The 72,089-nt window shown below is 41.6% G+C and overlaps 1 protein-coding gene across 1 annotated transcript; it reads right to left on the reverse strand.

Annotated features, from left to right (window-relative positions):
- Positions 1–10,790: 10,790 nt before the first annotated feature.
- On the reverse strand, positions 10,791–56,829 carry LOC141145984 (uncharacterized). Its single transcript, XM_073632769.1, has 4 exons — positions 56,580–56,829; positions 54,987–56,483; positions 50,916–51,919; positions 10,791–10,856 (listed from the first exon to the last, which is right to left on the reverse strand). The coding sequence occupies exons 2-4, from the start codon at positions 56,230–56,232 to the stop codon at positions 10,791–10,793; spliced, it is 2,316 nt and encodes a 771-aa protein (XP_073488870.1). The 5' UTR covers positions 56,233–56,483; positions 56,580–56,829.
- Positions 56,830–72,089: the final 15,260 nt, after the last annotated feature.

A 72,089-nucleotide genomic window follows, 5' to 3' on the forward strand; every position in this document is an offset into this window, starting at 1 on the left:
TTTTATAACATGGTGGACCATGCATTCCACACAGGAGCAATTACTAAGAACATCTATGAATTTATTAGGACTCCACATCCCAAGGTAGACACTTTTTATAGTCTACCTAAGATTCACAAAAACGCCACTAAACTCACGGGTCGTCCCATTGTCTCCGGCAATGGGGCCATATCTGAGAACCTAAGCCGTGTCATGGATGCTCACCTTCAACCCCTTGTTCTGTCTTTACTCTCATTTGTCAGGGATACAATACAATTTTTACAACTCATTAATGATTTAAGAATACCAAATGATGCCATCCTGGTTACCATCGATGTTGAGGCTCTGTACAGCAGCATTCCCCATTCTTTGGGTCTGTCTGCTGTGCAGAGGGCCTTGCAACAACACTTCCAATATGATCCAGCATTGATCAGGTTCATTCTGAATGGTCTGCAATATATACTACATCACAATTATTTTTGCTTCGACAACTCCCACTACCTCCAGGTACAGGGTGTGGCTATGGGGACCTGTTGTGTCCCCTCTTACACCAACCTGTACCTGGGGGAGTGGGAGAAGTCCCTCCTGGAGGACAAGGGCCTTGTCGTATACACCAGCCATATATCCAAATGGCTGAGGTATATTGACGACGTCTTCGTTATCTGGGAGGGACCTGAGGCCAAATTACTTTAATTTTTTAATCGGATTAATGTGAACAATCGCAACTTGAGATTCACAATGACCCACAACCTCCACAGTGTCACCTTCTTAGATGTCTCCATTTTTGTCACTGCCGAAAGGAAGCTATCTAGTACCCTGTTCCGAAAGACAACTGCTGGCAATACGGTCCTCCATTCAGATAGTTTTCACCCGGCACCACTCTAGAACTCAATCCCCTATGGACAATATTTGCGCCTTCGTCGCAACTGTTCCAATGATGCTTTATTTAAAAAAGAAACCGAGGGGCTTCAGAGCCGCCTGCTAGCAAGTGGATACAGTTGATCCTGCCTTAAAAAAGCGTACAATCAAGCAATAGGACAATCTAGACTCCAGCTGCTATTTAGATCCAAGCCCCCCAAAAGCTCCGAATGTAACCTTACTCGGATCATTATGCGCTACTCGCGACAACACACAGCCATCAAAAAGATTATAAAGCGTCATTGGAACATTCTTACAGATGACCCCAAATTGCACAATTTTGTCCATAAGCAACCATAACATATAAAAGAGCTATGTCATTACGGGATAAACTTGTCCAGAGTGAATATACAAATGAGAATAGGAGATTGAAACACTGTTCCATAGCGGGTTCTTTCCCCTGTGGACACTGTTCCTACTGTCCACTCATCAAAAAAGACAAAACTTTTGTTCTCCCCAATGGAAACACATTCACACCCACACAATTTGTGAATTGCCACACACGTGGAGTAGTATATCTTATGGAATGTGAATGTGGCGCCTACTATGTGGGGAAAACCAGGCAAGAGTTTGGGAAGCGTATTTCTCAACATGTATATAGCATGCAGGTGGGGAACCCATATCTCCCCATCGGGAGACATGTGGTTTCAATACATAACTATAGAGTTTCAAAAGTTACCTTTGTGGCCCTTTATAGGATGCGTATTCCAACCAGAGGTGGCGATTGGAATAAGGCCCTGCTACAAAAAGAGCAGAGATGGATATTCCAATTACAGGCCACCTGTTCACCAGGCCTTAATGAATCCATCTCATTTGCTCCTTTCCTGCAGGGGTTCTCCTCTGGCAGGACACAATGAGTGAACTGGGGAAAATTCTGAAGACCCGTGTTCTGTGATATGCCCTTGGGGCGTGTCAGGGACTATTTTAATTTTACTTTTACGAACCCCCCTTTTAGCCCCGCTGACAGCTTCCAAAAGTTAGTGGAACCATGTCTTCCATCTCATGGCCCACCTCTGCCTGGCTTACCCAGCGCTTAGTAAGCTTATTTGATTATTCAAAACATCTACAATTATGTGATGTATTCCCTTGCTTATAGCGTAATGTATAGAAGTAGGTATCTGTTTTTTAACAGTAATTCTCCCTATCTCAGAGGTACATAGCCTTGAATAATAGTTCACAGTTTTTTCCATCATGTATGTAGTACCTAAATTTCTTTACCTTTATTAGCTTGATAATATATTGGATTATGTTATTATTTAATACAATCAACTTCAATGTGACAGTGGTAATGTATAATGCAATATATAAACTAACGATCTTGCACACTCCACACTTAATGCCTAGTCAGTGTTTGATGATGGCATGTGTGGATTTTTTTATCATCTGATATTATCTTTATATATACTTCTATGCCTCTTCCTATGCCTTTGTGCCTCTGTGGCCGTTTCCCCCTGACTGGCCGTGCCTTCCACCCGGGGGGGGGGATTGTGCTGCACATGCCTTCCTGGCAGGACAAGAGAGGTGACGCATGGGCCCTGTGTCTCCTTTATGCGCCCACCAGGTGGCGACTCCTGGGATTGGGTGCCTTCTTGCCTGCCTGCGACCTCATGACGCCTGCGCAGCTGCGGCAGAAGCGACGGGGATACCCGAGAGATTTCTCCTCCGGAACGCCGGGGGGGTCATGCAGCGAGCACAGTCTTGCACCGCTCTCTCCCCCGATTGGAGGGGAAAAAGTGGAGGGCAGTGAAGGAGCACCTGCACCTGATGATACCTAGCTAATCAGCACTTCTTTTTAAATGCACCAAGTTTCAGGGGAGATCTATTGACTCTCTCCTGACTCTGTGAAATGTCTGCATGCAGCCACTGGTCTGATCGACTGATAAGAACCTTTGAAATTTTTCTAACTATCTCCCTTGATGTGTGATTCACATCACGGCTTTATAGTATTAGTTCCCATTTTTTCTCACTTGTGACGTCTGATGCCTATTACATTTAATGTTTCAGAACCTTGGGCAATTTTGATTTAAACCACTCCTGCCCCCAGTATTAGGTAATTAGCGCTGCCGTCACCCCATGCACTCCCCTCACCTCTTTTGCCTATATATCACGTTTGGTTTGGCTGTGTTTTGTCGATTTGTTGCCTTGTTGTTGCTTTTTTCACACACATGCTCTCTTCCTTCCCTTCCCCTCCTCCTCCAGTCACCTTCCTTTACTTCATTACCTTCACTACCTCACCATCCTCACTTGTTTTCTCTCCATTCAGCCCATGGCTGGTCTTCCTCACTTTGCACCCTGGTTCCCTTTACTGGTGTACGGCAAGTACCATTTCCTACACCTTCATCGTCGTATGGTCCACAATGGGTAGCAGGGTACTCGTTCACATTAGCCTATGCCACTATTTCCCCATCATTCTCTGTCATTCTTTCCTGTCTCACTCTTTTTCCGCTTGTTTGTTCCCCTTTCCCTAACCCTCCCCCCTTTTTCTTTACCCCCCACTTTCTGCCATCCCCTTGCTTTCCCCATTCCCCCTCCCTCCCCCCCCTTTCCCCCCTCCCTTCCTTCCCCCTTTTCCCTTTCCCCCCTTTTTTTTTCTTCCTCCCCTTCCCCTCCCCGTTCTTCCTCCCCCCATCTTTCCCCTGTCTTCATCCCCCCCTGCTATTTCCCCCCCTTTTTTTCCCTTTCCCCCCGTTTTTCTCCCCACCCCTCCCTTCCACACTCTTTCTTTCCCTTTCCCCTCCCCTTCCCTTCCCCCCTTCCTTTTCTTTTTCTTTTTCCCCCCTCCTTTTTCCCACCATGTTCCCTGTATACCCATGGACCCTTATATATCCTAGTACGAGTAAAACTGTTCTAAGCTAGGGTAAATTATTTTTATGTATGATTTAAGGACCTAATGATTCCTTACCTCTAATTTGATTTCAGCGTCACCGCTTTGGGTGCAGTGTGTGCTCCTCACCCTCAGGTTCCCCCTCTGGGGGGTAGCTTATGCGTGATCCCTTGCAAGGCTTGTTGGCCTATTACCCACTCTCCGGGGAGCTGGTTTGTCATTGGGGAGGTAAAGGACACAGGAGTGACCATATCCTTTTCATCACGAACATTCTGAGCTATCGGGAACTTTGTGACTGGTAACCATGCAATTTATGAACATATGTCGGGTGACATATACACAAGTCTATTGTTGGTGGTGTTTTTGTGCTATGTTTGATGTATGTTTACATCACTACAGCTGACAACCATCCTCTGAAGAAGACCCAGTTAGGGTCGAAACGCATCAGTTTTTAATACTCATGATCTTGTTGTCAAAAATACATTGTACTGTACACTGTTCTTGATTACGGCACTGTCCATTGTTGTTGTTTTTTACTTCACATTGTACTCCAGTTCATGTCCTGGCCGTAGGTCAGAACCCACTTGTTTTATACAATTTTTTGTACTAATAAACTATTTTTGACTACTTACTTATTCTGAATTTATTGGCTGCATTAAAGCCCCGTTAGGGGGTTCTTTCGTATGTTCTTTTGCATCTTCTGGGGTGCGCAGCCTATTTGTCTGCACTCCTATGAGTGTCCTTGTTTTGTCCACAGGGTCTGTCATCTGGAGAAAATTCCTGAAATCATCAGGATTATTCTCCTAGATCTCACGCAGCAAAGGCATATGAGAGAATTGGTCACGCTGGAGTACCCAATTCTTTGTCCATGAACTCCTCTACACCCTGTTTATGGACTGGGCTTGGGTCAAAGAATGAACCCAAACACCAAGCCCCCACACAGCACGAACTCTATGATGAGTACGTCCCCGCAAGATGGCTTTAAAATGGTCGGCTGTTCAGAACAAACTAACAGAACGCATTGAAGAACAGCAAGGCTTGTGAAGAGCGAGCTGAAAATTAGAAACGAGTGGACAAGAACACACTGAAAAAAAAACAGATGCAAACTGTCTACATGCTCTGAAAAGCATATACAAACCCACAAGCACAAACTGAAGAGCAGTAACGGACTGAAAAGTGCGAAAGCTGAAAAGTGTGAATCGTCTCTCACCAAACTTCTACTAACACAAGATAAACACGAGATTAGCAGAAGGAGCCCAAAGGGTGGTGTGCTCGCTATTGCACTTCCTTTTTCTAGTCCCGTCGGACGTGTTGTATGTCACCGTGTTCTAGATGGTCGGAATTTGGTGTGACCGTGTGTCAGCAAAACTGGTCGTGTGTACGCTGCATTAGAAACTGCCCATATAAATGGGTAAATACTTCATTGAAATATCTTGGAGTTCATCTTACTCCTTACATAGATTCCATCTATGAACGTCATTTTCAACCACTATTCCAAAAGATTGAAGGGGATTTAAAAAACTGGAATTCCAAGCAGTTTTCGTGGTATGGCAGGGCCGCCATACTAAAAATGACGGTTCTGCCAAGACTATTATACTTGTTTCACACTCTACCTACTTATTTACCAGAAATCTTCTTCAGAAAACTAGAATCAATCCAACAATTTTTTCTATGGGCCAACAGACGTCTCCGTATACAACTCAGTTCACTACAACGCCCTAAAATTAGAGGAGGAATGGGACTTCCCGATTTTAGAAAATATTATTATGCAACACACTTGTCCAGAATAGTTGACTGGCACTACCACAGCCAGAATAAGTACTGGGTGAACTTAGAAGAATCATGATCAAAACTTGCGGTACACTACTTACCATGGTCTGACCCTGGACAATATCCTTTTAAAATTAAAAAGCACCCCCTTATCTACACAACTCTGAAGATATTCCACAAGATAGCTAGTAAACACAAAATATCCTTGACACCCAGCCCCTTTATCTTCACTAGCAAATAATCTAGACTTCCCACCAGGTCTTGACAATAACACCCTAACTCCAGATATTTCCAACAAACCCCTACTAGCGTACCACTTTCTAAAACACAACAAATTAAAATCCTACACAGATCTACAAAAAGAACTAGGTTGCAAACCCCTCAACTTCTGGATCTATTTACATATCCATGACTTCATAGTGAACAATAAAAAGAAAGAATCTATAAATAGAGCAATTACTAACTTTGAAAACATATGCCTCAGCCAAACACCAATAAAAGAGACCACTTCTCTCACATATAACTGGCTATTGCAGCTGACGTCCGATTCCCCAGAGAAATACAAAAAAATATGGGAAGACGAATTTAATGTGCAAATAACAGACCACCAATGGGAAAAAGCCAGCGTGTTTACCCATAAATTCTTTCTAAGCACCTGTCTTCAAGAAATATCATATAAAATACGCACTCAATGGTATATCACACCGATAAAAATTTTAAAAAATGGTCTCCTTGGGAATCAGACGCTTGCTGGAGATGCAACGAAAAAAGAGGCTCCTTTCTCCATTTATGGTGGAACTGCACCCCAATCCAATCCTTTTGGACTCAAGTTAAAATGTGGATAATCCACATCACAGATACACAAATAGAACTTAATGCAGCCTTCTGCCTTCTTCACATAAATGACCTCTCTTACAGAAAATACAAAAATTCCCTAATAAGACATCTACTCAATGCGACCAAAGCATTAATCCCAATTAATTGGAAAACAAAAAATATCCCATCAATTAAGGATTGGCTACTGAAATCCAAGTTATATAGCTATAAAGAGACAAAACTCAACCCAGTTTCACCTCAGATGGCAACCCTGGCTCATTTTCTCCCTTTCAGAGACCTTTAAAGAAATTACAAACGGTTAGTACCTCTACGGACCATCGTTCCCATGCAAATAAAATACTCCTTTTACCTGCTTCTGTATCTGAAATCTTAGATATGAACATTTGTATTTACTTTACACATCTGAATGTTTTATTATACACAAAAATGCTTGTATCTTTAACTACATACCTTGTATTCAAAAAATTCCTAAAAACTTACTCTTTGTACCTTTTTATATCTTCTTATTTGTGCCTTATTCCACATACTTCTTAACAGTTTAACATTTATGATGTAACATTTTACTCCATGTTAAAATTACATTTTGGGCATTTGCAATACCCACTTTCTATGTACCTCATACCCCTTTCCCTTTTTCTATACAATAAACTTTATTGTGAAAAAAAAAAACTCCCTATCAGCTGCCATCACAGAATTAAAAACAGATCTTTTAAGGCTCAGTGAGCCAACGGCAGTTAACGAGAGAGCAGGGAAATGGAGGGACAGAGCCCTGCTCAGGCTGGATGATGTTACAGCCAAACACTAACAGCACTTGTTAGACATGAATAAGCAGATTGAACTTAGCAAAGAAAAAGGGGGGGACTTTGGACTTTTTAGGCACAGTAACACCAAGTATATCACAAAAAAAGTTTATTGGAAAAACATAAACATAAATAAAACACTAATTGTTAAAAAACCACATATCATCGTATATGCATGAATACTTAGTAAAGTTGTTGCTATACAAAACCTTCTATATGTACCCTGTTTCCCTGAAAATAAGACCTAACGTGATTGTCGGTGATGGCTGCAATATAAACCCTACCCCCCAACTAAGCCCTAGTTAAAGTCCTTGTAGGTCTTATTTTCAGGGTAGGGCTTATTTTCGGGGAAACAGGGTAGGGCTTATTTGGGGGGCAGGGCTTATATTGCAGCCATCCCCAACAATCACGCTAGGTCTTATTTTTGGGGAAACAGGGTATGAGAACTTGGACATGAGGATGGCCATCCAAGATAAGTAGAGGTCCAAGAGGGTGGCTGGATAGCAAATCAACAGAAAATTTCATATCAAGGACGTGCTCAACATTTTACGCGTGTCTTCACGCTTCTTCAGGAGCGAATAATGTTGTGGCTAACGAGATAAATAAAGTAATATTACTATATAGTAATCTACTAACAAAGTAAGCATAACAGAGCATGAAAACAATAGTACAAATGATTCAGAGAACCTGTGCTGGCCAGACCATGATGGCAAAGGGCAGACAACCAAAAGGAAGCAATGAAGAGTCACCACGGGAGCGTGCAGAACATAGTATTCTAGTGTATATAAAGTATAAATGGTGCTTGGGCATTTGCAATAAATAGCCCATAAATGGTGGCTGGGTAAAAAGAAGTAAAGGGGAGGGGGAAAAAAGGAAGGAGGGGGTAAAAGGAAGGGGGGGGGAGGAGGAGAAGGGAAAAGGGAGAAGCTGGAAGAGGGAGAAGGTATTAGATACTTACTATGATAAATATATATTCATAAAAAAGAGAGACACACAGTTATAGAAGACGAGGACGGTACATAGAAATTAGGCAGAGCATGTGTGGTCCAGTATATGTATAAAAGTTCACATAGCCTACAAAAGGGTATATAAAATAGAATAAAATAAATTCAGGTGGATCGCAATAAAAGATAATACTAGCCTTAATGTCTAAAATATAACAGAACAACTCACCAGTAGCTGGATTGCTCTGGGGACTATATATAATAAGGATGAAAAATCCTATTAGGGCTCATGCTGGTAAGCATATATCCATTCGTCCAAGAGTATATGGGTGGGCACAGGAAGCCAAAGGCACTGGGTATAAATCATATGAGTAAGATAGACATAGTAGAGCTGGAATCAAGACTCCATGCACCTAGAATATAGATCAGATAGGCAGTTGAAAAAAGAAATGAATGAAGTAACCTAAAATATTAATATGGCCAGTTTCTAGAGTAAATGGATCATACCTGGGTAGCGTGGAAATAGACCGACCAGCATGTGGCAGCTTCTGTCTGCAGTGTCAACTAGTGCACGGTAATAGGATGTAGTTCTATGTGAGTGCATGTCCCGCCCGTAGTCAACAAATCGGCGTAGCCGACATGACGTCATCCGGACCGGCCGAAAAACTTCCAATGCGCATGCGCGCCACTCGGCTGAGAGCATCATCTGAATTCAGACGGTGCTTCTGCCTGGAGGAGGGGCGCACGCAACATGGAATGACATTGGTCAGCAAGAGGAGAACAGCCTCCTCCGCTGGCCAATGTAAGCGTCACAATACCAGATGGAGAGATGGTGTGACACTGGGTGGCCGCATGGTGACTAAGAACTTGCCACCAGATGGCGCCCGTCCGAGCCATGCAAACCGAATGGTTGTACAATCAAAATAAATTACAGTTGACAGTTAAATAGAAGCAAAATATACAAACATCAATAGTCATCCATGGCATCAGTGGTCGGCACCCAATGAAAGGGGAGGGGAGCCTAGAGCACTGGTGAATCAATACATCAGATACAGTTGTACAAATTATATACATACACAAGTGGACTAAAATTGCATATTGGAGCTGAGAGCAAAAGAAACGTAAAGTAATAATGTGTATATGAAAATATAACTAGAATATCTCATAGGCTATATAGAAGCGGATTATTTCAGATGAGTTAGTTAAAGGAACGGTTTATAAGACTGAGCCTCATTAATACCAGGAGCATGGGTGGCATCCAGGCTTTCTATCCAAAGTGTCTCTTTTTTAAGTATTTTTTGTCCTAATCACCACCACGTGGGTTTTTGGGAATCACTGCAAGGGCAATGAAGGAGACCACTGAGGTGTCGAATTTGTGGTATAGGCCCAGATGTCTGCTTACTGAGGTGATCATTCCCCCCCTGAATAGTAAATGTGATCTTTGATACTGGAGCGAAACTGCCTAATAGTTTTTCCTACATAAAAAGCTCTGCATTTGCATGTCATCAGGTAGACTATACCCTGGGTTTCGCAGGCGGCATGAAAAGTGGTGGTGAAGATTTCCCAACTGGGCAGTGTAAAACGAGTGCCCGTGCAGATCCACGGGCAGAAAGTACACCTCCCACATCTGGTGATACAATTGGGGTGACGTTGAACTCCTGAATTGTTGAGGTAATGGCTTGACGCAAGTTTATCCCGTAGGGACCTAGATCTGCGGAAAGTAATATCCGAAGTAGGGTTAACATATTTGGCAAGAATGGGATCATCCCGCAGCAGAGACCAGTGTGCTGTCAGGATGTCACGTAATTCATCAGGATGTTGAGAGAATCTAGTGACATATCTTACAACTTGATTGGTTTTGGGGGTCTTGGTATGGTATAGCAGAGAGTTGGCGCAATGCTCTGTTATATGCTCGGCGAAGAAGGGATTTGCTATAGCCCCTTGCCCTTAGCCGATCACGGAGTGAATTAGCCTGTTGTTTGAATTCCTCAGTGAAGGTACAGTTTCTACAAAGTCTTCAATATTGTGCGTATGGAATACTGCGGATGAGACTATGTGGGTGAGCACTGTCGGCATGTAGAAGTGTGTTGCCTGCCGTGTCTTTTCTGAAGAGCGTAGAGGCCAGGCAGCCATTGCTGTCTTTAAAGATGGTAAGATCAAGAAAGGTGATTTTAGACATGTTGCTAGAAACTGTAAATTTGAGGTTGAAAGAATTGCAGTTCAACATCTCAATAAAGGTGTTCAAATTGTCTGCAGTACCGGACCAAACGATGAATATATCATCAATATAACGCAGCCAGCATATCGCTTGGCTCGTATATTATGATAAGGTATCGTCCAAGAAAATAGAACGTTCCCACCCCCCCAGGTACAGGTTGGCATAGGCGGGTGCACAAAATGTGCCCATAGCCACCCCCTGTACCTGGAGGAAGTGGGACTCTTTGAAGGTAAGCAGATTGAAGACCTGGACAATAGAGGGAGAAGTAATAACATCAGAGTAAGGGGGATATCTAAAGCTGTGACCCCCTGACCAACTCAAACCTGCCCTATCATCCATCTTTAATAGCCTCATAGAAAGACCTAAGGAATCACAAATAGAATATGACAGAGCACACATAGCTCTCAGACCCAGAGCCCCAGATGATGCTCCCCCAAGAGACATTATTTGCTGCCTCCCTAACTTCTGCCTTAAGGAAGCAAATCCTCCAAAAAGCAAGATTAAATGATCTGGTCACATTTAATGGTGAGAATGTCCAGCTCTTCCAGGATCTGTCTCCGATCACACTAAAATTGGAAGTCTTAAAAGAAAAAGGCATTACCTATAGATGGAAGTTTCCCTTCGCATTGCAGGCCACCTTTAATGGCAAACAACATGTATTGCGTGACCCTGATGACCTGACCAATTTCTGTGAAAATCTTCAGATTGCCCTGGTCGAATTGCCAGACTGGTAAGCAGAATTCTGCCTACCACCAGCCATTAATAACACACCCTCCATGCTAAATCCCCTTTCCAACTAGGAAAGCAACGTAGAAACACGAACAACAGCAACTACAAATACCCAGTTGCTAAAAACCCCAGGACAAGGGAACCAAGATAAATCTACTGGTCGCATTCCCTTATCACACAATTAATTCAAAGCTGTGTAACTTATACGAGTTTCTCAACATAATACAGTAACTATAAAGCACATGGGTGATTCACCATTACACTTCTCGCATGCTGGAAAGTTATCATTTAAGCACTTCAGCCCCAAAATAATTTACCCCCTTCCTGACCAGAGCACTTTTTGCGATTCGGCACTGCGTCGCTTTAACTGACAATTGCGCGGTCGTGCGACGTTGCACCCAAAACAAAATTGACGTCCTTTTTTTCCCACAAATATAGCTTTCTTTTGGTGGCATTTGATAGCCTCCGTGGTTTTTATTTTTTGTAAACAAAAAAAGAGCAAACTTACTAGAGGAGGACTTACTAGAGGAAGTGATGGATTGCGGTTCCTAGCTAATAGGAACACACAATCTGTCACTCCTGTCAGAACAGAACAGGGAAGTGTGTGTTTACACACACTTGTACCTGTTCTGTGTCTCCTGCTCACGATCACTCGTAGCCGGCAGTCATCGTGACCGCTGGCCACGAGCATCGGCACCCCCGCTGCGCAGCGGGCGTGCGCGCCTGCTATCCCGACCCCGCGAGCCGACGCATAGCTATGACGGCTCACGCAAGGGAACCAACCTGATGCAGTATAACTGTGGCGGCTGGTCGGGAAGTGGTTAAACGTTTGCCTACTAGATGGCACCCTTCCCTTTATAAAGTTATGGTTAACGGTTGAACAAAAAATAAACCACAGCTTCTGCCCTAACAGAGTTCAAAAAGACAATACCAGCTCTGCATTAACTTCTTTGTTTTCTTGAAATTGCTGTACTCTAACTAGTTTGAAGATCCATTGTATGCAAGGCTGAGGTACTTTTGTTCTTTAATTTCCTTAATGTTTTACTCACCATTAACATTCAACTCAGTTTGTCTTAGCTTACTCGGACCTGCAAACACAAAAGATTCCTTGCTATACACCATCTCACCAGAGGTGAAAACAACTCAATCCTGTGGGTCAACCCTTGTCCAGGTGACTCACCCGAGGACATTCCTGCAGAGGGTAAGCAAAAGACAACCACACTACTAGCCGATATTATGACTTTGCTTCCCACAATCATTATCACTCCCACAAGAGGAACATGCTGAAAATTCCTTACAAGGAGAGATAGAGATTAGAGATTAGAGATTAGAGATCGATACTCTACTTAATCCTCTTTAAATAAGGCTGTTTTGATAATTCTTTCAAAATAGACAGACAAAGAGTGTTGGTCTTCTTGGAGACTAATTGGTTAATGTCCAGCATTGCAGTTTATGCTTGTTACCTTTTTGTTCAAAACTCAATAACTAATGGTACATACACAGTTGAGCTAATTTTCAAAGATTATTAGACTAACACAACAGGGTCACAGTTATCCTAATGAATATTAAGACACATAGGAGGCCATTTACTATAGCGCCGGGAAGTACTGGGCGCTATTACATGTAAAAGAGCCAATTTTAGGCAATTAGGATTTCAACAAGTGAACATGCGAATGGAAAAGAGTGCTATTAGCGGCGAACATTCACTAGTAATATATGTAATATATGGAAATGCCAATTTTTACTAAGTTAATATTAGGGATGAGCCGAACACCCCCCTGTTCGGTTCGCACCAGAACATGCGAACAGGAAAAAAGTTTGTTCGAACACGCGAACACCGTTAAAGTCTATGGGACACGAACATGAATAATCAAAAGTGCTAATTTTAAAGGCTTATATGCAAGTTATTGTCATAAAAAGTGTCTGGGGACCTGGGTCCTGCCCCAGGGGACATGGATCAATGCAAAAAAAAGTTTTAAAAACGGCCATTTTTTCAGGAGCAGTGATTTTAATAATGCTTAAAGTGAAACAATAAAAGTGTAATATCCCTTTAAATTTCGTAGCTGGGGGTCTCTATAGTATGCCTGTAAAGGGGCGCATGTTTCCCATGTTTAGAACAGTCTGACAGCAAAATGACATTTCAAACGAAAAAAAGTCATTTAAAACTACTTGCGGCTATTGCATTGTCGGTCCGACAATACACATAAAAGTTCATTGATAAAAACGGCATGGGAATTCCCCACAGGGGAACCCCGAACCAAAATAAAAAAAAAAAAATGACGTGGGGGTCCCCCTAAATTCTATACCAGGCCCTTTAGGTCTGGTATGGATATTAAGGGGAACCCGGCCAAAATTAAAAAAAAAAATTACATGGGGGTCCCCCTAAATTCCATACCAGACCCTTCAGGTCTGGTATGGATTTTAAGGGGAACCCCGCTCCAAAATAAAAAAAAAACGGCGTGGGGTCCCCCCAAAAATCCATACCAGACCCTTATCCGAGCACACAACCTGGCAGGCCGCAGGAAAAGAGGGGGGGACGAGAGAGCACCCCCCCCTCCTGAACCGTACCAGGCCACATGCCCTCAACATTGGGAGGGTGCTTTGGGGTAGCCACCAAAACACCTTGTCTCTATGTTGATGAGGACAAGGGCCAAATCCCCACAACCCTGGCCGGTGGTTGTGGGGGTCTGCGGGCGGGGGGCTTATCGGAATATGGAAGCTCCCTTTAACAAGGGGACCCCCAGATCCTGGACCCCCATGTGAAATGGTAAGAGGGTACAAAAGTACCCCTACCATTTCACTAAAAAACTGTCAAAGATGTTAAAAATGACAAGAGACAGTTTTTGACAATTCCTTTATTTAAATGCTTCTTCTTTCTTCTATCTTCCTTCATCTTCTTCTTCATCTTCTTCTGGTTCTTCTGGCTCTTCTGGTTCTTCCTCCGGCGTTATCGTCCAGCATCTCCTCCGCGTCATCTTCTATCTTCTTCTCCTCGGGCTGCTCCGCACCCATGGCATGGGGGGAGGCTCCCGCTCTTCTCTTCATCTTCTTCTCTTCTTCATCTTCTTCTTCATCTTCTTCTCCTCTTCATTTTCTTCTCCGGGCCACTCCACACCCATGCTGGCATGGAGGGAGGCTCACGCTGTGTGACGCATCTCCTCTTCTGACGGTTCTTAAATAATGGGGGGCAGGGCCACCCGGTGACCCCGCCCCCCTCTGACGCATGGTGACTTGACGGGACTTCCCTGTGACGTCATGGGGAATGCCACAGGGAAGTCCCGTCATGTCCCGTGCCCCTGTTATTTAAGAATCGTCAGAAGAGGAGACGCGTCACACAGTGGGAGCCTCCCTCCATGCCAGCATGGATGCGGAGCGGCCCGGAGAAGAAGATGAAGAAGAGAAGAAGATGAAGATGAAGAGGAGAAGAAGATGAAGAGAAGAGTGGGAGCCTCCCCCCATGCCATGGGTGCAGAGCGGCCCGAGGAGAAGAAGATAGAAGATGCCGCAGAGGAGATGCTGGACGAGAACGCCGGAGGAAGAACCAGAAGAGCCAGAAGAACCAGAAGAAGAAGAAGAAGATGAAGGAAGATAGAAGAAAGAAGAAAGAGGAAGCATTTAAATAAAGGAATTGTCAAAAACTGTCTCTTGTCATTTTTAACATTTTTGACAGTTTTTTTGTGAAATGGTAGGGGTACTTTTGTACCCCCTTATCATTTCACACAGGGGGGGCGGGATCTGGGGGTCCCCTTGTTAAAGGGAGCTTCCAGATTCCGATAAGCCCCTCGCCCGCAGACCCCCACAACCCTGGCTGGTGGTTGTGGGGACAAGGTGTATTGGGGGGCTACCCCAAAGCACCCTCTCAATGTTGAGGGCATGTGGCCTGGTATGGTTCAGGAGGGGGGGCGCTCTCTCGCCCCCCCTCATTTCCTGTGGCCTGCCAGGTTGCGTGCTCGGATAAGGGTCTGGTATGGATTTTTGGGGGGACCCCACGCCATTTTTTTTTTTTATTTTGGCACTGGGTTCCCCTTAAAATCCATACCAGACCTGAAGGGTCTGGTATGGAATTTAGGGGGACCCCACGTCATTTTTTTTTTAAATTTTGGCCGGGGTTCCCCTTAATATCCATACCAGACCTGAAGGGCCTGGTATGGAATTTAGGGGGACCCCCACATCATTTTTTTTTAAATTTTAGTTCGGGGTTCCCCTATGGGGAATTCCCATGCCGTTTTTATCAATGAACTTTTATGTGTATTGTCGGACCGGCAATGCAATAGCCGCGAGTAGTTTTAAATGACTTTTTTCCTTTGAAATGTCATTTTGCTGTCAGACTGTTCTAAACACGGGAAACATGCGCCCCTTTACAGACATACTATAGACACCCCCCAGCTACGAAATTTAAAGGGATATTACACTTTTATTGTTTGACTTTAAGCATTATTAAAATCACTGCTCCTGGAAAAACGGCCGTTTTTAAAACTTTTTTTGCATTGATCCATGTCCCCTGGGGCAGGACCCAGGTCCCCAAACACTTTTTTATGACAATAACGTGCATATAAGCCTTTAAAATTAGCACTTTTGATTTCTCCCATAGACTTTTAAAGGGTGTTGCGCGGCATTCGAATTTGCCGCGAACACCCCAAATTGTTCGCTGTTCGGCGAACTTGCGAACAGCCAATGTTCGAGTAGAACATGAGTTTGACTCAAATTCAAAGCTCATCCCTAGTTATTATATAGCACTGCACTGCAACCATGATTCATGTATGTGAAAGAAACATTTTTATGTGAGATTTGCTGTACCTTGTGTGCATCTATTGATGGATATTGCAATTAGTATTCCTAGTTTTTTCCTTCTTTTGCTAACAAATGCAGTTATGAATGATTATTACAGACTAATATCTGCTATTCTGTAAAGTTACAAGTATTAAACATTTAGGTTGAATAAATGTAGAAACTGCTGCGCCAACTCCAAAGGAAAAAGCAGCCGACACCACAAGCAGGCTAATTGTAAATATAAGTGAAACAACAATGTGTGGCGCTCATAAAATGTGCTGAAAATCTACATTGATAAATGCAGAGTCACAATAGGTGATGGTGACACATTAAGTGACCAGAAAGAGAAAATATAAGGTGTGTGACCACCAAGATATTGTGGTTGGTGGGTCAAAGATGGTGTAATGCTATACTGGTGACCATAAAGGTGAAGGTAATACTGGGTGTGACCTCAAGAATGAAATTCACATAGGTGAGTAGGTCATAATAAATGTGACCTCAAGGATAAAGAACAAATAAGGAAAAAATAAGAAAAAAATATAAACGAACCCCAAAAATTAAAAGCAGCCAAGTAAAGTGGGGAGTATAGCAATACCATAAGGATAAACTAATGTAGATATGGTTAACCTGAAATTAACAATACTGCATGTCTATCAAATCCATCTGATGGAATGTAAAAAAACATGATATATAGATATAACATAGCAAGTCTATAGTCCATATGTAGAATGTAAGCTCATAAAGGTGCCAATATAACACTGTTGGTATTCCAAATCTTCATGAGTATTTCTACAAGAATGATAGGGACATCTCAGCATGCCGGATAGTATCTTCTCCAAACATAACTTCAAACACATAGAAATATAGTGCCCTTACCAGAGGTGGTGGACTCACAGGCCGTCGGCGGTGAGTCAAAAAGGCTTGTACCGTCAAACGGTGGGGTAGATCTGGTTCCGATCAGATAGGTAGACTTGGTAGGGGAGAAAAGCCTGAAAGGCTAATGTATCCCTGAAGGAGCTGAATTGGGCCTGGGCATCCTGTTGGACCCTGTTCTTTATCCAGGTACCGACTACGATCGTCTGCTAGGTTCCACTCGATCTCCAGCAATCTTCATGGTATGGCAAGGAAACAAGAAAAAAACCTCCACATGGTGTAAATCTGTTGCAAAAAATTGAAAATTTATTGGTATAAAAAGTGCAATTGATTATATCCAACAAATGATAAAATGAGTGGTAAAAAGTAGGTTCAATTGAACTGGACAGCGCAGTAAATGGTGGCTATGGTAGCAAAACAAACCCGACACAGAAGTCCTAGAGGACGAATATATATATACACATACATACATACATACACACACACAGGGCTTTTTTTCAGCGGGAACGCGGCGGAACACAGTTTCGGCACCTCCAGCACTGAATGTACTATGTGTATTGGCAAGGGGTGCTGGGGTGGGCTGGAGGGTCTATTAATGCTGGCTGCTGGGCGATCTATTGTTGCTGGAGCGGATCTATTTTTTGAGTGACTCAGAAGGGGGGGGAGTTCCTGCACCTATTCGCAATCCGGTGATCGCATCCTTCTCGTGGCCTGACATGCAGACAAGTGAGGGGGAAGATGGCCCCACCCGTCTCCATATCATTGCAGGGCGGAAGCAATGTCAAAACGTCACTTCCACCCATAGCTCTTAAAGGGACATTTTTTTTCATTTTTTTAAATAACATTTTTTTTTTAAATTGCATTTTAATGTAAATATGAGATTTGAGGTCTTTTTGAACCCAGATCTTATATTTAAGAGGTCCTGTCATGCTTTTTTCTATTACAAAGGATGTTTACATTCCTTGTAATAGGAATAAAAGTGACACATTTAAAAAAAAAAAGTGTAAAAATGTAAAAAAAAAGGTAAAATAAATAAGAAAAAAAATGTAAACGTGCCCCATCCCGACGAGCTCGCTGCAGAAGTGAACGCATACGTGAGTAGCGCCCGCATATAAAAACAGTGTTCAAGCCACACGTGTGAGGTATTGCCGTGATCAGAAGAGCGAGAGCAATAATTCTAGCCCTAGACCTCCGCTCTAACTTAAAACATGCAACCTGTGTAATATTTTAAACTTCACCTATAGAGATTTTTAAGGGTAAAAATTTGTCGCCATTCCACGAGCGGGCGCAATTATGAAGAGTCACATGTTGGGTATCAATTTACTCAGCGTAAAATTATCTTTCACAATATTAAAAAAATTGTCTAACTTTACTGTTGTCTTATTTTTTTAATTCAAAAAAGTGTATTTTTTCCAAAAAAAGTGCACTTGTAAGACCGCTGCGCAAATATGGTGTGACAGGAAGTATTGCAATGATCACCATTTTATTCTCTAGGGTGTTAGAAAAAAAAATGTATATTGTTTGGGGGTTCTAAGTAATTTTTGAGCAAAAAAAACCCCTGTTTTTAACTTGTAAACAACAAATCTCAGAAAGAGGCTCGGTCCTTAAGTGGTTAATATAATAAAATCAGGCAAACTAAAGTGCATTGGCTAATTGGCATTCGCCTATTTTCAGCATATGCTGCTTTGGCTAATAGTCATTTGCCTTATTTTTCACCAATGCAATCTTTTAGTATCCCTCTGTGGCATTTGAACCCTTAAATCCTTCAAGGCCTGAGTTTTTCAAGGTAGAAGCGCTGAACACTAGCCCATTGGACTTACAGTAGCATAATCATGCATAGAAAATATATTTACTAGTGTTTTATGTTTCTTCTCCCCGAGCCACCTCTCCTGCATCCGCCGTCTTCTCCCGCTGCTGTGCTCTTCCGTGCAGCTGGTTACCCACTAATAAAAAAAGCTGCTCTTCTTCTGTGGCAGTCTTCTGTGGCCATCCAATGAGCCAGCCCCATGGCTATGTAAGAGACACCACACAGCGGGTGACAACACAGCGGAGGAAGACCGCCACAGAAGAAGACCGCCACAGAAGAAGAGCTGCTTTTTTTTATATTAGCGGGCAACCAGCGGTGCAGAAGAACATAGCAGATTTGAGAAGATGGTGGCGGCAGGAGAGACGGCTCGGGGAGAAGACAACTTGGGGAGAAGAAAGCAGTGGGAGAGACAGCGGCAGGAGAAGGCGGCTCAGGGAAGATGGCTCGGGGCTATTTTACAAAAAAAGGACTTGTCAAAAACCAGCTTTTTTTTAACATTTCACTGCTTTTTTCATGAACGGGTAAGGGTACGATGTACTCCATACCCATTCACATGATGGGCCGGGGGCTTCCAGATTCTGATAAGCCCCCCACCCACAGACCCAGACAACCACCAACCAGGGTTGTTGGGAAGAGGCCCTTGTCCCATGGAGACAAGGTGCTTTGGGGGGGACCCCAAAGAAGCCTCCCCTCATTGAGGGCATGTGGCCTGGTATGGTTCAGGAGGGGGGTGCTCGCTCACCCCACCATCCTGACTTCCAGGCTGCATGCTTGGATAAGGGTCTGGTATGGATTTTGGGGGGCCTCACGTCTTTTTTTAAATTTTGGTGTGGGGTTTCCCTTAAAGTCCATACCAGACCCAAAGGGCCTGGTATGTACTGGGGGGACCCTACAACATTTTTTCCCTGATTTTTGGAATTCCCCACCATAATATTATTGAATAATTACATACCATTGCATGCATTTGAAGAGTTAAAATTATGGAATAAACCAAACTGATATGCATTAGCTAATTAAGCTGCTGAGTACAATGCACGTTTTCAGGAGGTGATACCGTTGGTGGGATTAAAACTCATGGCTTGCACCTTTGAAGGTAGCAGGGCATACCACTATGCTAATGTTTGATTCTATACAATAATGTTGAGGTCTATGGATGCAGGAGTCGCAGGGAAAGTCGCGCAATTTTGCTGCGATTTCCCCATGATTTTGCGGTGGCAACTTTTCTGCGTTTTCAGGGAATGCCTGTATAAACTTGAGGTCTATGGTCCTTAATTCGTATCAAAGTTTGACCAAAGTAGTACAGGGACTACTTTGAAGTCGATGTGACTTGATGTTGCACAGATATGAATGGTACTCAATGAAAATCATGCGGTATGAACTTGTCTTGCAACTTTGATGTCCAAAGTCACAGGAAAAGTTGCATAAGTGTAAAAAGGGCCTCAGCCCGACTTTGTGAGCAATTTTAGAGACATCAGTGCACTTTCATGCACAGATGTCTAGTGCATAGGTCCCAACTGTCCCTGATTTGGAACAAAGTCCCTCTTTCCTCCTCATTTGTCCCTCATTTTGTTCTGATCTATATAGTTGTATATAAAATGCACTTTTTATCTTTCAAAAAGGGTTTCCCAGTGCTAAACCTTTCATCTACTTTCTAAATTGCTTTGTTTGTAAATTTCTAAAGCCAAGCTAAAGGAATATTATTGGTAAAAGCACTTTTTTTTTTAATAATTCTCCTTTAAGGAGGCGTGTTAGGGGGTGTGTCCTATGCCTACATACTTTTGCTAATAGGTGTCCCTCATTCCCATCTCAAAAAGTTGGGAGGTAAGCAATCACCCCCTGAAGTCACCCAAAGTAGTGCAGGAACTACTTTTGGGAATCGGTGCAGCATCACACCAATTCGGACAGTTTTGTTGCCGTCAACTGGCGCCGATTAGGCCTGCAATATAACATGTCAATTCATAGCTATGTGAACATGGGTGAAGTTGCATACAAATGAATGGAAATCATGGGGGGGCAAATTTTCATGCAACTCTGAGGACCAAAGCTGCATGAAAAGTCACCCAAATGTGAAAGTAACCTAATGAGATTAATTGATAACACCATTTGAATTTGTGCAACCTTAAAATTGCACAGCTTTGCCATGACTTGAAGCAACGCCTGTGTAATCTTGTGGTGTATGGACCTCAAATCACATCAAAGTCAAACCAAGATAGTGCAGGGACGAATTTGCCCCACTTTAAGGTTGCACAAGTGAGAACAGGGCCAAATTCAAAGGTGTTATCCATGAATCTCATTCACACTGCTGCGACTTGAAAGACACACTATTTTGCTGCCACTTTGCCGCTGCAACTTGTGGAAATGCCCGTGTAATATATATACCTATATACCTCAAGTGGCATGAAAGTCACACCAAAAGTAGTACACAGACTACTTTAAAGTTGCTGCGACTTGAAGTAGCACAGATATGAATGGTTATCATTGAGAATAATGGGGTACAACTTGTCATACAAGACAGAAGTCCAAAATTATATTAGTAAAAGGAGCTCTCATGTATATTTTCATAGTCCTGTCATGGTTTGGATACATAAACATTGTTTTAATTCATAAAATACTCATAAAATTAGTCAAGGAGATCCCAGACCAGAGGAGCGCCCCCCCAAGGAAAGGTTGATTGAAATATGCTTACAGGTGGGAGGTAGGGGATTAATACGCAAACTCTCATATACTGAGCAGGAACCTGGGCAATGGTGTCTGCTTAACTCAACCCCAGCCGACAATGGTGAATTGATGGTTTGAAATCTGGATCTCAAAAGTCTTTGATCAAAGAAAGTCCATGTCAAACAAGCCCAATTGTTTCAAGAACAAGGGTACCTCCTCAATAGAGTTGATTTACCTGGCACCAGACAATGGCAGGGACACCCGGTTAATTACACACCAGAACGGCACCAGTTGCAAGTTTTAAACAGAACTACAAAATATATATGCTAAATATACCATACTGGCTACAGACGAAAATCAGTATATATCAGAAATCATCCATATATTGTCAAAGAACTTGGCACCAGTATTTTATGGTTGAAAGGCTGTGGTTGTTTTATCCGATGAATACCTATCTCAAGATAATTGTTTAGGTCTAAATTTCTTATAGCCAGCAAAGTACACAAGATGGGGGACAGCCCATATTTGGAACCAACCAATCATGGGATGGTAAACTTAAGGTGGGAAGGCACCAATTCGACGATTGGACTGCACCCAATAAAAAGAGAAACACATATGATTAACCACTTTAATACCAGGCACTTATGCACCTTCCCGCCCAGACCAATTTTCAGCTTTCAGCGCTCTCACACTTTGAATGACAATTACGCAGTCATGCTACACTGTATCCAAACAAAATTTTTATCATTTTCTTCTCACAAATAGAGCTTTCTTTTGGTGGTATTTAATCACTTTTAATCATTTTTTATTTTTTGCATATAAGCAAAAAAACAGCGAAAATTTTGAAAAAAAAAAAAACACACTTTTTTTAGTTTCTATTGTAAAATTTTGCAAATAAGTAATTTTTCTTCATAAATTTGTGGCAAAATTTATACTGCTACATATCTTTGGTAAAAATAACCCAAATTAGTGTATATTATTTGGTCTTTGTGAAAGTTATAAAGTATACAAACTATGGTGCCAATCACTGAAAATTGATCACATCTGATCACACCTGATGTACTGAAGGCCTATCTCATTTCTTGAGACACTAACAAGCCAGGAAAGTACAAGTACCCCCCAAACGACCCCCTTTTGGAAAGTAGACAGTCCTAAGTATTTACTAAGAGGCATGGTGAGTTTTTTGAAGTTGTAATTTTTTCCCACAATTCTTGGGAAAATTAAGATTTTTTTTTTTTAACACAAACTGGTCATATTAACAGGTTATTTCTCTCACACAGCATATGCATAATTGCAACTACACCCCAAAATAGATTCTGCTACTCCTCCCGAGTATGGCGATACCACATGTGTGAGACTTTTACACAGCCTGGCCACATACAGAGGCCCAACATTGAAGTAGCACCTTCGGGCGTTCTACAAGCATAAATTGCACATATCGTTTCTCAACCACCTATTACACTTTTGAAGGCCCTGGAGCACCAGGACAATGGAATTTTCCACAAAATGACCCCATTTTGGAAAGCACACACCCCAACATATAATCTATGAGGCATAATGAGTCTTTTGAACAGTTAATTTTTTTACACAAAGTTGTCCATTTATAAGATATTTCTAACAAATAGCATGTACATAGCAAAAATGACACCACAAAATGCACTCTGCTACTCCTCCTGACTATGACAATACCACATGTGGGAGACTTTTACACAGCCTGGCCACATACAGAGGCCCAACATCCAAGTAGCACCTCCAGGCATTCTAGCAGCATTAATTACACATATCATTTTCTGACTACCGATCACATTTTTGAAGGCTCTTCATATTGCTAACACATAGCAGGTACATACCAAATAACAAAAGATTACCTGTGGTTTTAGAAGTGCAGTGGTCCACAGAGGAGAGCATTGGTCCAGGCAGTAGGCAGGAATGAGGTCAGCAAAGGAAAAAGCAATCATCCAGGCAGCAGGCAGGAATACTGTCCATAGTTCCTACAGGCAGAGATACTGTCAGCACAGCCAGAGCACAGCCAAAGCACAGGTCCAGGTAGCAGGCAGGTGTGTCCTGGCAGAAATACTGTCCAAAGTCAGTAGAGGCAGCAGGCAGATATATGTATTGGTCCAAGCAGCAGGAAGAAACATGGGCCATAATGTCATGGGTCATTACAGGCAGCAATATGGTCAACACAGCCAAAGTATTGGTCCAGGCAGCAGGAAGGCCATCAAGCTTAGGGCCAGGGGGACAGGGGTAGAGGCTTCTCCCACCCAAATAGCTTTGAAGCCTCCGGGCAACCAGACCCTGTTCTGGGAGCACAGAAAACGAAAAACTGTTTTTCTCTACTCAGAACGCTATTCTGAAGCCACTCACATATGTGAGACCCCTGTGTACTGAAGTAGATGGCCAAAAGATCAGTTCAAGTGGCAGGCAAAAACCTGGTAGATTAACAGGCCAAGGTCGGTGCACGTGGAAGTCAGAAACATGGTTTAAATCGGCAGGCAGGGGCATCGTCTGTAAACAGGCTGAGTTTGGTGCATGTGGAAGTCAGAAACGTGGTTTAAATCGGCAAGCAAAGACATCGTTGGTAAACAGGCCAGTGTCAGTTAATTAACATGGTAACAGGCAAATGGGGAAATGGCAGTCTGTTAATAATAAGGGGAACTAATATTGGATGGATGTATGATAATTTTTGAAGCAATCTCTGATGCACAGGCCAGGCTGGGAGGGACATTGGGGACAATAATAGTCGGTATCTCTTCTTACTCCTCCTCTGCTGCATACACGGCATTTCTTTTGGCGTCTTCTTCCAGATTCTGTGGGGGGAATGTGATAGGGAAAGTGTTGCTTGTGAAGTCGACTCACGCTATCAGAAAGAATGCTTCCTGGGGCAGGACCTTGTTGGTAAATGAGGGCAGTGATGATATCTTCAATATACTTGAGGTAGGTGATTTGTTGGTTTTGAGTTGCTTTTTGGTAGCAGACAAACAAATTAAAAAGGGTCATGTGAAACAGGTGAAATGCAACTTTCTTATACCAATAACGGGACTTTCTGGTTGATAAATAGGGCTGTAGCATCTGATCGTTTAAATCCACCCCCCATGTACATATTGTAATCGTGGACACATTCGGGCTATACAATGGGGCCGCGTCTTCCTTGGATCTCCACCACGGTGTCATTGTGGATGGTAGAGAGGATGTGGACATCTTTCTCATTCCTCCACTTCATGGCCAACACCTCCTCGTTCCTCGTGAATGCCAATTCTCCATTTTGAAATTTTTTTGTCTACAGATTTTGTGGGAATCCCTTCCGTTTTTTTTTTTAAAGTACAGCAGGCCAGGGTTTTTTTACTATAAAGGTGATGAAAAAAGGGCAGGCTGGTATAATAGTTGTTGACATATAATTGGTTTTCTTTGTCGAACAGGGGGTATGCCAGCTTCCAGTCAATTTTCCCACTGGTTCCAATATATGTGGGGCAATCATGGGGCTGGAGCTGGGAGTCTTTGCCTTCGTAGATCCAGAATGTGAAGACATATCCAGTGGCTCGATCACATAATTTATTTAATTTAAGCCCATACCTGGCTCTCTTGCTTGGTATATACTGCTTGAAGTGCAGTTGGACAGTGAAATGTATGAGGGACTCGTCCACACAAATTTTTTGGTCTGGGATAAAAAGTCTCTAAATCGCTGGGAAAAGGAATTGATTAGGGGGTGTATCTTGTACAATTTGTCATGGTTGGGATGATCTCGTTGAGGGCACTGTGAATTGTCATTGAAGTGGAGAAAACACATAATTATGTCATATCTTGTCCTGGACACAACAGCGGAGTATATGGGCATATGGTGGATGGCGTTGGTGGACCAATATGCATGGACTTCATTCTTTTTTGTAAGCCCCATATTAAACCTAAGGCCTAAAAACTATTTAAATTCATCCAGTGTTAGGCGTCACCACTGGAACATGCGGGCATAGGAAGAATTGGGGTTGGCAGCAATAAATTGGGATGCATACAGGTTAGTTTTATCCACCATATTCTGCAGCAAATCTTGTGGGAAAAATAAAGAAAAATAATCAAATTGAAAAAATTTTGCAGTGTCGGGCTGCACACCTGGCTGTGCAGTGAAAGGGGGGATGATAGTGGATCCTGAGTTGGCAGGCAACCATAAGGGGTTTGCCAGGGCATTGGGAAGGTAGGACTGGGGCTGGGTTCTTCGGTTTGGGCGTGTGATTCCAGTACTTGTACTGGGCTCCTCTTCCTGGGGTCTGGCGCTGCCGGTGGTGGGCAGATCTCCTGATCTTGGTCCTGATCTCGGTCCTGATCTCATTTTTTGGGAGGGACGGTTTTCTCCGAGGACTCTGACTCTGATCCACTATCCTTCACTGGCTCGTATTCCAAACCAGAATCGGTTGATGGGAGCTCCCCGCTGCTCTCATCATCCAACATGGTAAGAAGGGCATATGCCTCCTAAGGTGTGTAAACCCTTTGTGACATTATGGTAGTGCTTTTTGGCGGGCCTATGTAATGGTACTGCTGGTGGTAGTGGTGGTACCGATGTATTAGTGGCGGGCCTGTGTGGTGGTACCGATGGCGGTACAGGTGGTGGTGGTATCAATGGCGGTACAGGTGGTAGTGGTGGTACCAACGTATTAGTGGCGGGCCTGTGTGGTGGTACCGATGGCGGTACAGGTGGCGGTATGGGTGGTGGTGGTGGTACCGATTGCAGTACAGGTGGCGGTACGGGTGGTGGTGGTACAGGTGGTGGTGGTGGCGGTACAGGTGGTGGTGGTGGTGGCGATCCTGGTAGCAGGCCTGTGTGCCGGGCCTGTGTGGTGGTATAGATGGTCAGCCTGATGGCGGTACCAATGGCAGTACCGATGGCAGTACTGGTAGCCTGTGTGGTGGTACCAATGGTGGTACTGATGGTGGTGGGCCTGTGACAAATGATTGACAGATGGGTTGATTGATTGACAGATGGGATGATTTTTGGCTGATTGACAGATGGGCTGATTGACAGATGGGCTGATTGATGGGCTGGGCTGTGTGACAGGTCCTCTTTATTGCGGGGTCATCTTGTGCACAGTATACAGACAGAACACGACACTGATATCTCTACACACTACTTACTGATCTTTTCTCTCTCTCCTCACACGATTGGTGTGAGGAGAGAGCATAGATCAGATAGTAACTGCTCCTGTGTTTACATTTGTGACCGTCTGTGATTGGACGCAGCTGGTCACGTGGTAAACAGCCAATTTCATTGGCTGTCTACCCTGATTGGGGAAGCGCTGTATCCAAGGGACACCCGCCTTCCTTGATCCCTGCCCTGCACTCCTCCGGTGGCACGCACGGATCGTGCTACCGAGTTTATTGTGACATGTGATTGGCTGTGTCTTTGACACAGCCGATCACGTGGTAAACAGCCAAATTCATTGGCTGTTTACCGTGATCGGGGAAACGCTGTGTCCGAGGGACACATGCCGTCCCCGATCGCCGTGCTGCGTGCCCCTGCTCGCGCGCTAGGGGGTTATCCTGCTGGACGTCATATGATGCCCAGTCAGGATAACACAACCACTGCCCAGCCATCAGTCTGCTATAGGCCGGGCGGGAAGTGGTTAAAGGGAGAGAGGACCACAGACCCACATGCCGGATACACTCCCTAGAAGAACAAGAAGCCTGCTGATAATTGACCACTCCCCATCCCGCTGGACTTTGCTACTGGAACTAATCGAATGTACTTGTAATTTGTTGGATATCTTCCCTTTTTAAACTCTGGTAAGATACAGACCATACAAATATTAATAACCTTTTCCTCTCAAAATTGTAGCAGACTGATGGCTGGGCAGTGGTTGTGTTATCCTGACTGGGCATCATATGACGTCCAGCAGGATAACCCCCTAGCGCGCGAGCAGGGGCACGCAGCACGGCGATCGGGGACGGCATGTGTCCCTCGGACACAGCGTTTCCCCGATCACGGTAAACAGCCAATGAATTTGGCTGTTTACCACGTGATCGGCTGTGTCAAAGACACAGCCAATCACATGTCACAATAAACTCGGTAGCACGATCCGTGCGTGCCACCGGAGGAGTGCAGGGCAGGGATCAAGGAAGGCGGGTGTCCCTTGGATACAGCGCTTCCCCAATCAGGGTAGACAGCCAATGAAATTGGCTGTTTACCACGTGACCAGCTGCGTCCAATCACAGACGGTCACAAATGTAAACACAGGAGCAGTTACTATCTGATCTATGCTCTCTCCTCACACCAATCGTGTGAGGAGAGAGAGAAAAGATCAGTAAGTAGTGTGTAGAGATATCAGTGTCGTGTTCTGTCTGTATACTGTGCACAAGATGACCCCGCAATAAAGAGGACCTGTCACACAGCCCAGCCCATCAATCAGCCCATCTGTCAATCAGCCCATCTGTCAATCAGCCAAAAATCATCCCATCTGTCAATCAATCAACCCATCTGTCAATCATTTGTCACAGGCCCACCACCATCAGTACCACCATTGGTACCACCACACAGGCTACCAGTACTGCCATCGGTACTGCCATTGGTACCGCCATCAGGCTGACCATCTATACCACCACACAGGCCCGGCACACAGGCCTGCTACCAGGATCGCCACCACCACCACCACCTGTACCGCCACCACCACCACCTGTACCACCACCACCCGTACCGCCACCTGTACTGCAATCGGTACCACCACCACCACCCATACCGCCACCTGTACCGCCATCGGTACCACCACACAGGCCCGCCACTAATACGTTGGTACCACCACTACCACCTGTACCGCCATTGATACCACCACCACCTGTACCGCCATCGGTACCACCACACAGGCCCGCCACTAATACATCGGTACCACCACTACCACCAGCAGTACCATTACATAGGCCCGCCAAAAAGCACTACCATAATGTCACAAAGGGTTTACACACCTTAGGAGGCATATGCCCTTCTTACCATGTTGGATGATGAGAGCAGCGGGGAGCTCCCATCAACCGATTCTGGTTTGGAATACGAGCCAGTGAAGGATAGTGGATCAGAGTCAGAGTCCTCGGAGAAAACCGTCCCTCCCAAAAAATGAGATCAGGACCGAGATCAGGACCAAGATCAGGAGATCTGCCCACCACCGGCAGCGCCAGACCCCAGGAAGAGGAGCCCAGTACAAGTACTGGAATCACACGCCCAAACCGAAGAACCCAGCCCCAGTCCTACCTTCCCAATGCCCTGGCAAACCCCTTATGGTTGCCTGCCAACTCAGGATCCACTATCATCCCCCCTTTCACTGCACAGCCAGGTGTGCAGCCCGACACTGCAAAATTTTTTCAATTTGATTATTTTTCTTTATTTTTCCCACAAGATTTGCTGCAGAATATGGTGGATAAAACTAACCTGTATGCATCCCAATTTATTGCTGCCAACCCCAATTCTTCCTATGCCCGCATGTTCCAGTGGTGACGCCTAACACTGGATGAATTTAAATAGTTTTTTACAGTTTACAGTTTTACAGTTTTTTACAGTTTACAGTTTATGTTTTAACCTTATCATGTACAGTGTGTTATTATTATTGTGGTATGTAGCTGATTGTCTGAACAAAGTTCACAATTTTACCGTAAGGTTGGAGGCACTGAGCAAAACACTGAAAACTTAATAATTCAAATTTCCCATATGTATTATTAAGATTCCATACCACACTCACAACAGTCCTTACTGATTTACATCAGCAAAACAAATGCAGGAAGTGATGTGTGCACATGGGCCAGAAGCAAATGTGTGGTGATGCCAAATAAACAAATCAATGAACCCCACCCATACCAAATCCACCCCCACATTGAATTAGCACAAGCGCATATCCTATACTTACCCGGCAAATGAGCATCACCTCCTCTTTGCTAAAGAGGGAGCTTGCCATGTCCTCCTAGATGGAGATCCTGACCAGCACAGGAACTTCCAGGTGATTACAATGACTAATTTCCGGGTCAGAAGGTGAAGCCATGCTCTTTTGATTGCAGCTGCGAATATTTAATAGCAACCACGATTAGAATTTTTTATTTTTGTTTATTTGCAGATATGCAAATCTGTTTTCTACATATAACGATATTTGAAGGCAAACTTAAGATAGTTTGATAGGAAATGGTGTCCCTCGGATTGCAGCAGACACATTTTTACAAAGACAAAGGCCCAGTTTGAGCCCTGGTTCACATTGACAGTGGAAGGAAATTGTGCGAGTTCAGCTGAACTCACACAATTTCATTCCCGCATGTCAGTCAGAATTTCAGAGACATCTGTGTGAGTTTCTGCACAGATGTCAGTAAAAATCGCACCCTGAAGTCACCAAAAGTAGTAGAGAATCTACTTTTGGAAATTGCGGTGCTGCACCAAATAGAAAGGTGCAATTGCCACCGATTTGGCATGTGATTTGACATGCCAAATCGCACCAATGTGAACCAGGGCTGACACATACAACACTGCCTATCCACCAGCTGAACTCATTACCTGCAATTCTCCACAGCTGTCATATACAAAGACTCCACCTAAACACCTTTATCATTTACTTGCAGGTCTGCTGAAGAGATTCGGCTTTTTAGTGCACAATTATATCTTATAATTTCTATGGGTATAAGTAAGATTTTAAACTTCCCCAAAACCACCACCCCCCCAAAACGAATTAAAAAGAAGTGAGAAAAGCTCAACATGTAAATTCATTTACTGGCATGAAAAAATATTCTACAGTATATATGATCCTACATTTAGCAAAACAGTTAGCAATTGGGTTTTAAGGGCCCTGCTCATAGGAGCTTACAATCTGAAATTTGTCTAAACCTTAGAGTGGACACGGCTTTACTTTCAGTGTATAACGGCAACACATTTCCTAGTACAACTACTCACCCACCTTATAAAAATAAGGAATTGTCCCCCATGGGGTTTTCTAGGCAGCAAAAAAGAGGGTAAAAGAGTACCGCATAAGGTTATGTAGATGGGATTTTAATGATAGCAAAATATCAAAAGAAACTATAAACACAGTCAATCAAAACGTCAGCTGTGGTACAAAAAATGAAATCAACATCACTGACGTGACGTGGAAGCTCTACTGTGTTCTCTCTCGTGTCCAGCTCAGCTCCAAGAAAGACCATTCTCTGTGTGGGATGGATGCTGCTTTTTTTCCAGTTTATCAGCCACCCTAGGGACTGTAATGTGGAGACCAGGATTTCCCGATGCTGGATGAGAGACTCCTTGTTGTCCGAGAGAAGCAGGATGTCGTCCAGGTAATGATGGACTCTCAATCCTTTTTCTCTCAAGTGGGCTATTACAGGCAATAGGACCTTCGTAAATGTCCTGGGTGCGGTGGAGATCCCGAACGGGAGACTTCGAAATTGGAAGTGCCAACTGCTTATAGTGAAACAGAGGAATCTCTGGAACTCTGCATGAATAGGGATATGTAGGAATGCGTCCTGGAGGTTGATTGAAAGCATCCAATCTCCCCAATTTATCGCTTGGAGTATTGATTGATTGGTTGTGCAAAAGTGACCCCTTGGGGGGCGATTTTTGAATGACCATCTGTGCCCGACATAGATGGTGGATACTGTCCATGGGTCTTTTATCATTTCCGCCCAAACCAGCTTGAACTTTGTGAGCCTGGCACCCACTACCGCTGGTTGGGCGGCGTACCTTCAAAAAGGTTTCTGCTCATTGGAGGCAGGGGTTTTGGCTTTTTGGAATTTGAGGAAGGACGTCTGAGGGTTCTTCCAACTTCTCCTGTATTCCTTTCCAGGCCTATAGGATTTTGCATCCCTGTATCTCTCCAGGAGATTGCGCTTAAAGGGAGGCGACCTTTGTTGTTTTGGTCTTCTGTCTGAAGGAATAAGACAAATAAAATGCTAGCATATCTTTGGCTTGTGGTGAGAAACCCACACAGGGAAAACATATAAACTTCAACACAAGCATTAGCATGTTGGGGAATTGAACCAGCAACCCCAGTGCTTCTAGACGGAATTGCTACCCACTTAGCCAGTGGGCAGCCTCACACATGTGGTCTGCATCTCTGTGGTGTGAATGCCATCGCAGAAGCGGAAGGAGTGCACAAAGCTGGGGAAAATGACTGACTTCTTCCAGCAGCCGCACCAAAATGGCTCTGGCGTCTCTGCTGAATCAACACGTGACTCTCCCTCGCAACACAGCACAGCTCATAAACAGGTCCCAGTGTAGAGAAACACACAGGGACAAGGAGGACTCTCTCAGCCACCTTCATCCTCGTTCAGCCCAGCAAAGAGCAAGCAGAAAAAGAATATCTCACCAGAGATGCACCAAGGGGTAAACGACTTTGATTCACCCCTAGATGACACCAGGGAGTTACAAGACTCCATCTCAGAATTCCCCTCATCAAACCAGCCAGTTATGAACACCACATTGAAAGATATGTTAGTGTCACTGCGATCAACCCTACATGCATACATACTAGCACTGGCAGAATAATTTAAGTCAGTCTAAGCAGTAAATAAGAGAGTCTCCCATATTGAGCCAAAAATGAAGGAATTTGCATCTACCTTTAACAACCTAGTAGATGCCTAACAGTGACAGAGATGACAAGCTACTGGGGATGAAAACTAAAATGGCAGATATAGAGGACATATCGTGACGTAATAATGTCAAAATTTGGGGAATCCCGGAATCTGTCAAACCTCCAGACCTGAAAAATTATTTTGCCAATCTCATGAAAGACGCACTTTCTGACGCACCGTTAGAAGATCTTCTAATCGATCATATTCATAGCAAGCATATTCCATCTCACCTACCCAGGGACAATATAGTCAGAAGACTTTGCCGAACTATCAGCTTTCACCTTGCAACAGCATAGGCAACTTGCTACCATAACAAAACCTCTAAATAACCACCGTATCACCTATCGCTGTACTCTGCTAAATTGCTGGTGACAAACAATGGCACATCCTGGCACTTCCTGGCACATCCTATGTGATCTCTAATGTAAAGGAAGGCCTCCGCCTCATGGGAGAATGGCAGATCATAGAGCCACAAGGTGCAGAAGAGGAAGGTTTCCCTCACCCCTGTCTACCCAAGATAACTCGGATGTTAAAAGCAGGCTAAAACGTGTACTTACCTAATACAACTTCATCCTACTCTCTGGTGGCCCAGGAGAGTGCCACATTGGTATTTTCCTTTAACCTTACAAGTTCTACAGGTTAACTATCTGCACAGATTCTGCGTTGAATCTTTCATTTTTATCTTTGTTTTCTTTTGGTTTATTACTAACATTTATTTCCTGTAAAGTTCTTCAACTACAGACTTCTATCTCTGAACGCTCGACTGATTGCCCACATCATCTACCAGGTCATTAGATCTTCAGCTACTCAAGCTCCATCACCAACTACCCTTACAAACAGGTATTACACTAACACAGCTGTTTCCTGCCACACAGAATTGTCAACAAAATACTCCTATTGACATCTCCAGTCATACATAATCTAATCTTTAAATGTAAAAGGCTTGAATAGTCCTACTAAGAGACAGATGGCCTGGAAGGAAGCAGACTGGCTTAAGTGCGATATAATATGCTTTCAAGAGACACACTTTGTTTCCCATAAACCTCTGGTTTTTCAACACTGCAAATTTCCACATGTATTTATGGCTAATGACCCCTCAAAAAAAAAAAGAGGAGTGGCAATTGCCATCAAGGACTCTATTCAATTTACTTTACTACGATCCTCATTATGCAAAATTATTAATACCAAATATACATTTGTCACTGTATACCTTCCCAATATGAAGTAATTATCCTTCTTGAAGAAAGTCTGGAGAAAAGTTTCCTCCCCACGTCAGGGACATGTAATCCTATGACTTTAATGCAATTCCAGATAAAGACCTGGACCTTTCTAGTGACACACGACACCAACAGCGCAGGCCGACATTGGCCCATTTTATCTCCACCTCAGGAATGTTCGATGTATGGAGATGCCAACATTCATCAGAACGAGATTTCACATTTTTTTTCAATGTTCATCACACACTGTCACATCGATTTATTTTTAGTAGACAAGTTTATGTTACAGAAGATTGTTAACACTTTCCATCAGTGTGGGGGAAAATCGCTCCAAAACCAGAGCAAACAGATGTAATGATATCTATACCTTTTCTCAACCAGAGAACTCAAAACAAATTCTCAAAGTCCTCAAAGAATTTTTTGATCTTAATGCTCCTTCGATCGATGATCCCTTCACACTGTGGAATTCTCATAAGGTTTACATCAGGGGATCACTTATACAACTAAGTGCAAAAATAAAAAATAAAAAAGCAACGGCCTGTTATCTAATAAACAACGCCTAGAAAGCATTAATAAACAAAATACTACACAAACGTTCCGAGAAGAACTATTTCTGGCTAGACTGGACTTACGCACTCTACTAGTATCCCAACATGACAGCCATCTTCGCTCACTAAAAGCCCAATCGTATCGATGTGGGAACAGAGCCGGGAAATTATTAGCCACTCAACTAAAAGAAAAGCTTGTTAACAAAAAATTCCCTATATCCAAAATCCCAAAACAGGGAACAAAGTCAACAACCCAAAAGAAATTGCGGATGCCTTTAGTGACTACTATGAATCACTTTACAATCTTAAAAATGACCCTGACACCCATTAACCAACAGAAGAAATTATATCTGATTTCCTTGCGTCAGTAACCTTACCTACACCATCGCAAATAGAATTGTCTCAACTAAATCAACCCTTTGCAGTGTCAGAAATAGAGAAACTGATCAAAAGCTTACCCCATAACAAATCTCCTGGACCAGATGGATATTCATTAGAATACTATCAATTATTTAGCTCTATTCTATCACCAAACCTATTACAGGTCTTTGATGCTGCAATGTCCAGAGCTAGTTTTCCACCTTAAATGCTTACAGCCACAAATGTAACCCTGCCTAAACAAGGTAAAGCAGTGGTCATCAACCCTGTCCTCAGGGCCCACTAACAGGCCAGGTTTTTAAGATAACTGAAATACATCACAGGTGATATAATTTGCTGCTCAGTGATTGCAGTATTCTAGTTTGCATCTCCCCAGGGTAATACATAAAACCTGGCTTGTCAGTGGGCCCTGAGGACAGGGTTGATGACCACTGAGGTAAAGAGCCTAATGTACCTCAAAATTTTAGACCAGTTTCGTTACTAAATATAGATATGAAATTGTATGCCATACTACTTGCCAATAGACTGACAAAACTACTACCAAAACTAATTAATCATGATCAGGTGGGATTTGTGTCAGGCTGCCAAGCTACAGACACAACCAGGAGACTGGTTAATCTCATACACCTAGTGGAAAAATCTGGAGAGCCTTCTCTGCTTCTCACATTGGAAGCAGAGAAGGCTTTTGATAGAGTACATTGGGGATACTTGGGAGGTGTGCTGGAGAAATTTGGCCTGACAGGCCCAATTCAAAAATCTATATCTGCCTTATACTCATCTCCCTCGGCATATGTATTTATGGAAGGCATGTTTTCCAGGAGTTTCCAAATAACTAAAGGAACAAGACAGGCCTGCCCATTACCTCCACTAATCTTTGCCCTGATTATGGAACCCCTGGCGGAGAAAATTAGATCCCACCCAAAAATTTGAGGCATTCCATCTCAGGGTAACCAACATACAATCTCATTGTTCGCAGATGATGTTATACTAACACTATCTTACCCAGCCATTTTTTTTAACAGCAGCTCATGAGGTGCTCCTCTTATCTAGTAAAGTAGCCTACTACAAGGTCAATGCCTACTAAATCTAGCATACTGAGTATAGCAATTGATAACACCCTTAAATCATCCCTGCAACACAGACTGTCATATCCATGGACCACAGGTTCAATAAACTATTTAGGAATCCAACTTACTTCCCCACTTACAGACCTATACAAAGCTAACTATATCCCACTCATCACTACCATCCAACAGGAGATATCTAGAATCCAAAAAGACTTCCTCTCCTCGTCTGGCTGCCTGGCAGTTTACAAAATGCTGCTGCTGCCAAAAATACTTTACTACTTTAGAGCACTTCCAATTCCCCTGCCTGCCCCTTTCTTTACAACATTGCAAAGACAAATGTCACATTTCATTTGGGCAGGCGGTAGGGCAAGATGTCCTCCTCAGACACAATGGAAGCACAAATCAGTGGGAGGTATGGGAATACCAGTCATAAAGGACTACTATGCAGCTGCTGTACTGGACCAACTTAAAAACTGGGTTGAAAACCTTGGTGCCAGTTAGAATTCATTTAGATGCACTCCAAGTCTCCATTATCCCTCCTCATGGCATCTGATCTCCTTCCCACGGGGAATGATATAGGTCATCCTACCATAGAAGCCACAATCCAGGCTTGGTCCTATCTGAGGACAACAGGGGATGACACTTTACCATCCATTGACATCCCTATCCCCTTAGAATCCCTCAAATGGGTAATCCCAACATATCCCTAAACCAATGGTTAAGCAAAGACATCCACAACTTAAGGGATCTTATCATAGGAAACAAACTAATGTCATTCTCAGTCCTAGTGAAAAAACTTCAAATTCCAATGAAAGAAAATTTTACGTATATACTTCACGTATAACCAGATTACCTCATTCTATAAAGACACAAAGAATTCCCACATACCAATTATAAAACTAGGCAAAATATTTTCCGACCAACAGTGTCTGAAAGAGATTAGAAGCAATCACCAATTTTCCCGATGTTCTAATTATGAGGAACTGGCTCAAAAATTCCTCCTAAGATGGCACTTTACCCCATGCATAGTGGCAAAATTTTCCAAAACAAACTCAAACCTTTGTTAGAGAGAATGCGAACAGGGAGGAACTCTAACGCACAAGGTTTGGACTTGTCCCCATCTCCGCAGCTTCTTGTCAGAGATATTTAAACTAATATCTAGAGTAACTGGGGTCTTTGTGAAACTAAGTATTGAACAAGCTATTCTTAGCATTAATATGTCAACCTACCCAATCTCTGTCAGATTGATAGCCATACATATATTTTTTGCAGCACGCTCTGCGATAATGCAAAAATGGAAAACAAATTAAAAAAAACTAGTATAAGGGAGATCAGGTCAACACTGTAGCAGAATATGAAAAACTTCTAGTATACAGAGATGGAAACACATCCAAATATGAATCTAACTGGTCTCTTTGGAGAGCTTTCTCATCTATCCCATAGATGGATTAAATACTTTTGAGTTAGAATACGCTGTTTATACTCCATATTTGATTATTCAAGAACCTTTTTACATGAACAGTTAATATAGTTACTCAATTTTTTTTTTATATTCAGTTTATCTCGTTTGAGTATACTGGAAAATTCTTGTCTGTTCTAAACCAATGTTTCTTTTAGTCAAGATGACTCTATAAAGTGTATAATAAAGGAAGCACTACACCTGCTGTATTATTTAGATAGTGATACATAATGTTAGTCGATTGAAGTTACAACAATACAGGTATTTATATGTTATAAATATATGCTCATCAATACATTGCTACTTGTCTCTATATTACTTGCATTTAGTTATAATGCAATAAAAATTATTTGAATTGGAAGGGCAGGAGGCGGAGCCTAGCGGAGCAGACATGCATTGTTAGAGCTCCACACCGCTGAGGAGAGAAGAGAAGGACAAAGCGGAGCCTACAGGCTCAAAAGGTATCCATTTGAACCTTTTTGCCCCAGGGAAAGTATATGTGGGCAGGAAATATTGTACTGGGAGGAAACCGTGGCAGAAATAAAAATCACCTCAGAAAGAGCTCACAGGCACTCACTGCAGCTGAAGCAGCTCCAGTCACCTCACAAGATACAGCATCAGGGCACTCTCACAGACAGAAAATGTCACAGCAAGACTCTCCATTTGAGTCAGATACAGAACAAATCCTCTCACAAACTTCTCCACAAGCCTCCTCAGTATCCCCAGTAATATTATTACAATTTGAAAAGATGCTTCATAAGGCTTTAAAACAAACCTCAGACCAAATAACAAAAAGCCTAACCAAAGAAATAAGAGAGCTGGGAAACCGCACCGCAGCCTTAGAAATAAAAATGGATGAAATTGAAATTACAACCCAAGAAAATATAACAGAATTGGAACAATTAAAAAAAGAGAATTTAATACTTCAAACTAAGCTCGAAGATTACGAAAATAGAGCCAGACGTTCAAACTTGCGCATAAGGGGAATACCTGAAACTGTGACAGACCTGCAATCTACTATTACTGCTCTATTACAAGAACTAAAGCCAGATATCCCTATTGAACGTTTAGAACTGGACAGAGCACACAGAGCCCTCACAGCCAAAAAGAAAGATGGACCCCCACGTGATATAATCACAAAATTTCATTATTACAGAACGAAAGAACAAATACTAATTGCTGCAAGAGAAAAAAAGGAACTTAATTTTCAAGGACACAATTATCAAATTTTTGCTGACCTATCCCAACTTACTATTACTAAAAGACGATCCATGAAACCCCAACTAATGGAACTGCAACGCCACAACATTATGTATCAATGGGGCTTCCCCTTTTCAGTCAGATTTAACTACCAAGGTACAATTTACAGAAGCAGATCAGCAGATGAACTACAACAAACCCTTTTAAAATTAAATCTGACAGAACCCACAAGCAGCAACACTCCCACACGCAGAAGAATGGCGTCATCTTCACCTTCAGGCAGCACCCAGAAAATTTCAGAACAAAATGGGAATCATCATTCTCACAAAAGAGGCCGTTATGCCACATCATCCATGGACCAAGAAGATTCAATGGACTGACATCCTAATTCCTGATATCTCTTCATTTATTATACTAAGAGATGGTTCTCTATAAAAAACCTATATTTATAACTGAATGTAACTGCATTCTGATAGTCACACACTGTGTGGGATCATGTTACATTCCAGTTATATTTCTTATTACTTCTGATTCATATAGCCTTAGAATATATAAGTGAAATAAGGAAATTCTTGTTCAGTTATATATTTTCAGGTAATAACAATAGATTTATTACTTTTTAGGACAAATATGTTCAATAATCCAGAAGTAATGGAAGCTTTTTCTTTCTTTTCTTAAAACAAATATATTATTACCTAACTAGTTCCTAGAATTATGTTTTTGTTTATTCTAATCTGAAGCAATACAACCTCAATTTTATGAGTTAACATATCTAAACAGTTACATATGAATAAAATATGTAATTGTTTACTCTAAAAGGGTTAAAATCCCAAAATAATTCAAACTATCTTCATCAATACCAAAGTTATTAACAGTACCTTTCTAACTGAATTATTTAGCCTAGGGCAAGACTAACCGTATACAACCACCCTGGAATAAATAATTTCAACAAAAACTATATTCTGCACTCCAATTAATGAAACATCATTTTGATGTCTTTTGACATAGCACTTCTCTCCTGTAAGCGGAAGATCCGTGTACCCCCATTAGCCCTCCTCATTCTCCCAACCATATTATGTGGGAGTGTGACGAAGGCACTTATTCCCCTGAGAGAGATATTTATTCTCTTTCACGGGTAAATTGTGATTACTTGCAAAAAATAATTTATACAATGTATCATCTAATCTCATATGTTTTTTGTTTACTCTTTACTCCAGAATTCACTGGTTTCTTTTCTATCTATTCATCTCTTCAGTCCACACAGGTTGATCTGCGCAGTCAGCTCTGCATAACAAAAAGTAAGTCAAAACTATTTGATCTATTGCCATGGCACCACTGAATATACTTTCCCTGAATGTTCAGGGAATAAATGTCCCTCAAAAAAGGACCAAAGCCTTCCGTACTTTCCATAACAAGAAGGCTCACATAGTATGCCTCCAAGAAACACACTTCACCAAAGATTCTACTCCAAAATATATTTCTCCTTTTTATCAACAAATTTACACGGCTTCTGCCTGTACCAAGCAAAGGGGAACTCTAATTGCATTTCACCAATCCACACCATTCACCTTATCATCAGAAATTAAAGACCCAGAAGGTAGATACCTGATACTCATGGGTTATATAATGGATACAGCAATCACGGTGATTTCCTACTACGCTCCTAACAAACAACCTACACCATTCCTCTCACATATATTACAAGTGATTAATACACACAAAATAGGAACAGTGATAATGTGTGGGGATTCGAACCAGGTCCTCCTCCCATTTCTAGATAAATCACCTTTTACACCATCCAAAATAACCTCTAGATTACCTTTTTCTCAACTTCTTTCCAAATACAATCTGGTAGATTCATGGAGAGAAAGTAACCCAATGAAAAAGAAATTCACTTATTTCTCGCACCCTCATCAAACCTTCACCAGAATAGATCATATTTTTCTAACAATAGGAATGATACCAGAAATTATTGCATCAGATATAATTCCGATTCCATGGTCTGACCATAATGCGGTATACACTACTATAGCCTCAGCCATACCAAAAGCGCATGACCCAACGTGGTACTTACCGGACATAATGCTCAAACACCCACTACATCAGATGGCCATTGAACAAGCTTTAAAGGAATACATATCAATTAATAATACAACAGACATCTCCCCAATAACACTGTGGGAAGCTCATAAGCCTGTCTTGCGTGGTACAATACAAAGACAAATGGCACTATTTAAACGGGAACGCAAAAATCTAGCAAAAAAACTAGAACTCAATTTTAATGCAGCCTACATATCATTTCAAGATAATCCATCTCAGAGTACAAAATCTCATCTGGAAAAATCTAGATTGGAATACGATCTATTTCTCACTGAGTCAGTTGATAAATCCCTCAAACGCTCCAAACACAATTTCTACATGAATACAAACAAACCAGGTACATATTTGGCTCGGGCATTAAATTCAACTAACAAATCTTTCAAACCAATACGTTTGAAATTATCAAAAAATGTTTACACTTGTAATCCAGTTAAAATAGTCCATAAATTTCACTCACATCTCGCAACTTTATACAAGACAAACAATGAATTTAATCCTACAGAGGCTGAATCCTTCTTCTCAAAAATAACCTTACCTGAATTATCTCAGAATCAAAAAAGCAGTTTGGATGAGCCTATAACTATAGATGAAGTTGCTAACGCCATAAAAGACCTAAAACTTAACAAAAGACCAGGCCCAGACGGCTACTCTGCTTTATACTATAAAACATTCTCAGAAATACTCTCTCCCATTCTCACTGAAACTTTTAACAAATTTCCAGATGGACATTCTTTTCGGCAAGAAACACTAATGGCAATTGTTTGTATGATCCCAAAACCCCTTTCTGATGATACTTCCTGTGTGAATTATCGGCCTATCTCTCTGTTAAACCTCGATATTAAATTATTAGCAAAAATAATAGCAAAATGCCTCAATAGCATTATAGGAAAATTAATACATAGAGATCAAGTAGGCTTCATGCCAAATAGACAGGCAGGCGATAATATACGCAGGGCAGTGTTATTGGCACATATTGCTAAAAAACGGAAAATCCCTTTATGTTTTCTATCTCTCGATATTAAGAGGGCATTTGACACAGTATCCTGGCAATATATGCAATATTCATTACAAAAATGGGGTTTTGGACCCCACTTTTTAACATGGATCAAAGCATTATATAATAAACCCAAAGCCTATATAAAATATGCTGGATACAAATCTGAAGCCTTTAATATCGAAAGAGGTACCCGACAGGGTTGCCCATTATCTCCCTTATTATTTGCCCTTATACTGGAACCCATGGCCCAATACATCAGAACAAACCAAACTATAACTGGCATTGAAGTAGGAGGTATTACACACAAATTATGTATATTTGCAGACAATATATTACTTTTTCTATCATCACCACAGGTCTCTGGTCCTAACTTAATACCAGCTCTTGATGGATTTGCAGCCCTATCCGGCCTTATGATTAATCCTAAGAAATGCCTAGTGCTTAATATTTCACTCACAAACATGGAATTGATCCCGGCTAGGGCTGCACTCCCATTCACATGGGCAGAAAAATCAATCCCATATCTTGGAATTCATTTAACAGCATCTCATTCTGACTTATTCTCAACCAATTATCCTCCTGTATTAAGACAGATCACAAATCTAATAAAACAATGGTCGCAACTTCCTTTATCCTGGATAGGGAAGATTAATGCAATCAAAATGAATATTCTACCCAAATTGCTTTATCTATTCAGAGTCCTCCCTATTCCAATTCCTTCCTATTTTTTGAGAATAGTACAAAAAAGAGCAACTTCGTTTATATGGGGCTCTTCTAAACCACGTATACCTATACACACACTACATCTTCCCAAAAATAAAGGAGGCCTGGGATACCCTAATTTTACTAACTACTACAGAGCAGCACATTTGGCCAGTCTGTCCAAATACCATGCAAAACAGGAAATCCCATTATGGGTATTTATAGAGGCTTCAGAAAATGACCCTCTATTAATATCAAATTTATTATGGCTTGATCCTAAAGACCACTTTAAAATTCAGAATCCCATAACTAAACACTTCTTATCTCTCTGGGATAAACTAAAAACTAAATATCAGTTACAATCTCCACACAATCCTCTCCTTTCTTTTATCAGAAATCCGGCCTTTTATCCGGCATGGATCTACCCAAATTCTTTTAAAGCTTGGACAACATCAGGCATTCAGACACTAAATGACTTCATAGCATCTAAATTATTCCTTTCATTCCCATCGCTTAGAGAAAAATATGATCTACCAAACTCTGAGATATTCAGATATCTCCAAATCAAAAATTTCTATACACCATTCCTAAAGGGGGATACACCATTATCCCATTTATCCATTTTTGAATCAATCTGTACAAAAGATCCATTTGCTAAAGGTACAATTTCATCACTTTATATTCAATTATATGGAGTAGCAAATCTTAATAGACCCTCTTACGTTCAGAGGTGGGAGGAGGACCTGGGACGAACTTTAGAAGACACGGACTGGTCTAACATATGGCTCACATCTAAGTCATCTTCACCCAACATCTTAGCACTGGAGACAAATTATAAAGTCCTAACTCGCTGGTACCTTGTACCCGCTAGAGTGGCAAAATATTCACCTAATACCTCAGCTCTTTGTTTTCGAGGATGCCCAGAAATAGGCACATATTTACACATATGGTGGACGTGCCCAGTAATCCAAACCTTCTGGAAGGAAGTCTTCGTGATTGCATCTAAAATATTTAAAAAAATAATACAACCAGATCCATATTTAACTTTACTTAATCTAAAACCGGAATGGTTAACACTCTCTCAATTCAAACTTATGATCCAACTAATAACGGCTGCAAAACAAACAGTGGCCAAGTCATGGAAATCTCCTAGATTGGTACTAGCAGAAACAATTCACAGAATAAATAATACAATGTCCCATGCTAAGATGGTAGCCATCGATCAAAATCAAATTCCAAAATTTGAAAAACTTTGGCATCCTTGGATAAAACAACAGTTCCTGTCAAACTTCAATGACTCTGTCCTGTTGCCATGGTAACAGATTAAATGACTTACAGAGACACCCATTCTAAGGCTTCAAAGAGAACTAAAAAGAATAATAAACTGACGAGCGGGACAACCTTGTCGACCATACCTCTACCTTTCAACCCTTTTTCTTCTTTCTCTTTCCTTTTCTCCACCTTACGATTAAAGCTCATTATCAGAATTTATTTGACCTATATACACTCTACCTGTAAACAATATGTATAGTAGGTATGAATCATTTAAATACCTACAAAAGTAACTAAGGAAATGATATATATCTTTAATTTAGGTTTACGTGAACCCAATGTTTAATATTTGAAATTTCATGATATTTACCTATATAAACCCTATTGTAAAACAATGAGCTTACTTTATAGATCCTTGTAAACTTACTTTATGTATCTTTATAACATTGTATACTCAATAAACTTCTTTTGACAAGGAAAAATTATTTGAATTAAAATTAATTTGGCCCACCCTTTACAGCTATAACAGCTTCAACTCTTCTGGGAAGGCTGTCCACAAGGTTTAAGATTGTGTCTATGGGAATGTTTGACCATTCTTCCAGAAGTGCATTTGTAAGGCCAGGCACTGATGTTGGACGAGAAGGCCTGGCTTACAGTCTCCACTCTAATTCACCCCCAATGTGTTCTGTTGTGTTGAGGTCAGGACTCTGTGCAGGCCAGTCAAGTTCCTACACCCCAAACTCACTCATCCATGTCTTTATGGACCTTGCTTTGTGCACTGGTCCAAATCATTTGGTGGAGGGGGGATTATGATTTGGGGTTGTTTTTCAGGGGATGGGCTTGGCCTCTTAGTTCCAGTGAAGGGAACTCTTAAGGCATCAGCATACCAAGACATTTTGGACAATTTCATGCTCCCAACTTTGTGGGAACAGTTTGGGGGTTGCCCCTTCCTGTTCCAACATGACTGGTCCATAAAGACATGGATGAAGGAGTTTGGGGTGGAGGAACTTGACTGGCCTGCACAGAGTCCTGAACCCGATAGAACACATTTTGGCTGAATTAGAGCAGAGACTGCGAGCCAGGCCTTCTCATCCAACATCAGTGCTTGGCCTCACAAATGCGCTTCTGGAAGAATGGTCAAAGATTCCCATAGACACACTAAACCTTGTGGACAGCCTTCCCAGAAGCTGTTATAGCTGCAAAGGGTGGGCCAAAATCAACACCGGACTAAGACTGGGCTGCCATTAAAGTTCATGTGTGTGTGTGAAGGCAGATTTACAATACACATAAATACTACATTTAGACATAGTTTTAGGACCTGAGTCAGGAGTTATGTTTAAGAACATAGGGAGATGAGACAGCTTCTCTACATGAATCGGCATGTTTGGGATTCAAACCCAGATCCACAGAGATGCTAAGCAGAAGTTCAAACCTCTAAGCCACAAAGCTGACACATGTAGATACCTCCTACACATAAATACACATATTCTGCATTTCTTTGGACATATAGGTGGTGGAATTACATTACTCAAGAGTTATTCTTCTTGATTTATTCTGTAATCTTTGGTGGTTCTTGGTGGGTGAGTGTAGAATAGTGATGTTACCCTCTAATTTTTGGGAATTACATTTTGATTTCTGATGTTTGTACACATATCACATTTTTTGGGCTCAAATTATGATTATTTGGAGATAATAAAAACCACACAAAATTGTCACTCATTTTAAATTTGCATCAGCAATGGTATTGTTTGTGATTTGTAAAGACACCTGTGTGAGTTTGGATAAAGTTTTTTGTGAGATGGAGAGTAACAAATGAAAGTGACAGAGAAAAATATATTTTACCAAAACATTCCACATTCTAGCATTCATTCTTAAAAACAAAATAGTTTAAGTAGAAGCAACATTGTTGCAAATGAAAATTTATTTCAGAGAAAGATACATTTCATCTCAACATTAAAAATATTTATTTGGGGAAGTTACAGTTGTACCATTAGAAATAATGGCTGAAACTTGCATTGGACTATATTTGAGATTTTCACTCTCAAAAATGCATTTTGGTATTCACTATAGCGCCCTGTAAAAAAGCCATGGGAGTTATGCTCAGTTGTGCTGGCACCTAGTTGTACAGAGACAGGGAATTTATCTCTTCTCAGACTTTTAAAGATATTTCAGTGTAGAAATAATTTTTTCACACAGTTTAAAAGCAGATTATCTTTAAACATTATACCGCATATCTCAGTACCATTTAGGCAATTTTTTCAGGCTCTAAACATGATTTACATGTGCACTACTCCAGGTTTTAAGGGTTCCATTTGTTTTCAGGGAACTATAGTAAATTAGATTTTGGGAGTATTTTTTTCACCAGCGCTATAGTGAATACCGTTTCAGCGCTAATTAGCGTGATTCACACTAATTTGCGGTAATTAGTGCCGCTATAGTAAATGACCCCCATAGAGTACCAGGCACACTCAGGGAACTGAGTTCTTTGACAAAGACAAACCTATCAAACTTTTACTTAAATCCACCCAGCAGGGCTTCTCCCACCTACCCCCCCAGAATAAAATCATTTGACACTATATCGGTACAACTGTGCTGATTGGCTTCAAAAGAGCTTTAGAACACTTTTGCGTACTAACCAGTAGGAACACAATATAGGTTACACCAGAACTCACTCTTTCTTTCCTTTCTTTCCTTACTTTCCTTTCTTTCCTTTCCTTTCTTTCCTTTCCTTTCATTCCTTTCCTTCCTTTCCTTTCTTTCTTTCCTTTCTTTCCTTCCTTCTTATTATTTTAAATTGCCTATTCTCTACTAAAAAAGGGCTCCAAGCCTTATTTCACATAATGTGAACGGTCCTAACATGCCGAAAAAAAGGACCAAAATCCTAAAAGAACTGATGAAAGTCAACCCACAAATAACAATAACAAACACACTTCAAAGCCACAAGCAACCCCTGTTTTACAAACAATTATTTCACAAATGCCTACCATGCCACCAAACCCACATCAAAAACCAAAGGTGTCACAATCCTAATAAGCAAAAGCTCCCCTTTCATTCTTACACAACAAATAATCGATCGGGATGGCCGTTACATCTTCTTAAAAGACACCTGGGATGGTAACCCAATAAACTTGGCTAACGTTTACTTCGACAAATGATTTGCCACAGGCTGCATCCTCCTCGGTGGAGATTTTAATATTCCACTGAACCCCCTTCAAGACACCTTTACAGGACATTCCCATGTAACAGGATACTAAAACGCGTCAAAAAACTCCTACAATCCCTATCACTGGTAGATACATGGAGAACCACACACCACACAAAAGATATTCCAGACTGGATTTAATCTTTATTACCCAGAGAGACTTGAGAAACATAACTGAAGCTGAAATAGGCATAATCTCTGTATCAGACCATGCACCCACCTCCATATCCTTTAAACCTCAAACTCCTAAATCGACAGTGTTTAACTGGAGACTCAATGCAGCAGTACTAACAGACCAAACAATCCAAAAAGACATTCATGACTCCATTAATAGCTACTTTGCGGTCAACAAAGATACTGACACCTCTCCATTAAAAAACTGGGATGCACATAAAAGCGTGATCAGGGTTAAACTGATAAAATGGGGTGCAAGGAAAAAAAAAACAAGAACACAAAAGATAAATTACAGCATTATCCAATAAAATAGCAGGATTAGATATGCAACACAAACAATCCCTCAGCCAAATTAGGGGAAGAGCTTACACAGCTTGCAGGGAATCCCTTAAACAGATACTAAAACTTAAAAGCAAAAGATCCCTTTAAAAAAAAAAAAAAAATAGTAGAGAAGGAGACCTCTACCATGTCAGATACAGAGTATAGTAGTCAAATCCCTGATGCACTTAAACAAAAAGAAATACCCCCTAAATGGGATTTTGAACAACTCTGATATAAAAATGAATGACTTTAATAATACAGCATAATTCAATACAAATGGTTAAAAAGACGTATAGTGTCTGTACAGTACATACAGCTTCCCTACCTGGCATATATGGGTATCAGGGTACACTACCCATTGGAGAGTATTAATGTTCCTTTGTATACCATGATTTTCTTTGTGTTTAGTTTTTGTGTATTATGTATGTACTGCACAGACGCTATACGTCTTTTTACCCATTTGTATTGAATTATGCGGTATTATTTTTTTTTTTCCAAGAAAAAGTTTATTACGAATATACATAAGAATACAAGCTTATCAGAAATCACAACAAGTTACAGTGTATGAATAGCAAGTATAGGAAGTAACAACTAGTAAGCAAGGTCAGAAATAAATTGTTAGGTAAAATCAGTTTAAGATAAAATATAGAACATTTGACAATCACCATAAAGACAAGGTAAATTATATTGAAAGAGTGGCCTTACACAGGTAAATCAGGTCTAACTGGTAATAATTTTAGAGTGGTTATAGTACGTTAATATGTTTATCACATATAGAGTTGGAAAACATATGAGGTTAAATTCCCCCTCGAGATCGGATTATGACCTGTGTATCAAAGTCAAAATCTTTAAGTTTTAACTGAGTTATGTCTCTTGAGGATATGTGTTTTTTTTTTTCTTCTGAATAACACCTATTGGAAAATTCTCAAGTTTAGGGATCCAGGAGCGGAAACTCTTAGTAATATTGAGATTTCTCTATAAGGGTTTATGATCTCGTCTTTCTCTATATGTGTGTAAAAACTTGTGATGTATAGGATGTGGTATAGGGATGCAAGTTTCAAATAGAGATAGATGTTTAAATAGAAATGTTAAACGCAATAATAGTAACACTGCCTAAGCCAGGGAAGGAGCCCAATACACCCCCAAACTTCAGACCGATCTCGTTACTTAACATAGATTTGAAAGTTTACGCCAAAATCATAGCATCCCGATTACTAAATCTCCTCCCACTTCTCATCCATCCTGATCAAACAGGATTTACCAAGGGACGTCAGACATCCGACGCTACCCGAAGACTGACAAATATTATACACTTGGCGAGAGAACACAAAAGGCCTTCTCTGCTCCTAGCTTTGGATGCAGAGAAGGCCTTTGACCGCATTCACTGGCAATACCTCGCTCAGGTGTTGAGTAGGTTTGGTTTTTCTGGTACTATACTCTCTGCAATCTTAGCATTATATTCTAAACCCTCTGCTCAAGTGCTCACATCTGGAACACTATCCAAACCATTCAATATCATGAACGGAACCAGACAAGGTTGTCCCCTATCCCCTCTAATCTTCAACCTGCTAATGGAGCCCTTGGCTATATACATTCGAACACACCCCAATATTACTGGCTTCCGTATAGATAATTCAACACACAAGATCAGCCTATTTGCTGACGACATAATCATGATTCTAACTAATGTGGAATCTTCCCTGGCTTCGGTACATAAAGCGCTAGACATGTTTCATAAGATTTCTTATTACAAAGTGAATGAGAGCAAATCCTATATCATGGGAATAGGTATTGACACATCTCTTCAAACGAAACTGAGTGAAAAATTCCCCTACACATGGGAAAATGAAGGGATCAAATATCTAGGGATAACACTTACAGCATTGACAAGTAACTTAGTTACAGCCAACTACACTACATTCCTGGGATCATTGAACAAAAAACTTCTAGGTATAGACAAAATGGAACTTTCGTGGACAGGTAGACTGGCAGCGTTTAAGATGATCATCCTGCCACAGCTACTCTACCTATTCAGGACACTGCCAGTCCCTATTCCCAACACATTTTTCTCTAAAGCCCAAACTATGATAAATAGGTATCTTTGGCAAGGCAAAAGGGCCAGATGTGCTTTTAAGAAAATAACTAATACCAGGGATGCGGGTGGAATAGGACATGTTATATTAAAAGATTACCACACGGCAGCAATCTTATCACAAGCTAAATTCTGGTTAAATCCAGATCAGGCCCACAGATGGGTAGAACTGGAAGAAGCACAAATACAGAGAGGCAACCTAGCTGACATCCTATTGACCTGCTCGGCCCGACCATACTTACACTCACATATGTCTCCCACAATGGTAGCTACACTAACAACATGGAGGTCCTTTTTAACATCAGACTTTTCTAGTCAGACGACTAAGTCCATACCAATCGCTACATCTAGCCTTCCACTAACCATTCCACACTTATATATACCACACTGGATAGCCAAGGGTATTTTAACACTAGAAGACCTCAGGGATGGCTCCTCAATCAAATCATTTGAGACTCTACAAGCACAATATGGTATAGATGACAATGACCACTATAGATACTTTCAAATAACGCATTATCTCCACAAATCTCCAATAACATCTATAAAGGTTCCGTGGAGGGCGTATCTTTATCTCATGAACCCTAACACTAACATAAAAGGTATCTCACTTTTTTACAACATACTTAACAACAAACAAGAGTTCAAAAAGACTAATAACATAGTGGCGTGGGAACGAGATCTGGGTATATCATTTACAGATGAGCAATGGCAAAAAGCACTCAGAAATACTTTTGTCGCAGCTAAATGCGTTAAACTATGGGAGACAACACACAAAATAATACTTAGATGGTACCTAACTCCACACCGGATATCCAAATTTGCGAAACAAGCTTCTCCTTTGTGCTGGAGAGCTTGCGGATGCAGAGGTACATTACATGACATACTATGGGAATGTCGGGTTCTTCATGTAGTTTGGAAAAAAGTATTCAACCTAATATCAGAACTCACAGGCTCATTAGTAACTCCAGACGCAGCTTTAGCAGTTTTGTCAATAGGGATAGAAAATATACCAGTTAATACTAGAACCATAGTTACCCACATTTTACTGAGTACGAGATTGACCATATTAAGAAAATGGAAAGACGCATCACCTCCTTCACTTAAAGAAATAGTTGAGGTGACCAACACCCATGCTACCTACGAGCTTATGTTCGCTGCAGCTCAAGGTAATTACCACAAGTTATACGAAAAGTGGCACAAGTGGTCTGAATGGTACACACACGAATATAAAGGCAGAAAATCAGTACCCTGATTATATGCAATCTAGATTATACAGGATGTTAAACTGCTGCATATTTTTTATTTCTCAATCTCCTTATTTCTTTATTTGATTATTTATTTTAGAGCTTAGTTTCTTTAGCTCACAGTTTATATATTATTTTCATGTTATTTAAATTAGGTAAACATACCTAGTAACGGGACAACGTGTCCTAGCACTAGTCTCGTTAAGTTACGCGCCAACTGTACAAATCAGCTGATTGTAACACATATATATTGTACTTGTTATGCCCCTCACTACACGTGACTGAGGTGTATTCGGGCACACTGTTAACTCCTCTCATACCAATGCATTCCAGTAGGCGCAGAATCCTTTTGAACTTTTATTGATACAAGATAGAGTAAAACTGTAACAGATACAGACAAAATGCAATTAATAAAGATCATACAATTAGTGCCTACCTATCTATCTATCTAGCTGAAGATACAATTAGTAAACATACCGAAGATGGATCCGGATGGCTAACGTAGAGCTTAGCAGCAGATGTGTATGCTTCCATGGTAGGAAAAGATGAAAATGGTGGAGGAAGCTGATGCAAGGCCTGATGGGATAGAAAGTACGGAGGCTTTCATGTACCAAAACTAGCCAGCTATACTAAATGACTACATGAAATAGATATAGCGCAGTTATGCAAAATGGTCGCTAGATGGCAGCATAGAGCAATCTAATTAAATCAAAAGGGTAAATAGGAAAATCTCAAGCCTTATTAAAGAAGGCATGACACTCCCCGCTTGGTTTCCCACGGATACCACACATCATGGCACTCCGGAGGAGAGTAACAAAATAAGTTCAGAAACAGGTCTGAGGAAAAGTTTAGGCTGGCCTTGCCTAATGACTTTGAGCTCAACTTTTCTGACGTTTCCATCTTCACTGGGAAACACTTGGGTTATCAAACCCAAAGGCCACTCGTTTCTCTTGGATTGAGAGTCTTTCATGAGAACGATGGCACCAGGCTGTAAGTTGGGTTTGCTGTCTTGCCACTTGTTCCTGGTCTGTAGATTAGACAAGTATTGTTTCTTCCACTTGTTCCAAAAGGTGTCAGCTAACACTTGTACTCTTTTCCATTGACATCTGTATAAGTCCTTTGTGTCTAGATTGACTGGAGGAGCTGTGATCACCTCAACTTTCTGAGTGAGCAAAGTGGAAGGTGTAAGCAAGAAAGGATCTTCAGGATCATTAGGTATAGATGTCAAAGGTCTGGCATTCATTACAGCTGATACTTCAGCCATGAAGGTTGTCAGAGTCTCATGTGTGAGTTTTGAAGTTCCCAAATGTAGAAACATTGAATCTAGGATTCTTCGAGCAATACCAATCATACGCTCCCAGGCACCTCCCATGTGAGAAGAGTGTGGGGGGTTAAATGTCCATGTACAACCCTGTTCTGAAAGGTATCTCTCTACACGTTCTGTGTGAAGGTTTGAAGTGATATTCAATTCTTTGCAAGCTCCAACAAAGTTGGTCCCTCTATCAGAGCGTATGTGTTTGACAGGGCCTCTAATAGAGATGAAACGTCTCAGGGCATTAATAAAGCTGGATGTGTCTAAGGACTCAGTTACTTCTATGTGTACAGCTCTAATGCACATACAAGTAAACATGACAGCCCAACGTTTGCTGTTGGCACTGCCTCCTCTGGTTTGTCGTGTGATGACAGCCCAAGGCCCAAACACATCAAGGCCGACGTTTGTGAAAGGGGGTTCTGTACTGAGTCGGTCTGCAGGAAGGTTTGCCATTTTCTGGGTTTGAAACATGCCACGAAGCTTACGACAGGTGATACATTTGAAAATGGTTTTACTCACAAGTCTCTTGGCTCCCACTATCCAGAGTCCAGCTGCACGCAAGGCTCCTTCGGTGAACAAACGTCCTTGGTGTTTTATCTGTGTGTGGTAGAATTCCACAAGTAAAGACGCAACATGGTTGTTTGGTATTATGATAGGATTACTTTCACCACTATCAAGTCCTGCATTTGAAATACGTCCTCCAACTCTTAACAGTCCTTCATTGTCTATAAAAGGGTTGAGTTTCCTTAGAGGACAGTTCTTTGGAATGTTCTTGCGATTTTGAAGACATTCTAGTGTTACTGCATAAGTCTCTTGTTGGACACAGCGGATGATTACATTTTTTGCTTCTGTGAGTTCATCTACTGTATATGGTTTGTGGCAGTAATGCCAACCTTTGAAACAACTTGGTCTTGTAGGGGTACGTTTAAAGGATCTGGCTATGTGAACCAAGCAAGCAGTAGCTCTTTGTAAGGACTTCCAAGTGGAGAATTTGAGGAAGCGCTTGGATCCCAACAGTTGGTTAGAAATTGTTGTATGTAGTGTGGAAACCTGAGGACGGATATCTGAGTCAGATTCAGGTTCTAGCAGTACATATGTCTCCCTTACTGGAGTGGTAGGCGCTGACTTGTACAGGAAGGGTGGTCCTGTGAGCCATGTAGTGTCTTTGAGACGGGATGCTGGTACAGACCTTGTAGCATGATCTGCTGGGTTATGATCAGTTGAGACATAATGCCACTGGGTGGGCTGTGTCGACTTCCTGATTCTTAGGACTCTGTTGTGTACATAGACATAGAATCTCCTACTTTCGTTGTAAATGTAACCCAACACTACCTTGCTGTCTGTGTAAAACTCTGTGTCCTCGAGTTCTAGATCCATCTCAGATGTAATAAGTTCTGCTAGTTCTACTGCTAGTACAGCAGCACACAGCTCCAATCTTGGAATGGTGGTTTCAGGACATGGTGCTAGCTTGGCTTTGCCCATAACAAACCCAATTTGAACTTGGCCCTCGATGTCTATTGACTTGAGGTAGGTTACTGCTCCTATTGCTTTAACTGAAGCATCGCAGAATACACATAACTTTGTAGACTGAATCCTTGTGGGAGGAAAGTGGGTGTATGGTCTATGTACGTGTAGGTTGGATAAAGTCTTTAAAGAGTCTCTCCATGTTACCCATAATGTCTCTTTCTCAGGAGGTAGTGGAGAATCCCAATCACATGTGTCTGCAGTAAGCTCTCTAAGCAGAATCTTACCTTGGATGGTAATTGGTGCTGCAAACCCGAGTGGATCATACAGGCTGTTGATGGTGGATAAGACACCTCGCCGTGTGAAGGGCTTTGTCTCTTGGTCTACCTGAAAGGTAAGGGTGTCAGACTTGAGGTCCCAGTTGAGTCCTAGGCTGCGTTGCATAGGAAGGGAGTCTGTAGCTAAGTCCAGATCTTTGAAGTCGCTGGCATAATCTTGGGAAGGGAAGGCCTCCATGACGACCTTGCTGTTTGATGCTATCTTATGCAGTCTGAGATTTGAAGAGGCAAGCGTGCTTTGAGTCCTCTTGAGTAGACTTATTGCAGCTTCAGGTGAAGAAAGTGATTTCAGACCATCATCTACATAAAAGTCTCTTTCAATAAACTGTGTAACGTCTTTCTCACCTTCTTGGGCAGATAGCTTAAGTCCATAGATGGCAACAGCAGGAGATGGACTGTTACCAAAAACGTGCACTTTCATGCGGTATTCTGTAATGTTTTTAGTAGGGTCATTGTCTTTGAACCATAGGAATCTCAAGAAGTTCCTGTGTTCTTCCTTGACTTGGAAGCTGTGGAACATTTGCTGAATGTCTGCAACTATGGCAACTGCTTCTTTGCGGAATCTGATGAGAACACCAAGAAGTGTATTGTTGAGATCTGGTCCCTTTAGGAGGACATCATTTAATGAGACCCCTTGATGCCGTGAGCTGGAGTCAAACACTACCCGGATTTTACCTGGCTTCTTGGGGTGATAGACACCGAAGATCGGTAGGTACCAGCACTCTTCATTGTCTTTTAGAGGTGGGGCTATCTCAGCATGGTCATCCTCAAACATCTTACTCATGAATGAGAAGAAATGCCCTTTCATTTCTGTTCTTCTTTGAAAATTGGATCTGAGGGAAGAAAAGCGTTTCAAAGCTTGTTCTCTGTTGTTAGCAAGACGGGGTCTCTGCGCTTTGAAAGGCAGGGGTGCCACCCAGCTGTTTTCGTTGGTTTTGTAGAATCCCTGTCTCATTATCTCCAAGAAGATATGATCTTCAATAGATGGGCCAATTTTGTGATCTTCTTTAGTCCTTTGGAAAACTGAGCACCCTAAATGATCTCTGTCTTCATGACAAAGAAGATTAGCGGTGTAAGGGTTGGAATGAATTACACTGGCAGGCTTCTCTCTTACAAGGAATCTGTTGGTGCAAGGCTGAAATAGGGATGGACGCCCACCTTCTAGTGTCTTTGTAAAGAGAGAGTTCACGCTGGTTGGTTTGTGAACGCTCCCTAGGCATACGTTGCCTATGATGACCCATCCCAGATCCAGTTTCTGGGCATAAGGGGAATTGTGAGGACCATTGATTTGTTTTCTCACCTTGTGAACTCTGATGATGTCCCTCCCAAGGAGAAGCGCTATCTCGGCCTGGGGATCCAGTTCAGGGATGAGATGTGCTATGCCCTTCAGATGTCCGTGATGAAGTGCCACTTCTGGTGTAGGGATCTCCTCTCTATCAGTTGGGAACTGATTGCACTCGATTAGAGTTGGCAGAGGCAGGGTTGTCTGACCGTCAAAGGATTCAATTTGGTAACCAATGGCTCTTCTCCCAGTTTCTTCACTTACCCCTGTACAAGTCTTAAGTAAGTATGAAGAGCCGGCTTCCTTGATTTTGAAAGTGTCAAAGAAGGCTGAGCTGGCGAGTGATCTGTTGCTTTGATCGTCCAGGATCACGTATAGCTTCACTGCCTTTTCTCTGCGACCCGTGGGGTAAACTGTGACAAGACAAATCTTAGAGCAGGATTTGTTAGACAGACCTTCTCCACAGACTTGGGTGCACCGGGGTGTAACTACAGGAGGTACTGTGTCTTGTTGCTCCCCGCCGTGCTCGTCCACTGTGGGTGAGGGGGTAAGAGTCCATGGCGCTGGCCCTGGATGTAGAGCTGTGTTGTGCTCTGAGCTGTTGCACTCAGAGCAGTTGATGCTCACCTTACAGTCTTTCCCAAGGTGAGAAGTTGATGCGCAGCACCTGTAACAAAGTCTGTTTTCCTTGAGGAAGGTTCTGCGATCTTGGAGAGTCTTTTCTCTAAAACCTCTGCACTTTGACAACGAATGAGGCTTCTTGTGAAGAGGACACTCTCTGCTTGGATCCTGTGTTGGAGATACACTTGTTTTGCGTACTGCAACAGGTGCGTCTTTGAAGTTGCGGGTTAGAGCAGGCTTACTTGACCTAGGGTAAGCAGAGTCAGATGATGAGATGTCAAAACTAGGATCATTTTTAACCTTTGCTTGATAGCGAATAAAGTCCACAAAATAAGAGAATGGTGGGAAGTTTGTACTTGGAGCCTCGTGAAATCCAGGTTTCTTGAAGGCTGTAAGGTAGCTTTTGCACTATAGAGTTAACGCCACGGGCTGTGTCCAGAAAGGCAAGGCCTGGCAAGTCTCCTTCTGCTTTGGCTATTTGGAGTTCTGTCACTAGGTCACTCAGTTCTCTCAGCTTCTGGTAGCCTTTGTTAGGAATCCTGGGAAAGTCATCTATTCTTTTAAAAAGAGAGTTTTCTATAACTTCTGGGGAACCGTAACATTCATCAACCCTTTCCCATATCATGCTCAGCCCTCTGCTTGGGTAATTAATGTTAATGTCTCTGATTCTCCTTGCATGCTCTGACGACTCATTCCCCAGCCAATTGACTAAGAGGTCGGCTTCTTCACTTGCATTTAGCTCAAGGTCTCTAGTTGCATTTCTGAAGGACGAACGCCATGCTCTATAACTTTCAGGGCGATCATTAAACTTTGCAAGTCCCTTTGCTAACAGTTCACGTCGTGCTAAGAACTTGAAGAAATCTGACATACCTTGATTGTTGTGTGAGTAGCCAGGGGGCGCTCTGTTGTGCCAGGAACTTGGTGGGTATTTGCGGTCATCAGAGATACAGTCGCTGTGTCTTTTAACCCGTCGTTCTTCATTTTCGATTTGGTCAACTGTGACGTAGTGTTTTGATAGCCTGGCTGCAGAATGTGCTGAAAACTGACTGAGTGCGGGTTTACTTTCTTGCTTGACGTAAGGCATGTGAATGGCAGGGGTTGATTCCGCTCTCGGTGCTGTAAGTGGGCAGTTGTCTGGTTCGGCGTGTCGCCGCACATATTCTGAGGTACGCTCTGTACCATCGTCAGGAACGGATTTTCTTTCAAGTACGTTGCTGAGCCGCTCACTGGTGGGCTTTGCAAGTTCTTCTAAGATGTCTGCCTCGGCCGCAGCAGCCGCTGACTCCTTCTCTGCAGCTAGTTCCTCCAATGCAGTTTCCATACGTAACTTTTCTAATTTAAGTTGCATCTCGGCCGCAGCTTTTATTTCTTTTTCGGCGAATGCAGCTTTTATTTTGGCCTCCTTTACCGCAAAGTCAGCTTTTACTTTTGCAGATTGCGCCTTTGCGCGGGCAATGGCAATTGTTTCGCTTTTCACTGACCTCCTTGTGCTCGTGGAGTAAACTTCTGACCTTGTTGTGAAGTGCTCTGACTTTGTCTGTGACATGGTGTCCAGCTATATGGAAGCTGATAACACTGCTGTATTACTGGCGTTCTGTATGATAGCCGTGCTTAGAAGCCTTTGCTTTGCTGCTGTTCTGTATGCCAGCCGTGCTTAGAAGCCTTCGTTTTACTGTTATGCCCCTCACTACACGTGACTGAGGTGTATTCGGGCACACTGTTAACTCCTCTCATACCAATGCATTCCAGTAGGCGCAGAATCCTTTTGAACTTTTATTGATACAAGATAGAGTAAAACTGTAACAGATACAGACAAAATGCAATTAATAAAGATCATACAATTAGTGCCTACCTATCTATCTATCTAGCTGAAGATACAATTAGTAAACATACCGAAGATGGATCCGGATGGCTAACGTAGAGCTTAGCAGCAGATGTGTATGCTTCCATGGTAGGAAAAGATGAAAATGGTGGAGGAAGCTGATGCAAGGCCTGATGGGATAGAAAGTACGGAGGCTTTCATGTACCAAAACTAGCCAGCTATACTAAATGACTACATGAAATAGATATAGCGCAGTTATGCAAAATGGTCGCTAGATGGCAGCATAGAGCAATCTAATTAAATCAAAAGGGTAAATAGGAAAATCTCAAGCCTTATTAAAGAAGGCATGACAGTACTTATGGCATATTAATGTATGTATATATTGTCTACATGAAAAAAGGTGTATGTAACTTCCTTATTGTTCTCGTACCAATAAAAATTTATTGAAATTAAAATCTCCCCCTACTATCAAGATACCTTTTTGAAAGGAGGTGAGATCCTGCAGTGTACATGTGAAAAAGGGAACTTGCTTGACATTGGGGGCGTAAATATTAGCCAGGGTTAGGCTTTTGTTAAACAAGGATCCTTTGAGAAATAGGAAACGACCATCTTCATCTATCTGCGAGTCTGTTATTTGGAATGAACAATTTTTCAAAAAAAGAATAGAGACTCCTTTAGTTTTAGAGTCCTTATTTGTGGCATGTATTACAGTTGGAAAATGGTGGTTTGAAAATTTTGGTACGTTGTTGGTTTTAAAATGTGTTTCTTGTATGAACACGATATCCGCTTTTAATTTGTGTATGGAGTGGAGGACTTGCGAATGTTTTTTGGGTATATTGAGACCCTTAGCATTTAATAAGATGATTTTGGCTGTAACACTGTGGTTAGCCTTTGGATGAGAGTTAACCTTATTAGGTGACATTATGTGGTCTGACACATATTTTTTTGCGTGCATGTTTGTCAATGTGTTAATGGAAGCACAAGAAAGACGTAATATATATATTCGTGAAATGATTAATAGCTAGGAAGGATTCCCCAGTTGCATGTCAGGAGTCAATTAGGTGTGTCAGGCACCAGAGAAAAAATGTTTGTGTAAAATAGAATGAAGTGTAGATGAGAGGGTAATATACACTGGTCTGTGATAATTGAAAGTTATGGAAGTGGAAATAGAGCCTAAAAATGAAGAAGAAAAAGAAAAATAAATAAATAAATAAATAAATAAATAAATAAATATTCCGGAGACTTGCGAGGCCTGCTCGCTAGTCCAAGTGCAATAAACACCTAAATGTATATGCAACCGGATTGAGTCTGTGGTTTTTGTATATAAAAAAAAAAAAAGTAATTCAGAAGAACCAGAAAATCAGAGGAAACCACTGTGTGGGAGAGTAAATCAACACTGGAGTGTAATATAACTTTGCAAGATGAATGAAATCCCGCTGACTTCGGGAGAGTAATCTTTTAATGAAACATATGAAGAAGATGTCTGTAATTTTATTTGAGTCTGAGAAGTGGGAGAATACGATTTATTTCTGGCCCGTGTAAAAGATCGAAATAACAAACTGTCATATTTACGGTTATTCATATCTTTTGTAAGATCTAATGAATTTTATGAATATGGCAGTGACTGTATGCATAGGATCAATAGTCTAATATGCCTCAAAATAATTGATATGGATAACTGTAGATTTATTTAGAATACTTAATAGGTAGAACATAACTTTGGCCAATCCCCAGACGACGTCCATTTGTGACGAAACGCGTAGGGAGGAGCCTACGACGTCACCACGTCTGTTCTCGTGTAGGGCTGTATACGAACTTAGGAAGCGGAGGCAGTAGACGAAGACAGTGATTCTTGATTGCACGGTTCATGCTGTTCATTTCACCGATGCTTTGTAAGTGTTAATCTTCTTTTTAATAAATCAATTGTGGAGACTGTATCACGCTATGGATTGTCCTCTTGTTTTTTAATCTTGAGATATCATCTGTCGCTTACGGGTACCTTATGCTGAGGTTGTGGGGAGCCCCAAATTCCCTGTGCCGTCTATGATTGCTGTAATAGCAGTCATCGGGATCTGGTAAGCATATCTGATATTCCACCTTGGGTGTGAGGAACCATAGAAGATTTTCTCATCTGCATCTTCATCTTTTTTGGCACTTTTTGGCACTTTTCCTTTTTTATCACGGATTTTCCTTTTTTGGCTGTTTGTGGACTTTAATTATTCAATTTTATTCACGTATATATGTTTTCATCCTATATTAATTTGTTTTTATTAACACTAAATTTTGGATACCAGTGTGTGATTTTATTCATATTCACTTTACAATATTTTTTGATCTCACATATATCCTTGTGGTCATTTATATTAACTCATTTTGTAGTTTGTTCAATCATGGTTTAGCGCCGCATCTTTTTTGTATTATTTTCTATGATGAGATTTGGAGACTAGATCTTGGTGCAGGCTGCTCTGTTTTTTATTATAATTTTTTTTATTTTTTCCTGAGCGCAACTTTTTTCTGTTTTTCCAGAACATAACTTGTATCTTAAGTAGTGATAAACAATACTATAGAATATGCTTTATAAGCATATTGTAACATATTTAAACATCAACAAACTATTAGAGATAAAACAATAACTCTTAAAAGTAGAGAAAGATATAGCATCAGAACATTCACTTCCTCTGTCCTTTTTCTCTCCTTTCTCCTCCCCCTCCCCTCCTTTCTTTTTTCTTTATTCCTTCTCTCTCCCCTTTCTTTTTGTTTATCAATGAAACAACCCAGTTAAAAACGATGTAGCTCTGTTCAACAGTGTTTACTGAGGTAGTTATAAATAACCATAAGGTGAGCAACCAAGTTCCTAAATAGTTCTGAAATAAATCTGTGGGAGGACAGAAAAGAATTATAGCGCTTATGAATTAGATGATAGAAGTAATATAGCACATGGAGGAGTGAATTATATTATGAATACTATAAGAAATATATTATTATTTTAAGTATATATTTTCTGTCTAAATGGACTTCCTCAGTTCTGTAGGGAATTATTATTTGTAAATATGTTGTAAGCAATCCCTAAGTGTGGAGAATGAGAAGATAGATTAAAGGCATTGGTAAAAGACTGAAAAGTGTTGTCTATAACAGGTGACCAGGACATGCGGGTTGTGAATGTGTCCTGTTTCTTGAAGTAGAGACTGGCATTATTCCTGACTAGTGACTGAGTTTTGAGTATGTCAAGGTAATATAAAAAAAGAATAAGGTACCAGTTGTGGAAATAGCAGTTCCAGTTAAAGTGGTCTGTAGGAGGAAGTTTATGAATCATCAACTGCTTGCTAAGACCATAATAGAAAATGGGAAAGCCTGATGATATTCTATAACCACAAAAAAGTGTCCGCTTACAGGTAAAAATACTGAGTGGTCTAGTTATAAAGTGAAATATTGTTTGTCTTAGTAGGTTCTGATCGTCCTCCCTTTCCCTCATCATACTGGATGAGTGAGAATGGAGCATGGTGTTGTTTGGGATGTTGATGTTATATGAAATTTACAATTCCCTCACCCCTCTTTAACAGTAGAAACAAGTATAGTCAATAACCTTACAAATCTGTGCATAAGATAATATATCAAATATCTAACTAGTTAATCAGAAAATAATGTTATACATTCCTCTCTAAACTAAACTAATTCAATTTAATAAGAGGACTACAGAATAAAGATACCTCAAAGCCCTCAGCCCTCCAATCGGTAGTTAGCAGACTTAGGGCTAAGGTATAAACCATAGAAGACTTTGGGGGTCATTTACTATAGCCCCACGGCGCTAATTCGCGCAAATTGCCACGAATTAGCGCTAATTTGTGGCAATTTAGTGCGAATTAGCGCTAATAGTGCTAATTCGCGCTAAAACGGTATTCACTATAACGCTGGTGAGAAAATTCTCCCAAAATCGAATTTACTACAGCTCCCTGAAACTAAATAGTGCCCAAACCCTTACTCTGCTAACACCTAGAGAATTGCACATGAAAATAATGTTTAGAGCATGATATAATTGCCTAAATGGTACTGAAATATGCGGTATATTATTTAAAGTTAATCTGCATTTAAACTGTGTGAAAAAGTGATTTCGACACTGAAATATCTTTAAGAGTCTGAAAAGTGAAAAATTCCCCGTTTTGGACAACTAGGTGCCAGCACAACTGAGCATGCTCAGACTGAAAATAGCTCTCATTTTAACTCAAGTGTGTTTTTTACCCGGAGCTATAGTAAATACCAAAATGAGAGCTAATTAGAGAACATTTTTTGGAAGTTAAAATCTGCTCTATTTTAGTCCAAATGAAGTTTCAGTCATTGATTCTAATGGAACAATTCTAACTTTCACAAAAAAAACTTTTAATGTTGAGATGAAATGTATCTTTCTGTGAAATAAATTTTCCTTTGCAACATTGTTGCTTCTACTTAAAATATTTTGATTTTAACAATGCTACAATGTGGAATGTTTTGATGTTTTGGTAAAATATATTTTTCTCTGTCACTTTCACTTGTTACTCTCAATCTCACAACAATCTTTGCCCCAAACTCACACAGGTGTCTTTATAATTGACATGGACATTCATTGTACTGTTCCTTTAAGCACAAGAGAATCCATTTTGTTCTCACTGTTGAAATGTGTTCTGTAACCTTCACCTAACACACAGACACTTCTCCTACTAAACGCTCTCTACTCCCCCCTCCCTTCTCAAGGTTTTACTTTTGCAATTGTTCTATTCACTAGTTTTTAATAATATATTTCTATTTGTTAGCTTTTAATAACATATTTCTATTTGTTAGTTTTTAATAACATCTCACACCACCCCTTTCTTATCTATGTATAAAATAACATGTAATAATACATTTTTCACTGAACGGACATTTTAAACACAGTGATTGAGTCCTGTGAATCTGTTCCTGCAGCTGCAGTATTAACTTTGTTTTAGAGTCCCAATCAGAAATCAGTCATATCAGTCTTGGCGAGTCATAACAGGAGTTTGGCAGAGTCTCCAGAAGGAACCGCGCTTCGATCGGGATCATCGGGAAACGCAGACCTCAAATGCCGGCTAGGTAAGCTGCCCTTAAGCTTGCTATATTTCTGCCTTTTCCTATGTATCCTATCTGTTGGTTCTCAGGGAAACCAGACCACTCTTGGACCTTTCTGGTTGGGTAACGTGTGTGTGTGAATGTGTTTGTGTCCCCCTTCACGGGTTGGACTGTGTGTGGATAGGGAAAATCCTCTGCAGTTCCCTGTGTTGACTCCTTGTGGGCGACCTGGGTCAGAGGCGCATGGTAGGGTCAGATAAAACTCACAGAGAAGAGAAGAGACGAGGGAGTCTCTTAATGAGTGTTTTGTCTATTATCATAAACCCCTTCTATCCACGTAGATAAGTGGAGACTATTCTTGTAAATCTGCAGATTTGCTGTACTATTTGTTTTAGAGGCGAGAGGGTATAGGCACAAGTAGAGAAGAGAGAAGACTGGCCAGTCATTATGGGCATTAAATTAATTAAGGGAATGAAGGGAGAGAGGCCTTCAGAAAATGCCCAGCGCAAGATGAGCGCTAGAGAATATATGAACCGAAGGTACGCTTCTGCCTATACTGAGCCCCTAGATAAATCGGTAGAATGGACAAAGGGAACAGCTAAACCTTTAAAATCTGAAGGGACGTTTGATTTAAAAATATGGCAAACTTTTCTGCACGATTATGGCCCACTACTGTGCAGTGAAGGAACGTGGAGAATAGCTTGCCTAACTATAGGCTTAATAACTTATCCTGTCAGAACCCAATTAGTTTTTGAAGGTGATGCTGTTGACAGTAAGTCTCAAATTAAATGGCATGTACCTTTTAGTCCCCAAGATATGAGAGCCATATTAGAGGGATTGGGAGATCCTAGAAAGAATCCAATTGGGTTTGCAAACAAACTTAGTGCTACACAAGAAGCATATGAGGCTTCTGCTACTGACATTCATCAGCTTCTTATTAAAGCAGTGGGAAGCAACATGTCTGGCTATATACTTAAAGAATGTGGTGTAGACGTCAAAAATCTAGGTAAGATGGTTAGTGGACGGGAGGTTTGTGAGAAATTGAAGGAAAAATTGCCCCAAATATATGGACAAACCAGACATGCTGAATTTATGAATGCTAAGCAAGGGAAAGAGGAAGCCGCAGGGGCTTATTGGAGGCGGTTAAGCGATATGGCTGAGGAAGCAGGCAGTAAAATAGAGGAAGAGAAGGCGGGAGAAACTGCAAGTCCATCTACACAACTGGTGAAACAAAGGTTTCTTGATGGTTTAATACCCCAGTTGAAAGAAAAGTTGTTCACAGCAAGGCCTGAGGCAGGCAATATGTCTATTCGAGACGTCCTGCCTATCCTGTTATCCATAGAAAACAGGATTAACCAAAAAGACAGGAAACCCAAGGTAATGTACATGGGGAAGCAGAGAGGAAGAGGAAGAGGCAAAGGCAATTTCAGAAATCATGGCAATCGGGGACCAATTATATGCTACAATTGTGATGGGGAAGGACACATAGCCAAATTCTGCCATCTTCCTGACCGTAGACTAGAAAAGAGCTTAGAGGCACCTCATGCTGATCCCAGTTCTCTGCCAAAAGCAGTGGATCAGGCATAGGAAAATGGCATGCCAGTATCAATCATGTTAAATAGGGGAGACAATGGTCCCGAGGCCAGAGTAAAAGTATTTTTACAAGAACTCCCCTATCCTGGAGGAGAAACAGAATTAACCTGTTTAATTGATACTGGTGCAAGCCGAAGTATTTTTAATATAGAGGACTTACCTCCAGGATTATTATCTACAAATCTCTGGTGTTGGCCTAACCAGGACCTCTACTGATTTGGTTGAGTCCAAGCCACTTAAACTCAGGCTAGGACAGCAAACAGAAATTGTCACTAAAGTGTTAGTTTCAGACACAGTTCCTACCAATCTTTTGGGAGCTGACATTTTGTACCAAATTTTAGCAAACAGACTACACTCCTACAGGAGTCCAAGTGGTCAGTAGTCTGTCAGGAGAAGTTTTAAATTCTGCCTGTGGAGTATTTTTAATCCAGGACTCCACTCCGCCATTTCCACCAGAATTGAAAGTGATTCCCGCTGAATTATGGGCCACCAGCAAATATGATGTAGGTCTGCTGGATTGCACCCCAGTCATGATAAAAATTAAACCAGAAGCCCATCTCCCACAGATTAAACAGTACCCACTGAGTATTGCTCAGACTGAGGGGATAAAGGATCAAATCACTCAACTGAAAGCAGCAGGGGTTGTTGTACCAATTAAGTCCCAGGTCAATACACCCCTGTTCCCAATTGCAAAGAAGCCAGACAAGAAGGGTTGGCAGGTGACATATCGCATGGTGCATGATTTGAGAGCCATTAACAATATAATAGAGGCAGATACCCCGATCGTGCCCAACCCCCGCACTTTACTAAGTGGAATACCTGCCTCCAGCACCTGCTTTACAGTGATTGATCTCGCAAATGCTTTCTTTTCGGTGCCCCTGCACCCAGATTGCTGGCACCTTTTTTCATTTACCCATAATGCCCAAAAGTTAGCATGGACAAGATTGCCCCAAGGCTGTGTGAGTAGCCCCTCTGAATATAATACTGCGTTAAAGCAAGTATTGGACCAATGGTCCCCCTCACACCCAAACACAGTTTTGCTTCAGTACATAGACGATTTGCTTATTTGTTCTGATACAAAGGACATTTGTAGCAGAGAAACAGTAAGCCTTCTCATGTTTCTCTATAACAGTAACAACAAAGTTATCAAAGATAAGCTACAATACTGCCAAGAGAAAGTGATCTTCCTGGGTCACTGCATTTCACATGGAATCTGTCACCTAACCCCAGATCGAGTTAAAACTCTACAAAACTTTGAAAAGCCAAGAAATGTACGGCAACTACGTGCCTTCCTGGGGTTAGTGGGATATTGTAGGGACTGGATTCCAAATGCATCAGAACTTATGGCTCCTCTATATGAGGCTACCACTAGAAACCCTTTCAAACTCACATGGGACAATGAATTGCAGATGAAGGAGCTTATTAAAATTTTGTCTGAAGCTCCCGCCATTGGACTTCCTGACTATACTAAGACTTTCTCGTTGTTCTGTCATGAAGTCAATGGATTTGCTGCAGGTGTACTCACCCAGCTACATGGAGACAAACAGAGGCCTGTGATGTATGTATCAGCCTCATTAGACCCTGTCATCAAAGGCTCCCCCAGTTGTATGCGAGCCATAGCAGCCTGCATTTTGCTGCTAGACAAAGTAACTGAGCTTGTACTAGATTCTGCTCTGATCCTGTATGTGCCACATGCAGTACAGGAAATCATGAATCAAGTAAATACCAGACATGTGTCTGCCAGTAGATTTGACAAGTACCAGTCTGCTCTTTTTGCTCCATCGAATTTAACAATCAAACGATGTGTAGAACCTGAGAGTTTTTCTCATGATTGTATGGCTCTTATGGAGGTAGAAAGGGCCTCTGTCACACCAGCAAAAGATGAGCCCTTATCAGATTGTGACACACACTTATTCGTAGATGGTTCCAGATTTTACACTGATGATGGTCAGCCACACACAGGGTTTGCTGTAACCACAACAGACACCATTTTACATCAGGAAGCATTGAAACCCCAGATGTCAGCACAGGAAGCGGAGTTGTGTGCTGTAGTCAAAGCATGTCATCTCCTAGAGAATCAAAGGGGAAATATTTACACTGACAGCAGATATGCATTTGGAATAGCCCACGATTTTGGGCCTATCTGGAAAGCATGGAACTTTCTGACTAGTGCAGGGAAGCCAGTGAGACATGCAAAACTCATAGAGCGGCTATTTGAGGCCTTTCAGAAACAAGCAGAAGTTGCCATCTTGAAGGTAAAAGGGCATGTAAGGGGAAGTGACATGACAGCCAGAGGAAATGCTTTAGCGGACCAAGCGGCAAAGGATGCTGCCCTTATGGCATTTGGAGTCACATCCACTGTAGGGGTCGCCCAGGTAGCGGGGACAGATTCCCCTCATCAAGAGCAGTGGGATGTAGAAACTCTAATTCAGTTGCAGAACCAGGCCCCTGATGAAGAGAAGGATAAGTGGATCAAATGTAATGCTACCCAAAATCAGCAGGGCCTGTGGAGCGCTGACAACAGGTGGTGTCTACCCAGGAGTTTATACCCAGTTTTAGCACAATTGGCACATGGCGTCAGTCATCTTGCTAAGGGCGCGATGGTGGCACTTACTGACTGCTATTGAATAGCACCTGGATTTAGTGCATTTGCAGCCAGGTTTTGTGCTTCATGTCTCACTTGTGCTCTGTACAATGCAGGGAGGCCTGTTCATGTTCCCCAAAGGCATTCTCCTAAGCCAGATTTCCCTTTCCAAAGAATTCAAATAGACTACATTCAGATGCCCAGAATAGGCACCTATGAGTTTGCTTTAGTGTGTGTTGACATGTTTTCAGGTTGGCCCGAGAGCTGGCCAGTAGCCAAGGCAAATGCAAAAACAACAGCAAAGAAAATTTTGAATGAAATAGTTTGTAGATATGGAGTTCCTGAAACTATTGAGAGTGACAGAGGAACCCATTTTACTGGGGAAGTAATGAAAGAGGTAATGGAAGCACTTCACATACAGCAAGCTTTCCATACACCTTATCATCCACAAAGTAGTGGTAAAGTTGAGAGACTTAATGGAATTTTGAAAAACAGATGTGCAAACATTAAAGCAGATACAGGAAAAGGATGGGTGGAAGCTTTGCCATTAGCCCTATATTCTGTACAAACTACCCCTAAACAACCACATGGGCTGTTCCCCTATAAAATTTTATTTGGAGGGCCACCCAAAACAGGGCTATATTTTCTCCAACAGTTGCAGGCTTCTCACTCTAATCTGTTAGAATATGTTCAGATTTTGCAAAGAACATTGAAAAAATACATGAAGGTGTTTATAAATCTATCCCCGACCCAGATTCTGTTTCAGGTATTCACAGAATCTAACCAGGTGACTGGGTGGTGGTCAAACGACATGTCAGAAAGCCGCTAGAACCAAAATTTGGTGCTTTTGACAACCGGTTCTGCTGTCAAGTTGGAAGGAAAGCCCACCTGGATTCACGCTAGTCACCGCAAGAAAATCCTGAAGTGATGATAATAAAAAAGATGATAATGTTTCTTTTCTTTTTGTTGTTTGTGAGAACTGAGACATGGAAAAATAACCCTTTCATCCAAATGTTAAAATTGTATGCAACTCATAGCAACGCTAGTAACTGCTGGGTGTGTTCTCACTTACATCCCCAAACAGGCACAATACCCATGATAGCAATGCCTCTCAATTTCACTGATCTAAACAGGACCAGAATAAATGGCTCATACATCATCTCCACAGCTAATGAGCACAGATCAGTAACTTTGATGGTTTCAAAACAGATAAACACTCCACAGATTTGTTTAAACATTACATGCCCGTTTAACACTAAATGTACATGGTTGGGCAATTCAGATTGCACCGGAGCAAAAATTACAGTTTATGGTGGAAACTATGGTCAATATTATTATATCCCAGATCCAGAACTAAATAGAACCCTTTATAGTACAAATTGCTCACAGTTGCCAATATGTGAAAATATCGGTTACCTGAGATTCCATGTTATTGCTTCCTGTTTTTTAGGAGCAGACATACCGTCCGTACGTAGAGGGTTATATTATATATGTGGAAATAAAGCTTACGCCTGGCTTCCTACTAATGTTACAGGTACATGTTATATTGGGAAGTTAGTACCTGCTTTGGCTGTTCGCAAAGATACAGTGCGACCAGATCAAAGTCCAGAATACCCTTTAGTGTTCAAAAGAGAGCTGTTCACTGAAGGTGACATGGCATGGTCATGGTTCCCTTCCTGGACAGGATGGGGAATTGAAGCAATGAAAAGACTAAATAATTACACTAGAATTGTAGATGAGATTATTAACCTTACTACCACTGATATAGGTTTATTAAATGAAGAAATGGCTCAGCTTAAAAAAGCAGTATTAGAGCACAGATTAACGCAAAATTATCTCACTGCAGCTCAAGGTGGGATGTGTAAGGTATTTCGCACTAACTGTTGTATATACATTTCTGATAATGAGGACATTATTAAAGTGCATCTTGCTAAGATAAGAGAACTACAGAATAAGGCCAGAGATATTGCTAAAGATGGATGGAACCCCTTTCAGGGTTTAGGAGGTTTTGGTGATTTTTTATATGGCATAGCAACATGGTTACAGAAACTAGGTGCTTACATTGTGATGTTCCTATTTCTCATGTTTGTTATTTACTTCCTCATCAGGCTATGCCTCTGTACCAACAAATGTACCACCAGCCCTGATGAACCCATTATTGTGAGAAAGCTAGGAGAGAGCTGAACAGGACGCCATCTCTCTGCGCCAATTTAACAGGAGTTACCAGCAATCGGCTGAATGTAACGCGGAGAAGAATGGTGTCAAATAAACAAAAGGGGGGAAATGACATGGACATTCATTGTACTGTTCATTTAAGCACAAGAGAATCCATTTTGTTCTCACTGTTGAAATGTGTTCTGTAACCTTCACCTAACACACAGACACTTCTCCTACTAAACGCTCTCTACTCCCCCCTCCCTTCTCAAGGTTTTACTTTTGCAATTGTTCTATTTGCTAGTTTTTAATAATATATTTCTATTTGTTAGCTTTTAATAACATATTTCTATTTGTTCGTTTTTAATAACATCTCACACCACCCCTTTCTTATCTATGTATAAAATAACATGTAATAATACATTTTTCACTGAACGGACATTTTAAACACAGTGATTGAGTCCTGTGAATCTGTTCCTGCAGCTGCAGTATTAACTTTGTTTTAGAGTCCCAATCAGAAATCAGTCATATCAATAATCCACAAACAATACCATTGCTGATGCAAATTTAAAATGAATCACAATTTTTTGTGCTTTTTATTATTTCCAAATATTCATAATTTGAGCCCAAAAAATGTGATATGTGTACCAACATCAGAAATCAAAATGTAATTCCCAAAAATTTGAGGGTAGTATTCTACTCTCACCCACAAAAAAACACCAAATATCACAGAATAAATCAAGAAGAATAACTCTTGAGTAATGTAATTGCATCACCTGTATGTCCATAGAAATGCAGTATTTATGTCTTTATATGTGTATTTATGTGTAGTTATGTGTAGGAGGGTCTCACACGTGGCAGCTCTGGGGCTTAGAGGTTAGAACTTCTGCTTAGTATCCCAGAGGGTCTGGGTTCAAATCCCAACCATGTTACTTCATGTAGAGAAGTTGTCTCATCTCCCAGCTCCTATAACTATGTCTAAATGTAGTAGTTATGTGTAGGAGGGTTCCACCACCATCATAAGTCTTTTCCAGATACACTATTTAGCCAAAAGTATTGGGATGCCTGCCTTTACACACACAAGAACTTTAATGGCAGCCCAGTCTTATGCCCGTACACACGGTCGGATTTTCCGATGGAAAATGTCCGATCTGAGCGGGTTGTCGGAAATTCCGACCGTGTGTGGGCTCCATCGGACATTTTCCATCGGATTTTCTGACACACAAAGTTGGACAGCAGGAGATAAAATTTTACGACAACAAAATCTGATCGCGTCAATTCCGACCGTGGCCTGTTCCGACGCACAAAGTGCCACGCATGCTCAGAAGAAATTCCGAGACGGGACAGCTCATTCTGGTAAACTTAGCGTTCGCAATGGATACAGCACTTTCGTCACGCTGCAATGTTAAAAATGGTTTAATACAGCGCACTCTCTTCTTCTTTATAATGTGACAAGAATTAAGTAGTTTTGCTGCTCATATTCACACACACTTCTCACAAAGTTTTATTTGTGTTTTTTTAGTGTGATTCCCTGAATATATTGTTATTAGTTGTCACATCTGACAGTTTTATATTATTATTTTTTTTTTTTTTTGGATTTTCAGCCTTTTTTTTTCTTTAATGTTTGTATTTTTTCCAAGGCTGATCTTTGTTCAATGTTATTTTTATTTTTACTCCAGAATATTTTTGTGTGTGTTTTGTGTGTCAAGTTACCCCAACACCATTGATATCTTGTATTATTTCATCTCCAGGAGATTGTTTGTTGTTGGTGTCCCTTGTTCATTTCACATTGTATATTTGAAATGTACCTGAATCCTCACAAACAAACTGTCCTTTTTGAAGTAAAACACATAGGAGAGTAGAATTCAAAACAAAAATCCTTTATTAAGGGGTCAGAATCAAACAAAGAGGAAGGCAACACTGGATCAACAGGAGAAATTAGCAAAGCCTGGGACCCCCACGGCAGACATCAATTCTTCAACATCAAAATTGGTGGCCTGAGGAGTCCATATGTAAGGGAGGGCAGTCTGGTCCAGAATTTGCAGAGATCCGGATAGCAGCAGATGACATCTGTGTCCCCAGGCTGTGGTACCACAAGAGGCTGCATCTTTTGGCTGACCAGACTGAACCCAGGGCAATCACTGTCTGGTCTTCCTTTCACGCTTCATTCCCGGCTGTGGCTGTGCAGTTGGAGATGTGGCAGGAGGAGGAGTAGGACCTGGAGGAGGAGGAGGACTGGGAGGACCTGGAGGAGGACTGGGAGGACCTGGAGGAGAGGGAGGAGGAGGAGGAGGACTTGCAGGAGGAGGAGGAGGACCAGCCCAAAGGTGTGTCTGAGGTGTCATTTGGCCCCTCATACCTTTCTCAAGAGTCTCCAATATGAGGGCCTCACACATGACTTGTTGTCCCTCCTCCATCCTCTGCATTTTATATGAAATGAAGGCAGCAATGTTCTCCTCCATGGTGTGGGGTGCTCCCAGGACCTCTGTAGCCCTCCAAAAGAATCCTATAACAGCCTCCTCTAGGGCACTCCTCCTACTGCCACTTTCTCTTTTCAGGGGGGGTGGAGGGACCTGCAGATCAGCCAGCCGGCTCGGCCCGGCCACCTCCTGGCTGAGACTTCCCTGTGTATGAAAAAGGGACATGGTTGTAATGTTTTGCATCATCAATCCCAATCCTAAATTAGTACTCCCAACTAACATCTAGTTAACATCATTGATTGGACAAGCAGAAATATTTAGAGAAATGCTATACCTGGCTCAATCTGGGCTCCTCCACATGTGGCCTGGAAGGCCCAGGTTGGGCGTCAGAAGCCTCAGCCGGGGGGGGGGAAGGAAGCGTGGAAGGAAGACTGGAGAGGGATGACCTGGGTTTAGTCTGGCCTGCCAGAAAATGTAGCCTGTCGTAGTACATTATCCTGGGGACATAGATGTCATCAGCTGCTCCGGATCTCTGTGAATCCTGGACCTTTTTGCGCTCCCTTAGATATGTGCTCCTCAGGCAACCAATTAATATCTTTAAATAGGTGATGTCTGCCGTGGGGATCACCTGCTTCACAATTTCACACAATTGCTCCAGTGCTGCCTTCCTCTTTGCTTGGTTCTTGAAATGGGGGTGTTTAATCTCCCACAGACAGGGCAGCTCCCTTAGCATCTCTAGGAATACTGACATGAAGTCATTATCTTTGAGTAGCATATCCATGTTCACTGCAAGACACAACACAAGACAAAGCCTAATGTCAGACAAAACTCTCCTAATCTTGTTACAATATAGGCCTCAATCTAGAAGCAGTATAGGCACAAGTTTGTCTCTTACCTTCGTTCTTACGATCGGCGCGTCCAATGCTCCTTCCTCCGCTCACAGATCGTATGTAATACGCACGCGTGTTACGCTTTATACACACTGCGCATGCATGTAAGTCCGCCTGCCCCTGACGTTCTTTTTAGTCTATTCCCCGCCCCTTTTCATTCGGCGCAGTGGGTGAAGAGCACATGGCGGAGTTACAGCAGGTGCATGCTAATTCTAGCAACGAGGAGGAGGAGGAAAGCCCGGATCCGGACACGTCCCGATCCAGAAGGAGACGTTTTAAGGCCACAAATATGTCCTTTGGGGAGATGTTGGAAATGGTCAACATCATGAAGAAGTCCGACTATGACGGAAAGTATGGGCCTTACCCCAACCCCAACATCAGAAAGGCAAAGATCATGGCGAAAGTGGTCAAAAGCCTTCATAGGAATTTCGGGGTACGAAGATCGAAAGATCAGCTCAGGAAGCGGTGGTCGGACCTGAAGTTAAGAGAGCCAGAGCAGTACCGAAAGATCCAGAGAGTGCTGCAAAAAAGTAAGTAGTTGTGCTGTGTTCCTATTCTTTCTGTCTTTATTACGTTCGTGCTGCTCCATGTGCTTTTATTAATTGTAACGTTTAAAAGGGCAACTTATTCGTTCGTATCAAACATTTTTCTTTTGGCCTCTAAAACACCATTGTTTAGGCCATATGCATTTTCCCACATTTTTTTTGGGCCTACTTGGATGCCAAATATTTGTTTGTGTAGATGGGTTTGTTACTAGAATGAAATGCCAACTAGATTGTGTGTAAGGAGAGGACACTGAGCAGCTGTTTTCACATCTGGACACTGGAGCACTAGTGTGGGACCCCAGAACACCATTTTTATTAGGGGGCCACACAGGTGCTC

The sequence above is a fragment of the Aquarana catesbeiana genome, linkage group LG05, assembly GCF_042186555.1.
Source record: "Aquarana catesbeiana isolate 2022-GZ linkage group LG05, ASM4218655v1, whole genome shotgun sequence".
NCBI lineage: Eukaryota > Metazoa > Chordata > Amphibia > Anura > Ranidae > Aquarana > Aquarana catesbeiana.

What these genes read in the sequence shown, in the direction of transcription:
- LOC141145984 (XM_073632769.1), bottom strand. Translation starts at nt 56,232, where the DNA reads ATGTCACAGACAAAGTCAGAGCACTTCACAACAAGGTCAGAAGTTTAC. An exon ending in TTATTCGCTATCAAGCAAAG is followed by an intron (nt 51,920 to 54,986) that starts GTTAAAAATGAT and finishes TGGTTCACATAG; the next exon opens with CCAGATCCTTTAAACGTACC. An exon ending in TCATGGCTGAAGTATCAGCT is followed by an intron (nt 10,857 to 50,915) that starts GTAATGAATGCC and finishes TTCCAATTTTAG; the next exon opens with TGTGATCGGAGACAGATCCT.